Below are 66682 nucleotides of genomic sequence, written 5' to 3'. Positions count from 1 at the left end.
TCACTCTCTTGCAGACCCGTAACACGGCTGCTAGATGAAGTCATGCAAGATATTAACGCGCCTCATCCTGAGAGCTCAGCGTCGTGCGTTAACGCACATGATTCGTTAACGAATCACTAATTGTCTTCCAGTGCTTCTACTGGCGATGTAGAAATGCCTGACGCAGAGCTAATTGACGATACGTCTCTTGCGGAACGAAAGGCTTCTCGAGTTCGCCGTGTACCCGCTCGCTATATAATCGAGCACGCGACATTGGACGAACGGGGGGACGACTTCGTATTATCCGAAGACTATATTCTTTCCGCCCTACTGTCTGGCAATGAACTCGAAATCGAATGCGAGCCGGCGGACCTCCCGGCCTTAGCAGAAGCTATCGAAAAATCAGAGACCATCTACTCGGCACTCACGAAACCAATCGACGATCCTGACGCCAAGGATCCGAACTCGATACCCGAAGCACAAAATTCCAAATACTGGCCTCAGTGGCTAATCGCAATATTCGAAGAGTTGGAATCACTCCGAGCAAAGGGTGTCTATGTCGAGGTTGAAGAAGTCCCCGTTGGTCGCAAAGCAGTCGCTTGCAAATGGGTCTTACATATAAAACGCGACCGGGATGGTCATATCTCACGATTCAAAGCAAGATTAGTCGCAAAAGGATTCACCCAGATTCCTGGCCAAGACTACAACTACACATTCGCGCCAGTGGCCCGCTGGGAATCAATCCGCTTCGTGCTCACCTTGGCCGCCACACATGACATGGTCTTACGCCAAGTCGATGTCAAAACTGCTTTCCTGAACGGGCCGCTAGACGAAGAAATATACATGAAGAAGCCAGAAATAGCAGGCCGGGGGTTTTGGAGGCTGCTCAAGGGGTTATATGGGCTCAAGCAAGCGGGGAGACAATGGTATCTCGAGTTGAACGAAAGGCTCGAGATCATCGGCTTCAAACGCGTCGAGTCCGACTGGAGCGTTTACATACGGAGACAAGGCAACGAACTCACAATTATAACGACCAGCGTAGACGACATGCTTATCGCATCATCATCCCAAACCGAATCTGACGCAGTCGTCGCATCACTGGCGGCCCAATTCGAGATAACCGACAACGGTGAACCAAAATTACACCTGGGTTGCGCTGTTGAGCGAGACAGAGCTAACAGAGTTATCTACCTGCACCAGAAGTCCTTCACCGAAACAATCCTGCGCGATTTCGGCTTCGAGAAGAGCAACACCGTGCAAACTCCAATGGACCCGAGTACCCGACTTACTGCTGCGTCTGATGAAGAAGTTGCCAAGGCGAGAGAGTTTCCCTATGCGGCAGTCGTAGGAAGATGCATGTATCTTGCAACGTGCACACGTCCGGACATCTCCTACACCGTACGCGAACTGGCCCGCTTCATGGCGCGATACGGTCCAGCCCACGTGACGGCGGCGAAACACCTTCTTCGATATCTACGAGGCACTGTATCACACGGGATTCGACTGGGTGGTTCTGATCAACAAACACCAACCGTCACTGCTCTTAGCGACTCCGATTGGGGAATGGGAAACGACAGGAAGTCCATCTCCGGCTTCGTCATCCTTGTGGGTGACTCCCCGGTATCGTGGAGCTCAAAACAACAAGCGGTGGTGGCGCTGTCCTCCTGTGAGGCGGAGTATCTGGCGACAACCCACTGTGCGAAGGATATACTGTGGTTCCGAAACATCCTCGAAGAACTCGGATTTCCCCAGACTCAACCGACATCGCTATTCTGTGACAACCAAGGGACTGTAGCGTGCACACATGATCCTCATGCCCACTCAAAGATGAAGCACATAGCCATACGCGAACACTTTATTCGTGATTGTGTTCTGAAGCGCTGGATCGATGTCATGCACATTGCTGGCAATGAAAATATCGCCGACTTGTTCACAAAGCCACTGCACCGTGTACTGCATTCACGCTGGGTCAAATTGCTACGACTGGACGCGCGTCAAGGGGGGGTGTTGGAGAGCGACGCACGTGCTGGATAATCTGGCATCTAGGTAATCTATTGATCAAGTCTTAGATCTTGGTCCTGGACGACGAGAGAGCCCCTCTATCGTCTCTCTCGTCGTACCAGGTGTGACCCCTCTTTACCCACTCATACATGTACTAATATCTATCGTCTCTCTCGTCGTACCAGTCTAAATATACACATATTTCACTCTGTGTTTAACAAGATGTATATCAGGCCGACCTTTCACGATATGAAAATACCATTGCTGATGTACACGCCATACTTGCACGCCTGACCAGTGAGCGGAACGAGCTCCAGCAAGATGCAGCAGCACGCATGAGTGTCTTTTCACCGATCCGGAAGCTCCCAAACGAGATCCTCCTGCATGTTTTTCACTTCGCTGTCCCCCATGCTCGGGTGCTCTTCCGGCAATGGCACTGTCTCGCATTGGTGTGCTACCACTGGCACGCCATTATTACCAATGCAAAATCTGTGTGGTCATCTATCACTTTAGAGGGATTTTCTCACTCCAAGCACAACATTGTTTCCAATGCCATCCGCTATGCTCTGGCTCACGCCGATGGCGCTCTTCTAACAATCACACTTGTCCCTTCTCATCACAACGGGCGTTTTCCCACCGAAACCATGGCACTTCTTGCGGCGCATGCGGAAAGGTGGAAGTCCCTCTCAATCACGGTCAGCCGCAATACCAGTCTTCAGGACCTCACAAGCATCACGAACCGGCTACTGTCTCTTGAAACATTGGCCGTAGACATCTCTGGCCGGGACTACGTTGAGCGCGACCGCTGGAGGAGGTGCCCACTCTTCCTGAATGCCCCGGCCTTGCATCGGCTCACGTTCACCAACTTTGCACCACAAGTACCATGGGGGCAGTTGACCGATGTTCATCTGACATTGACTGCCCCTCGCATCAATGGTGTGGTCACAACGCTCTCCGATTTATTTGGTTTCCTCAGTTGGTGTGGTGCACACTGTGCTGTGACCATCTCTCGCTTGATGGCGGAGCGCCTTAAGGGATGGAAAGAGTGGGAACCACGGTTCCGCTCCAACATCCACCGACTCCACCTCAACATGCGGACCGTAGACGGTCACTCCTGCCGCCCAGCGCTCGGCCCGTTCCTGCATATAGTTGATCTCCCCAACCTCAGGACGCTGATTGTTGAGTATAATACTCCACCATCTGTGGATAGTTTACGCCGCTTAAAGCTCCTCCAAAGCCAAACCCTCAGCCTATGGGTGCCCCAGCTTGATTCGAATCTTCCTCCATCAGTTGAAGAGAAGGTCAAGTCCTGGGATGCTGTGGCTTTCAAAGACTTTGCTAGTCGGGCACCTCAGCTGACGACGCTGCATCTCTTGCACATCCTCTTCGACCCCGCTGATCTTATGAATGCTCTGCACTATACCCCACTGCTTGAGGAGCTTATTGTCCGGTTCTCTGACCGGTTCAAGACAGAGAGTTTCCCAGTCGACGACATCACCCTGCAGGAGCTGACGGTGCAGGACAACATTGTCCCACGGCTTACGAGCTTCTCGATGACCAGTACCATCTCGTTCACTGCGTCGTCCCTCGTACATTTCCTCACAAGCCGTGCAAGAAGCAACAAGCTGGCTGGTCGCCACGATCGGAAGACAGGGCATTATTCATTTGTACTGTGTCTCACCTGTTCTGAGATCAAGCCCCTCATCTCGATGCACGTTGATATGATCCGAGAACAGCTCAAGGAGTTAGTCAAGCAGGATGGATTATACTTCAATCTTGAGTTCATCTAGCAGTCTGTGTAGAAGATAAGCCATGTTATTTTAACGTACGCTGCGTGGATGTCCCCATCGACATCAAGACGGTGTGTTCTGACCAAGATGTGACCAAGAACTGCGATACGAGGGCGAGCTGCTGCGTCGTCGATGACCTTGAGCAAGAAAGCGCTCCGGGTACCGCCTTTCCTGCCGCCCTCAATGCAGACCCAAACAATGCGCGCGTGAGGGAGCTAACCGCGTGCCGTGGCTCGGCAATGCCTGGCTTCACGGCCACGGCATCACCTGACGATGGAGTGGGCTGACACTGGAAAGCTGCCGTCATGAGTGAAAAAGCAGCACATGCGAGAGAATCCTTAGACGCACCGGTGTCAATCCCTCATCAATGCCTCCGTCGTCCAGCGTCCAGCGTCCATCGCCCACAAGCACAGTTCCAACTCCTCGGTAACCACTTCGAGCACCAACCCGTTTACGAGTCAGTTGTCCACCACGGGAAGCGCGCCGCTGGCGAAGGCGGCGGGCGGAAAGCGGCAAGCCAGGGGCCCTCAAAAACAAGTCGGCCCATGCGGAAGAAGAATAGCAGAGGACACATGCACCATTCTCAGATGAGGACGCACGGCGTCCAGCACCGGTCTCCGGCCACTGGAGGAGCGTCGGAGATCGTATGAAAAGACGGCGCTCGGGCTGGAGAATAGCCACCCAAGACCGGCGGAACACGCGACACTGGCAAGACAGAGGTGCGGGTAGGACCATAAGCTGTCCTTCGGAAGCGCGCGGTGCCTGCGCTGGACGAATGCGTCGCCCATGGTGGGCGGGAAGAAGAGGTGTTTGACGTGGCAGCGAGCACGTGCGATCGGCGCTGGTCCGTGCGCCGCTTGTCACTCACGGGCCGACTTCCTTCCGCATATGATGTAATCGCATCACTGATGACTTCGATGTCCCCATATGAAGAGACGATGCTTTCCTTCGCACACGATGGCCCCCAACCGCAATCTCCTTTCCTATCCCCTGTCCATCCCGGCCGTTATCCCGTCCATCCGCGTCTATCACGCCCCGCGGGAAGCTTCCCATCTCTGCCTCGGCAGGGTCATCCTCGTCCCCTACGGCCCCCTCGTCGGCCTGGGCTTCGCCTCCCTCGCCCTGACCGTCTTCGCCAGCAGCCCCGCAACCTCCGCTCACGAGCGCGCAAATCTGGGCTCTGCGCTCCAAATAACCCTCGCCTCCGCGATCGTCGGCGCGCGGCTATTCTCCCTTATCATGGAAGACGGGCTTCCGTCGCTCCGGGCGGCCCCGCGGGCCGCACTCCGCCCGGGCTTCTGGCTTCACGGTGGCCTGCTTGGTGCGCTCGCCGGCGCCCTCCTCGTGGCATGGCTGGGACTCGTCGCGGATGCGTCCCACTACGTGGCTAGCCTCGCTGTCGGCCTCCCGGCATATGAGTCATTTGCCCGAATCGGATGCTGGACGTATGGCTGCTGTTATGGCCGATCAGTTGCGCCACCCATCCCGCTACTCTGGCGAATGCTCCCGCTTCCGCCGACGATCTACGCTTCCCCCGACCCCAGCGACTACGCTGTCACCCGCCTGGAGCCACCCCTCCAAGGCAAGCCGCTCATCCCGATCCAGCTCATCTCCGCGGCGCTCTTCGGCATCCTCTTCCTCGGCGCCGCTCTGCCGGTCTTACTGCTCGCCGGCGCTCCGGTTTCCGGGCCGCTGACGCTGCTGCTACATGCCACCGTCCGGATCGCAACGGAGACATGCCGGGCCGACTACCGTGGTGGCATCGCTCGGTTGTCCACCACTGCCGTGATCGCTATAGTTCAAGGCATCGCGGCGGCGGTCTGGTTGGGCGTCGTCCTCTCTTCCGGTGCTTCGGATGTTACGAATGGACCCAACTGGGCCAATTTCATGATTTGGGAGGCAGCCAGGAGCGCAGCAGTGGCATTCATGCTCGGGACTTTGGTCTACGGTGTCCATATTGATCGCATTGGTAGCTGGGCAACCTGAGTGTGCACCCATTGCAAATACTTGAGTCTCGCAAATCAACCAGCAACGTTAATTGATTCCGCGATCGCACTCTTCTTTACCAAGTTTTCTTTCACAAACTGTACAAATCACTGTAATTTACAACATCTAGAGTCCGTACAAATCTAATCTAACATCCAATCCCATAATATAAGCATAAAAACCCCTCTCTCTTCAATGACGACGCGACCGGACGGTTGATCCACCGGGCCCGCCAACCCGGCGCCGCTTTCTCGCGCCCGCCGCACTCGCACTCGCACCGCCGCCTCTAATGTCAGCATCGCTTGCACTCCGCTTGACGCCGGCACTCCGCGCCAACACCCCCAGGCCACTCCTCCGCAAGCGCTTGTAGAGGTTGTTGTTGAACCCGACACACTGCAACCCAAAGCACTCGACGCCACGCGGCATGTCCGCTGGGACCGCCTGTTGCAGAACGGTTTCCATATCGCTTCTGGACGCTCCGACCGGGTCGGTGTCGATGTTCATGGAGCGCAGGATGTGGTAGACAGACTGGAAGTACAAATCGTCAGAGTGAGTGAAAAACGGAAAGAATTGACATACCACGTCGTCCGGGACCGCGGACCCCGGCGGGTGGACCGAGCGGAGGCTATGGACCTTATAGACCCCCGCGTAGAACACTGCGTCGTCGCGTGCGTCGTCCACTGCATCGCCCACTGCGCCGCCTCTCATAGCCTTCTTCACCGGAACAAACAGCTCCACCTTCTTCCCGATGCGCCCGGAAAACTCGTGGTTCACCTGCCACTCCGGCGGTGCCCCCGCGCCATGCTGTTGCTTAGAGAGATACACCTGCGGGGAGAACACCAGCGCATGTGTCTTGTCCGCAGAGCACCACACCGTGCGGCCGGCCAGCAGCATGAACTCGCGCGAGCGCTGAGAACGGGGTTAAGCGCCAGAAGGATCGGGACTGGGGTGGGGACTTGCCTGCATCGCTGACATGCGGACCCATGCCCGCACTTTCGAGAGAACTGGGTCAAGAAGGCTGAGATCGGGGCGCGTGGACGGTGGTGGAGGAAGAGCGGCCATGAAATCGAGGTAGAGCTGCCGCTCACGCTTTGCTGTCGGCTAGACACATCCTCAGTCATTACGATGGCCAGCGAAGTATCGGAACCACTTACGATCGTCTGGTCTTCGTGCGCCGCCTGGGAAGCATAAGCGCAAGATTCAACGGTGAAGCTAGTCCAACACACCAACAACTTCAACTGCAAGCTTGTGTTTTCCCCGCGAAGCGCGCTGGTCGTCTGGGCCAGCCGGTTGTACATAACATGTATTCCTTCGAGCGCAGCAGAAAGTTCTTCACATCGCTGGCGATATCGGCATGGTATCAGCACCGCATCTCGCACTGGCAGGGAACGTGACAACGCACCGATTTCAAGCCAGCGTTGTCTTCCAGCGAGTCCTGCAGCCGCTCTCGCAAGCTCGCCACTGTTACGGCTCCTTCCGCGCGTCTTCCGTTGTCGGTACTATGCTTTGCAAGTTCGGACTGGCCGTCGGTCTGCAAGTGCGCGTGAGCGACTATCCCGTTTGGCAGTTAAAAACCGATCGCACCTTCAGCATATCCTCGCGGCGCCGCACATCGTTCCGCAGCTCCCCGAGGGCTCGCTGGCTGATTCGCGTCTCGCCAGTGTCGACTCGCCTAGCGTCCGGTGTCTGAAAGAGGGGCCGTCAAGAATGATTCAGGAATCACTGGGCTCAGCGAGCAACGCACCTCGCCCAAACGATGCTTGAGCGCAAGGTCGTCTTGCGGGCGGGTACGAGTAGGGAAGCGGGCGGGGCCTGGCGGGGTGTTTTCCATTGCTTGGCGTGGAATCTCGTCGGGGTGGCCGATGGAAACTCGAGCAGGGCAGTGTAGTGGGCGGGAGTTGTCGAGACTCTGTAGCCAAGGACGCAGCAGCTCGCGTTGTGCGTGTCGAGGGGAAAGTGACGCGAAGAAGATGGAAGAGCGAAAGAAAGAAGGATGTGTGATTGCCAGCGAGGATCACGTTTCGTAAAGGCCGTCACGCGGAACGGCATCACGTAACGGCATCACCGCAGGCGACTCAAATCCAAGTGGAACGGTCACAATGCTGCGTGGAGAAGAGTCTTGGGGGTGGCAGGGTACTGGGTATGAGATCCTGGCATGACAGGTTTCTGGTGTGTGTCCTCTCCCCCCGTCAGTCGTGCTGTGGGGCCTGACACTTTCCACAATTTTTCCCTGTGAAAAGTTGGCCTTTTTTGAATGGATTTTTTCTGGGTCCAAATTTGAACTTTTTCAGTAACTTTTGCTGCAAAATGTGAGAAAATGAACTGGGGGTTTTGTACCTCATGATTACTACCAAGAAAAATGTCAGACTATATATAGAGAGAACAAACTAGGACAACAATTTCGAGTTTTTACAAATAGTTTTTGCTAAGTTGAAATTAGAAGGAAAAATTCAAGGTGTTTTTCAAGATTCTTCCTAGTCAATTATATCAAAATTTTTGACTATTAAAAATTGTTGCACAAATACTCAGTTTTGTCCCTAATTTTCAGCAAGAAAAACTTCAAGTTTTTTTTTCCAAGGAGAAAATAAGAAGTTGTTTCCTTACAAAAAATGCAATCAATTTTTTCCACAGAAAAAAAATGAGTTTTTACTTGTAACAAATGAGAAAGAAAAATGATCATTTGTGCAACCACCTGTAAGGCCCATATATCACTATGGACTATCAGGTCAAGTGCAACTGATAAGCCATGTGGAATTGTGTAACCTGCATAGAAATGAATAATTACTAGATAAAAAAATGGATAATTTCCATACTTTCAGTCTCTAAGTGCTTTCTATGAAGTCCTATTGACTGACTTAGAGTGATAATAGCTTCATTCCGTATAGGCATAAGTCGATCATTGATGGTATATGATTTAGAAATAGTCCGAACATAATTCGACTATAAAGTCTGTTATCATATCACCTTTTGAAAAAAATTAAATTTCCCTTAAAAAAGTATTGCATTCTTTGGGATTAGGAATTGAAGAGTGACTCACCCCTGTGATGAATAATCAGGAGACTGTAGGACTCAGACAACAAGATGTGACACTGGTATGTGATGTATAATGGTCTGTTATACTCATCTATGTTACATCGTATATATATGGATAATTGTAAAGGTGTTAGTGTTGGGCTTGAGCTGTACTGGGTCGTCAAATAGGCCTTGAAGTAGGATTTCTCTATGATCAATAGTGAACAAAAAAAAACATTTTCACAACTTGAAACAATAACAAATAAAACTCCAGAAAAGTAGACTTGATTTGTAAAGAAAATTAGGGCATATATTATGTAATCAGATTGGACTGAACTCAAAGCCAATATTAGCTGACAATTTTGTGGCAATGATTTGCAACCAACAAATGCACCAAATATGTCACAAAATATGAGACCACATATATATATCAAAAATCTGAGCCAGCACCAAAGTGTACCTAATATATCAGAAATAAGTGACAAATTGCCATTATATATGACAAACTACCCTTATATTTGAAATTGGGGTAATAATAATGTGACACTATTTCTTCAACAAATATCTGGGCTTGAATAACATAGACTTATTGTTTACAAAACATGGTCAAGGATGGGGTAGTCATAATGTATGCAATATTTGATACCATGATATAGAACTTAATTTCTTGTAAATCAGATACAATTTTTGGAACTTTTATCACATATCCATCAAAAGAGCAAAAAGGCTATTTTTTTGATCATTATTTCTTATATATAAATCTTGCTTAGGTGATCATTTTTTGGCTTAAACTCTGGTGTGTGAGGAGCACAAAAAGCTGGAAATAATTATCTATTCTGTTTCCCAAGACTTATTCACTTGTATGATATATACTAGAATGAAATTTTAAACATTTATTCTATTATTGTTTTGTTGCAAGATCTATAAACATAACTTTTGTATTTGTTGGCACAAGCATGTCAAACCTTCTTCATAAATCACAAATGATTTGCTGGAATTCTTCGGTGAGGCTGCGATAATATGTAGATGGTTGGGATGGCTATCAGTTGGAGTGACCCAATGTCTATACTTTTAGAAAGCAGGAATAACATACAAGGGATTGGTCTTATTAAGTTCAATTTCCCTGCCACAGGGCTGGAAAACAGTAAGAAGCATTGACCATCCACACCTGCAAATACTCTCACTAGCACCAGAATTCCAAACTGTAGGTGTATTTGCTTCAAGTTCCTGAGTTCAACGCAGAATCGCTAAACTTAGCAAGAGTGCGGAATGAATACTAGTTAGAATATAGATAAAGGATGTGCACCTTAATATTCAACCTTTTGTCTAACTCAGATGACTGATCAGCAACTAGACATTTTGGCAATAGTAGCACATGCTAATGTTGGGTTTCCGCAGTGGAGTTGTAAAGAAGACATGATTGTCGACAATGAAGGTACCACCTTTGACACCAGTGTTCTTGCTGGAATTTTTGATACTATCCCAGCCACTGCGAAGCTTCTGTGAGTGACTTCGAAATAAGAATGAGTGTTGGATGATGATTTTGGCTGGAGGTGTGGCTGTCAATGTGCTGCGTCCAGGCACCTTCTGCTTGAGAAAGCATTCAGACCTCCAAATGTCAAGGCTTATGGTATTTCGAAAGCAGAGATGATATACAATATGTCTTTGTTAAGTTCAATGTCCTGATCACAGTGCTGGAATAGAGTTCAGTGTTCATGAGATAAGTGACATAGATTTAAGACCTTGACAGCCTGCGGTCCATTAAAGACTCTCACAACTACATCAGGTCTAGTGGAGGTGGGCCAATGGAAGCATGTCCGCTTCCGAACCGTAATCTCTTTCAAAAGTGCAACACATGATTTATCCATTTGCTTGAGAGAGTGTGTGTGAGAGATGAGCGCTAGTAAGTCCATTAAAGCCTGAGGATTACCTCAATGTTGAACTTCTTCTTGTCTACAGCTACAGCAAAACCGCTCAATGCTCAGGCCTCAGCAGCGAGAGGGGGGACGTACCTATCTTGGGCTTACGCAAGGGAATCGTGAAGAAGGTGCGATTATCGACGACGAATGTTCCTCCTGCCACGATGGTGTTCTTGCTCTTCGCAAAAAGGGAGTTCTTGACGGCACCCCAACCGTTGCTAAGCATCCGTCAGACGACGATATGCGCTGGATGGCCATGCTCTTGCATGTAGTCGGTCGTAAAGGAAGAATACATTGCCCTGTACTTTCCGCGGGGGGAGTGGTAGATCAATGGGGGAGGAGGCAAAGAACGCAAGGCTCGCTCGAATCGATGACACTGCCTGAGAGGAGATTAGAAGTATCATCGCACGGGCAACGAGGCACGTCCACAGAGACGAAAAGCTGTTTTGATCGGCATGGCTTTCGAACAGCTGCTGTCGAAGGTGGACACCGTGGACTGTTGTGAGTGCACATCGTACATCAGGTTGACCAGGCTTGAACCGGAACTCAGCTGGTAGTTCTCCGCACAGTTTTCGACCAGCGCTCCACCATTCTAAGCCTGCAGCCGGTCCAAGAGGCTTCTTCGCTGAAGAGTGATCGCCCCACACTTCACTGCTGTACTGCACAGGCCTACCGGTTTGGACGGCCACGCACCGGGCCGCCGCTTGCGCCAGAAACTTGCCAGAAACGCGAGGGAAGATTCGAAAGGATGACGTGGGAATGAAAAAAATCGATCACCACGTGTTTCTTCCATCACCCTCATCCTCCGGTCATCACCGCACCCTCATGCAAAACTCAGCGGCAGGGATAAGCTCGTCCCAGTCGTCTTGTTGGTAGTTGGTGAAGATCCGGATGTACTGCTCAAGCTCCTGGTTAACTTGTTCGGTCTGTCCATCGGTCTGCGGGTGGTAAGCCGTGGATGTGGCAGGCTTGATACCGATTAAGCGCCAGAGTTCGCGCGTGAAGTCAGCGATGAACTGCGAACCGTGATCTGAGATGTACTTCTCGGGGGGTTCCGTGGTGCCTCCAGACATTCCGATAGTACAACCGGGCAGCTCTGACTGCGTCTACTGTCGTATGGCACTCAGTGAAGTGAGCGCATTTGTCAGGGGAACCCCTGCTTCGGCCTCCTTCGGACCGTCCGAGCGCATCCAAGGCACATCCGACCGGCGCCCCCTCGGACGCTCCAACCCACCCCGACCATCATCCACGGCCTCCTTCGCCCGCACAATCACCGATCCGTCAAGACCCTCCCAACGATCACCTTGGGACAGAGCCTGCGACACCGCTCAGGCCTTCTGCGCTCTACGTCGGCAGTTACGGACGACCAGTATATAGTTGGCGCCCTAGCAGGCGGACCCTTAGAGTTTCTTCTCTTTGGATCCTCCCCTGCTAGGTCGGTCCCTCTGTGTATTTCCGTAGCTTTTATTCACACTTTGGATCCTCCTGTCAGCGTCGGGCTTGGGCCGTATCGGGGGCGTCGGGGGGTCCGACTTCGAAGGGGTCTGAGGAGCACGAGAGATGGGTATTCGCCCGGAGAATAGACGATATTAGCCTAGCGACTACATCTTGTAAGTACGACTTTTATACGCTACGGTATTAGGGATGGATCGGATGGGCGCCAGGTCCCAGGGCGGATCGGATGGGCGCTGCGTAGGGCCGCAGGGGTGAACGGAAGGGGTTGGAAGAATGAGGGGGCGTCCAGGAGGACGGCGGTATACGGGCCCGTGCGGCCTTATGGCCCGGACGGCCCGACCCGAACCGTGACATCACCCCCTCCGTTGTGGGCGGCGTCTCGACGCCCTATGGGTCCGCGTCCCCTGGTCTTGCTTTCGGATTTTCCATCGGCCGTTTACGAGTTCTTCGCGGGGCGCGAACGGGTTGAGAGTATAGAAGTCCTCGAGTGCCTCTTCTGCGCCCTCCAGTTTGTCCCGCAATTCCCACGTCCACTCTTCCCGAGGGTAGCCTTTCCACTGAATTAAGTACCTCAGGCGGTGTCGACCTTGCTTGCGTACGAGGGAAATGGCCTCGAATTCGTAGTGAGGCTCGCCGTCCCGCATTTCTGCGGGGGGTGGTGGGGCGGCCCGTTGATGATCGGCTACTGGGGCGTTCCAGGGTCGTAATAGCGCCGTGTGGAATACGGGGCTTACGCGCCAAGTTGGGGGTAGCACCAGTTCGTAGGATGTTTTACCCACTTTGCGCTTGACTTCGAACGGCCCGAACCTCTTGTCGTCCAGTTTTTTTGAGGGTCGATCGCTGGTCAAATTCGTCCCCTGGAGGTAAACTTTGTCCCCTTTGGCGTAATTCGGGTCCGGAGAGTGTTTTCGATCGTAGTATTTCTTCATCGTTTCCTGGGCTTCTTTCATAGCTTCGGCCGCATCGGCCCAGGCTTCCTTCATTCGCTCGGCAAACACTGTAGCGGCCTCGGTCGGGACGTCTTGCGGGGCTTCGGACCCCTTTCTCGGGTGGAATCCCAGCATGAGGAAGAAGGGCGAGAATCCCGTTGAAGAGTTAACCTTGTCATTAAATGCGAATTCCGCTAGGGAAAGCCAGTCGGACCAGTCACTCTGCTGGAAGTTGCAGAATGTTCGAAGGTATTGCTCGACCTCCATATTCGCACGCTCCGTTTGCCCGTCCGTCTGTGGGTGATACGCCGATGAAGATCGGACCTTGATTCCCAGCAATTTGCTCAAGTCGCTCATGAAATGCCCGATGAATTGCTGGCCCCGGTCGCTAGTTACTTCCTCTGGGAATCCGTAATCCTTCCAGACGTGATCACGATATAGCCGAGCGACTCCTTCCCCGGAGATTGTCAGGGGAAACCCTGATGCCGTCACTTGATCCCATCAAGCGCCGCGTCTCCGCTCGCGTCTCCACGTCTCCGCTCGTGTTTCCGTGTCTCCACACCCTGACGCTCTCCCTCCACTGCCCGCACCACATCCCACATCCAGTAATCCCTAGTCTTCGACTTCCCTGGCCACCCCTTTCCGGGAGCCTCTCCGGAGTCACCATCAGGGATCACTAATGCCATCGGAGACCTCTCCGGATGTGGATGCACCACTTCCCTCTAGACCTTGAGCCTATGGCCTGCCAGCCTCTCTGGGCTGTCACTTATCAAGGTCTCCCTACGATCTCTACCTGCTGGACCTCTTAGGTGTCTCCAACCTATGTCAGCGTTCGGGCTTACGTTCGGATGGCTGAGCCTCGCCATGGCTCCGCTTCCCACTCCGCCACCACGGCCCCCGTCATCGGGTCTCCCTTTGGGTGAGGCCTACTGCCGTTAAGGCTCGTGCCTACCGCAGCGCCCCAGGCTGCACGCCCTCACACCCACCCCTCTGGAGACGTCCAGGGACGTCTCCGAGTGACCCTCCTGTCGCTACCCTCCAGTGGTCATGGCTGGCCGCCATTCCCATTGGTCCTCTCCGACACTCCCCGGCCCTTGGGCTAGACCAGACTCCTTCCCTTTCCGCTCCACGCCTTCCCTCTCCGTTTCCGGCCGTCACGTCACGGTCACACACCCGGAGTCGATTCCGATTCCGGTTCCGATTCCGGTTGTCACGGTCACGGTCACAAGCGGAGACGCTCAGAGGCAGCCTGGACCTCCCGAAGCCCTTCTTAGGCCTTCTAAGGATGCCTGGGCTCCTCCCTTGGCATCACGGTCCCAAACCTGCCTCTCCGGAGCTTCGAGGGCTACTCGACACTCACCTAGGGTCCATTAGCGACACCTGACTTCTCCCATGCGTCGTTCGTCGCTATGCAGTCACTCTATCATTACTCCGGTCACTAGTATATAGTAGTGCACCTGAGCAGAGGGCTCCTTGGCTTGTTCTCTAAGGATTCCCCCTCTGCTCAGGTGAGTCTGTAGCGTCCCTTCCTGTTGTAGTAGTTCACTAAGGATTCCCCCTCTGCTCAGGACTCTGATTTCGAGCCTCGCGAGGTTGCCCTTACAGCAGAACAAGCCGCCCAATACGGACCTCACCTCCCAACTCCCTGCCAGGGCCCGCAGTCTCTGACGCCCCCCTGCCGGTAACCTGGAGGTGGCCTCCGGAGGGGCTGCATGCAGGAGGATTCTTGGTGGATTGCGACAGATGGCTCCGTCCCGGCCCCACCCGACCTTGCGCTGCACAGCCCCAGCCCCCCTTCGAACACTTTGGTCCTCGTGAGGCCTCAATACTTCCTCCTGCCCGGCCCTTGGTGTTCTCCTCCGGCCGTGGTTTAGCTTTCCCATGCCCCGCGCCCTATGGCCCCTGGGCTGTCCTGAACCACTTCCGGACCCCCTTCCCCCGATTCCGACCGTGGCCCCGCCTTCCTTCCCTCCACCCATGGCTAATGCTGGCCTCTCCGGCCACCGCTGGTCTGTCCCTAGCCGTTCCTGCTGCCAGCCACCTGTCCGAATGGGCTTCCCCTGCCATGCGGAGCGCCCTGATGGCATCAAAACGACTCCGGATTCCGATTCCGATTCCGATTCCGATTCTGCTTTCCCGCGGTTGTCGCTGCGATGGCCATTACCTCTGCATGCTCCCCACTCTTACTGCCAAAGATGCTGACCATAGTGTCTTTGCTGGTGTGATGACCTTCCCTTCTGCACCTTCTGCCATCACCACACACCTCGCCTCTGTCTCTTGCTCAAACCGCACCCCCCACCACGACATCATGTGACCACCCAGATTTTGGCAGACATGTGACAACTCCACCAGAATTTGGGCGGCACATGATCCCTGGAGCGATTCGCACCTCCGGAGACCTTTCCGCTGATGCTGTCATTGTGGCTTTGACATGAGATCGCTCACACCCCGAGCAAGGCTCGGCTTCCTTGGGAGGCAAGTCTCCCACACTCCATCACCCGTGTTCCCCTACGCACGTGTCTCCGCGGGCTTCACAACCCGGCCCCAATTCTCATCGGACCACCCGGGTGACCTTCCCTACGTGTCCGGCTCGACGCGTCCAGTTCGACTCTGGACCTTGGGATAACCGCGAGATGGCTGATCCCTTTGATCGGCTTGCGACACCTTGGCATGACACCACTCGTTGCCGCCCCACTAGGTTCTGGGCGTGGCCTACTGCCGTATAGGCCCGTGCCAGATGCGAGACGACGAGTCCGCTCGCCTGGGGCCGCCCTACTAGGCCACGAGTGGCAGGTGCTGAGTCGGAGTGCCGACTTTCCCCCTCACTCTCCGGAGACGGACTCCACCCCATAATGTCATTCACATGGCATCGGAGTTCATCTAGCACACCCCCCCGGAGACGTCTCATACATCTCTGGTGTCAACATAGCTGCCCCGGAGGGTAACCTTGCCTTAGAGGATCCACCATGGTGTTACCTAGGCAGTCACTGCAGTTCAGGGCTCTGCAGGTGCCCCTTCCGTTCATGGAACCCTCTCCGCTTTCCGCCCGTCACGTCACGGTCACGCGCTCGGAATCGCGTTTCCGTTTCCGGTAGTCACGTCACGGTCACGTCACAAGCGGAGATGCTCAAAGGGTCCCATTGTACAGCCGGACCCCGAACAATGGAATCGCTTCTGGAATGCCTACGTCAACCCGCCTCTGCCGCACAACTAGGATGGGTCGAGCTGTTGCCACCCAGTCCGCAACACTAGGCTTAGTGCCCCGGCTGACAGCGCACTGTCCGGAGTCACACTGCAATTCCTTTCCCCCCCCAACCTGACATCTGGGTGCAGTAAAAGTGAGCTCGCCACTCGCTATGCTATCACCCCACGGCAAGTCATCTGCTGCCCAACGATCTCCAACAACCCAGTAGAGATGGACGGAATCGCCCCTGTGACGTCACAGGCGTTTCCGGTCACGCTCGGAGACGTTTCCGGTCACAAACGGAGACGTTTCCGGAGGTGTACTTGGTGCTTCTGCTAAGCGCAGACCCCCCCTTTTTTTTTTTTCTCTGTGGTGCGTCGGGGGTGCCGCACTCTTGAAGGGGGGATGGAGAGGGTATAGGAGGGGACTCGCAGAGGACCCTCCTGGAGCAACATGCGACCAGAGCGCAAGCGGGCGCACACCGAAGCTACGCAAAGGTGTAGTTGCACCATCTCTTGGAGAGGCACCGGGACCGCAGGTCTCCGGGGCGTCTCCGAATATGGGCGCGCAACCAGTGGAGAACGCAAGTACTTTATGGGTTGACCTTGGCAACAGCAATCACTGGAGCAACGCCCAGTTACCGTCACACTGGCTCTTGGAGATGGACAGTCTCTGGACATCGACGGAGACAGGAGCTTGGCCACTGGAGGACAAGGGACTCTGGAGGACGAGCTCAGTGACCCCGATTTTTTTTCCTGCATCGGGGCGACGCAGCTTGAAGGGGGGATGATGTCAGGGGAAACCCTGATGCCGTCACTTGATCCCATCAAGCGCCGCGTCTCCGCTCGCGTCTCCACGTCTCCGCTCGTGTTTCCGTGTCTCCACGTCTCCGCTCGTGTTTCCGTGTCTCCACACCCTGACGCTCTCCCTCCACTGCCCGCACCACATCCCACATCCAGTAATCCCTAGTCTTCGACTTCCCTGGCCACCCCTTTCCGGGAGCCTCTCCGGAGTCACCATCAGGGATCACTAATGCCATCGGAGACCTCTCCGGATGTGGATGCACCACTTCCCTCTAGACCTTGAGCCTATGGCCTGCCAGCCTCTCTGGGCTGTCACTTATCAAGGTCTCCCTACGATCTCTACCTGCTGGACCTCTTAGGTGTCTCCAACCTATGTCAGCGTTCGGGCTTACGTTCGGATGGCTGAGCCTCGCCATGGCTCCGCTTCCCACTCCGCCACCACGGCCCCCGTCATCGGGTCTCCCTTTGGGTGAGGCCTACTGCCGTTAAGGCTCGTGCCTACCGCAGCGCCCCAGGCTGCACGCCCTCACACCCACCCCTCTGGAGATGTCCGGGGACGTCTCCGAGTGACCCTCCTGTCGCTACCCTCCAGTGGTCATGGCTGGCCGCCATTCCCATTGGTCCTCTCCGACACTCCCGGCCCTTGGGCTAGACCAGACTCCTTCCCTTTCCGCTCCACGCCTTCCCTCTCCGTTTCCGGCCGTCACGTCACGGTCACACACCCGGAGTCGATTCCGATTCCGGTTCCGATTCCGGTTGTCACGGTCACGGTCACAAGCGGAGACGCTCAGAGGCAGCCTGGACCTCCCGAAGCCCTTCTTAGGCCTTCTAAGGATGCCTGGGCTCCTCCCTTGGCATCACGGTCCCAAACCTGCCTCTCCGGAGCTTCGAGGGCTACTCGACACTCACCTAGGGTCCATTAGCGACACCTGACTTCTCCCATGCGTCGTTCGTCGCTATGCAGTCACTCTATCATTACTCCGGTCACTAGTATATAGTAGTGCACCTGAGCAGAGGGCTCCTTGGCTTGTTCTCTAAGGATTCCCCCTCTGCTCAGGTGAGTCTGTAGCGTCCCTTCCTGTTGTAGTAGTTCACTAAGGATTCCCCCTCTGCTCAGGACTCTGATTTCGAGCCTCGCGAGGTTGCCCTTACAGAGATGTTTCTCGTGCATGGGAGTACGCGTATCCCTTTACCCAGTCGATCGACGATTACGAGAATTGTGTTGTACCCAGAGGATTCGGGTAGTTGAACGATCAGATCGATTGATATGCGCTGCCATACCCGAGTCGGCACGCTATTCGGGACCAAGGTCCCTACGGGGCGTCTCGGGAATATCTTCGTTCGTTGGCACAACGGGCAGGCCCGTACGTATGCCTGGCAATCGGCTTGAATAGACGGCCACCAGTAGTTGCGGGTCGTCAGCTCGAGGGTTCGATGCCACCCCGGGTGTCCCACGATAGGCATGTCATGGTGTTGCCGTAGCACCCGATGCCGTAGTCCCATAGCCGGGGGTACGTATACCAGTCCGTTCCGAGTCTTGAAGCCGTCATGCTGTTCCCAGCCTTCCGGTTCCCCGTCTTCCCAGAGTTTAAGGACCTTTTCCTCAGTGGCCGATTCGGGCCCGCCGGATCGAGTCCATTAGCCCGTCGCCCTCCGTATGCTCCAGTGTCAGCATAACGCGGATCGCGTGTTCCTTGAATAGCCCCGCCGGGAGTAGGACGATGTCGTGGTTATCCTCCTTCCCGTTGTCGTACCCGTTTCGTCGCGATAACGCGTCGGCCCGCCCGTTCGTTTTCCCCGGTTTATGTAACAAGGAGAAGTGATACTCGCTCAGTTCGAGAGACCATCGTGCCTGCCGCCGGTTCAGTTTCTTAGCCGTCATGAAGTACTCCAGATTCTTGTGGTCGGTCCAGATTTCGAACGGCTTATCACCCCCGTTCTGGAGATAATGTCGCCACTCGGTGAGGGCCCGCATGATAGTGAGCATTTCTTTGTCGTGAATGTCGTAGTTGCGCTCGGTGTCGTTCATGGCCCGGGAGAGGAATGCGATCGGCACCCACTTCCCCTCCTGTTCTTGCGAAAGGACGGCCCCGGTGGCGAAATCGGAAGAGTCCGCTTCGACCCGCCATGCCCCGTGATCCATAGGGAAGTGTAGTACGGGTTCATCAGTGACCCGGTCTATCAAGGTCTGAAAGGCCTCCTCTTCTTCTGGTCCCCATTTCCATGGGCTGTCCTTTCGGCAGGATAGGCACTCAGTTTTGCTAGCAAAATCTGGGCTACTGGTGAAGGGTGTTACTAGCAAAACCTGGGGGATGTCATCCCAGCCACAACTGAGTACTGTGACAAGGAATGTGACATTCAATCAATTGTGAATATCTCAATGAGTTTAATAGCTATGACTAAGCTATTACCAGATATGGAAAGGCAAATCACTATTTTTTCAGGCCGAAGACCCGTATAAACATCTGGGTGGCTTTGTAAGCCAGGGCAGAGGTATACATCCTAATTGAGCCAAAATTGATGTATCTTGACCCAGTCATCAAAAGTACTGATGCCAATCAAAAATCGTTCCACACTGATCACTTTATCTTGATGGTATCAATTCCACCATCACTACCAATCTAACACCCAAAAATGAACAAAATGAATTTTTAAAAAGTGTGACATTTGTGACCCTTGGGCAGTTGCCCAGGTTTTGTGAGTAACACCCTTCACCAGTAGCCAAGATTTTGCTAGCAAATCTGAGTGAATGAGCTGCTTTCGGGTCAGCCGGGTCAGTGGCTTGGCGTACGCGCCGGAAGTCTTTGATGAATCGTCGGTAGAAGTTGAGGAACCCCAGGAAGCTTTGAACCTCTCGCAGGTTACGAGGTCGGGGCCATTCGCGCACGCCAGCGACCTTGATCGGGTCCATGCGAAGTTGCCCATTCCCGACGATCACACCGAGGTATTCAACTTCGTTCCGCTCGAAGTCGCACTTGTCCGGTTTCAGGTACAGTTGGTTATCCTTCAGAATCTGTAGGACCTCTTTCACCGTTGCGCGATGTTCGGAGAGGTCGCTAGAGTATATGAGGATGTCGTCCAGGTACACGATCACGCGACCCTGGGAGATCAGGTTGGAAAACAATTCGTTCATCATGGATTGGAACGTGGCCGGGGAGTTGGTGAGGCCAAAAAACATCACGAGTGGTTCGAATAGGCCCCGATTGGTAACGAACGCGGCCTTCTCTTCGTCGCCTTCTTTTATGCGGATGTTGTTGTATCCCCAACGTACGTCGAGCTTGGTGAACCACCGGGCGTTACGTAACTTATGCATGATGTCCGATATGAGTGGTATCGGGTATCGGTTTTTGATAGTGATCTCGTTTAGCTTCCGGTAGTCCTGTACAGGCCGTAATTTCCCGTCCTTCTTCTTGACGAAGAAGAACGGGGATGCATATGGGGATTTCGAGGGCCGAATCCGCCCGGTTGCCAAGTGTTCCTTGATGAATGCGTCAAGCTCTTTCTGTTCCTCTCCTGATAGGGGAATGCAGCGCCCTTTGACGGGTTCGGCGTCTGGGTGTAGTTCAATGCCATAGTCCCACTTCCTCCGTTCCGGGAGTTTGTCGAAGTCCTGTTTTTCGAAAACCTCTTTGAATTCCTCAAGATAGTGCGCGGGTACGCTCTCCTCGGTGGTTCGGGGCTTCTCGGCAGCGTAGGCGGCGGCGGCCAGTTTGGTGGCCACGCTCTGCATGGCCCGGATGTGGGCGGGCGCGTTCGAACCTTCGTCGTAGATCCGCGTGACGAAGAGGCGATCCCCTTTGCCCAGGGGTTCGTTGTCCTCTTCGTCCCATTGTTCCAGCAATCGGGCCCGCTTGCACTCGGGCGGGCATCGGGTGAAGGCGATCGCCCCTTCACGCCAGTCGATCACGGGATTGTGCTTCTTGAGCCAGTGGTGCCCGATGATCACGTCGCTATTCCCGGTGTCCGTGATGGCGAATGTCAGAAGTTCGGAGTGATCCTGAATGGTGACTCGTAAGCGGGTAACGTGGGTGATCGCCCCCGTCGGCGTTGATCGTCCCGTCAGCGTTGTACACTGGGACTGGGTGCGGTAGGGCTTCGAGTTCCAGTTGCGAGTCCTCCGCGAACCGTTTGTGCATGAACTCGGAGGTGGCGCCACTGTCGAGGAGGGCGTCAACCGAGTACCCGCGGAGGTCGTTGACCCCTTGAAGGGTGACGGCTACCCGCGTAGCCGTGGTGCCCTCACTTTTCCGAAAGGGGGGAGTATTTTGCAGTTGTCGCAAAGCTTCAGCTACGTCGGGGGCGTACCCCGTTCGTATGAACTCTTCTAGTTCGGGCCCGTTCTCGGCTCGTTGGGCCGGATGTATCCACTGTTGTAGTTTCGCACGAGCCTTCTCGGGCTGGTCTCGAATTTGCGCGACAAGCCTCTCGGCGCTGGCCGCGGGCCAACTTTTCCAGGCGGGCCTTGGAGTGTCTCGTATGGTTTTATGCGGGTTTTTTCTGCGGGCGGAAACGGTGGGTTGCGGGGTTCGTTGTTCGGGGTTGGTTTCTACGTCTGGTCCCACGTATCTCTGGATTGGCAACACGGAATATCGATTATGCGGGTTGTAACTAGAGACACTTGTGGTATACGTCGGCGAGGGCGTAGGCTTCACTCGCGACGATCGCCAAAATCTGCTTTATCCGCGTTATCTTTGACAAACTCGGAGAAGATAGCCCGGATCTGGTTTGCCGATGCGGCCCGGTTCGGGCACATCCGACTGATGTGTCCTTCCTGGCCGCAGTTGTAGCAGCGAGTGCTGCGGGCCGTAGCGGGGGCCTGGGCCCGGTCGATCTCCATAGGCGCGGGCCCCGTCGAGGGTCCGGCGACCGTGGTTGCCCCGTTTCCTCGGGGTGCGGCCACGGTCGGTCCGGTGGCGCTGATCGCTGCGTTTCGGGCCCACCCGTTGAACGGGTTGCGGTTGCTGAGCCCGCTCTTGGCGGGGGCGGGCGCCGTCGGGGGCGTTTTGGCCCGAGGGTGGTTAACCTTGTGGCTTTCATCGAAAATGCGGTAGCGGCGGAGTGCGCCGTCTTGCTTGATGGCCTCTGCCTTCCAGGCCTCGTAGGTGTCGGGGAGCGTGTCCTTTCGGTAGACCGCGTTCGTAACGCCCCGGAGCATACAGTTCTTGGCGACGCGAATAAGGTCAACGTCGTCGTAGTGCGCAACTTTGTTGAGAGAGTCGAGGACCGTGAAATAACTAGTCGCGTCCATGTCTTTGGTCTGGACGAAGGTTTCCATCTTCTGCTGCGCGATTTCGGCGTGAGCTTCCCCGCGGAAGGCCGCGATGAAGGCTTTCTCGAAGCCTTCGTACGTAGTATAGGCTGCGGCGGTACGGAGCTTCATGGCTTGGGAGACGTTTTCCTTCCACGTGACCGCGTTCCCGCCTTTGATATAGGAGAGTGCGTACGAAATCTTTCGCACCTCGTCGTTGTAAACATTCGGGTTGGCTTCGAAGGCCAACCAACAATCGGCCAGGAAGGCGTCTACTTCGCTGGCGTCGCCCGTGAACTCCTTAGGGGGAGAGACGGTTACTCGTGTATTTCCCCCGTGGGGCCGATGAGCCAAGTCCTCTCTGGCTTGGCGGAGCAGATCGTAGCTCTGCATGACTCCCTGCTGTACAGCTCGGCCTCGAGGACCACTTGTCGATTCGTCAGGGCGGTGTTTTCCGCCTTGAGTTGCTCCATCTCCTGACTCGTTCGGAACAGATGGGCAAACAGGAACTCCTGTTGTTCGTTATGGCCCAGGGCCATGAATCGGGCACGTTCGTCCCCCTGGCTTGCGGGGGTGACCATCGTACTGTCGTGCTCGGTAGACATTTGTCGCGTTTCTTGCGTTCGTGGGGGAGGCTAATATTCTTTCAGCGTCGGGCTCGGGCCGTATCGGGGCGTCGGGGGGTCCGACTTCGAAGGGGTCTGAGGAGCACGAGAGATGGGTATTCGCCCGGAGAATAGACGATATTAGCCTAGCGACTACATCTTGTAAGTATGACTTTTATACGCTACGGTATTAGGGATGGATCGGATGGGCGCCAGGTCCCAGGGCGGATCGGATGGGCGCTGCGTAGGGCCGTAGGGGTGAACGGAAGGGGTTGGAAGAATGAGGGGGCGTCCAGGAGGACGGCGGTATACGGGCCCGTGCGGCCTTATGGCCCGGACGGCCCGACCCGAACCGTGACACCTCCCCTGCCAGGCTTTCGTCGGAGTCTCCAGGGTTGCCTTACAGTCCCCAGCCTACTCCCCCGTTCTGTTCACTGACACGGCACCAGTCGGGCGACTCCGCTGGCCCGCTCGGGCCCCTCGTGTTGTTCTACTCCAAGCTCCCGCAGGGCCGCGGGCCGGTGCCTGTGGTGGCGGGAGTCAAGGGGCGCCAGTTATAGGAAGAATGCCCGCGCGGTCTCCCCTGCACCCTGTCGTTGAAGCTGCCAGTGGGCAGTGGGCACAGACAGATACCTTCGCCTTCGCGCACACAAACAACGCTCTACATTAGAATGTCCTCTATTCAGTCGATGTCCAGTCCCATCCACTCCTCTCGCCCACCCTCCACCCTCCTTCTACGCAGAAGCGTGGCGGTGAACTTATCCCTCAAGCGATACTGTCTGCGGTCAGCAACACTGTATAGTGCTGGCCAGAATTATATTATGCTTGATTAAATATTGAATATATTCAGAATATTATGAAGATATTATGCACTTCGTGGATCACTTGAATATGATTATGTTTGAATATATAATATTATATTATGACTATAGTATATTATAGTCACAGAATATTCAACTATAGTGGATGATCACAGCTATTTTCTCAGTCTATATACTCAGTCATAGTCCTAATCTTAGTGCAAGTTACCCCTACTTCTGATAATTATCACATATTATCTATTCTATATGGTGATTCATACATTACTCCTAGTAGGAACAAGTGTCAGGAGTAATCACTTTGGGTTGACCCTATTCAACATAGGGTAGAACCCCTGATCAAGTGTCTACTGGCCAACCTGATACTAGTGGCAATGCCCTTGATTGAAATTTTAAGAGTCCTATGTATCCAAGGCTGGGATTAGAGAGGCCCAAAAGGAAGTTGCCCTGACAATCCAGCATGTATCTTATGTATTAATTTTTTTTTCTAGCAGTATATATGCATACTAGATTATAGTTGAATACATTCATAACATATTCATATTTTGCAGCTGAATATGATTATACTATACTACAAATATATTATTGTGTTGGAGCTCTGAATATGATATGATTATAATATATTATGCCCATAAAATAATATAATCATATTTGGCCAGCACTAGCAACACATGTGCGAACGGACATCGAGTCGCGACGTACTCCTGGGCCTCTGCCGCCGTCACCAGCCTGACGGGCAGTGTGCTCGACGGCGAAAGGAAGGGCGCCGCATGGTTGAGAGGAGGAACTTGCAGAGCGATGAGGAGTAGGGAGCAGCTGGAAGTTCGGAACCGGGCAGCTGCCACTGTTCTTCGAACTGCATCTCCTGTCGTGGTCCGATCGACCCAGACGCTGTATTACCAAAGATTGTCGGGGACTCAATTTTTTTGTGCCCTCCGCGAATTCAAAGGGATTGACCGTGTTTCTCCTCAGACCGGTCCCCTCACTGGATATTAATTCATTACTATGGTATCATGTCCACGGTGTGCTTGAACTAAGCGGCATCCCGTCGTTCTGCTGCTTTCCTCTTCTTGCGCAGCAGCGCCGTGAAGTTGCTCTCTGATTTGTACCTCCGGCGGTTGACAGCACACGCCCCGCGGGGCACCGCCGTCGTCGGGCAGTTCGCGACGTACACCGCCGGGTCCGCGCTCGTCACCATGCCCGTCGTCGTCTAGCGCAAAATTCATCAGCCACGGTAAAAGAGCGAAACGGCGAGGTACACGGTAGATGCACGACCCGCCGCTCGGTGTGTTCGGCGTCCCGTAGGCACACGTGAGCAGCCCGCCGCGGAGGAGCGTGACCTCGCGCAGCGGCGCGCCGCCCTCGCTCTTCGGCCGACAGAGGTAGTTGCACGCCGCGGGCCCCGGGCCGAGCGCCGCCGTCGTCCCGGCGCACAGGGCCTGCCCGATGCTGATCGCGCTTTGCGGCGTCGTGCGCGCGCCGTCGCTCTGCGGCGGATCAGCTCCGAGTACGTACATGCTCCGACGGGGAGACGCACCAGGCGGTACTCGCAGAAGAGCGGGTTCCCCCTCGGGCTGGGGCTCACGCACCACAGGCGGCCCGTCGCCGGGTTTGCGGGGTCGATCGCGAGCCACTGGTCCTCCGTGACGGAAACGGTGGGCGACGTCGGGCAGTGGTAGTTCGGGGCGTAGACGGGCACGGGGATCGGCACCGGCGGGGAGGGCACCGGTGCGGGGACGTCGGCGAGGGCGACGCTGATGAGAGGGAGGACCAGGAGCAAGGGGTACATAGCCCGCGTACGGCGGTGGTGGCCAGGTACTTATGTCGTTTGCGCGGGCTCCTGAGCGTCGCTTGTCGTCCCTATCCGCCAGTTGTTCCGGCATGATGGCATTAAGGCTACTAGTACGGAAGTCACAATTCAGGGTCCGGCTGATCGGAAACACTTCGGATGGCGCAGAGTCGTTCATTCATCTAACTTGTTCAGTTACGTTTCATCTGATGTTCAATTAAGCATTTATCAGCCTTTGCTTTCCCTTGGGCAACCATATAACACCAAGAATGACTGTCCAATCAGAAATCATCATAACAGAACTGACCTTTTATGTCACTCTGTGGATATAGATCTAGGAGTGCTGGGATACATGCAAATATACTACTTGTATTTCAGCTGGGATGACCACCTGTGTAACTTAGTGCTGGCCAAATACAATTGTTACTCTTATATTAAGCAGATGTCGTGTGAATGTATGCACATGTTTGGCATCAGCTTTGGCAATTTATTTACTCCACATTTCCACTTTTGGGACCACTGCTGTTGAAACCTTAATTTGGTAAGAAAAGCTGTAAAGTCTAATTGGGACACAAAGCTGTAAAATCAAGATTTTACATCAAGTACCATAAACAAGTCCAATCTAAGGCTATTTGTGATGTTGTTCTTGGCTGTAATATCAGTATAGAGGGCATGCAGATCTTGATATTTCATAAGCTCATGAATAAAATTGGCACATGCAGTCTGCAAAAAATTGTGAAACAACATTTGAAGCTGGGGCGTAGCCCCAGCCTGTCTAGTTTATTATAAGGGTATCATATTGATTAAATATATTTGTAGTATAGTATACTCATATTCAGATACAAAATAGGAATATATTCAACTATAATCTTATCTGCTTATCTTTGCATAAAATTGATATATTTAGTTGTTCTAGGAAAATTTTCTAGACTGTGAGAATAACTTGCTTTCAAGCCTCTTTAATTCCCTGGGACCTATATGGACCTCTAACCCTCAAAGTGCAATCAGGGGCATTGCTCTAAGGAGAAGTTGGCTAGCATCCCAGTGTATAAAAGTCGTACCTACAAGCTGTAGTCGTTAGGTCAATATCGTCAAAGTCCGACAACCAGACAACCCGATACGGCCCAAGCGCTATGCCGACAACGTAACTCCGCAATGACCCAGTTAAAGTCCCAACTATCGGTTCAAGATTCTTATTAGGCATATGGGGTAGAAGACCCCAAGGGATAGAAAAAACTTTTTGTATATGAAAGATTTGAGTGTATATGAAAGATTTGAGCCTTATATGGGTGTAAAAATACTGAAAATATAGTGTATACACTCTAATTTCTATTGTTTACAACCCCCATACTTATATCTATATATATTGTGGCCTATAAGCTTGGATAGCTCACCCTGTCACAGGCTCATGATCATGTAATTGATAGGAGGTGGACGTATTGAAGAGTTGATCAATGCGGGAGTTCCATTTCGATCGATTATATGCCATGTACCAAAATATAATATATATATATATATATACCTCTATTTGCACCAAAAAAGTTTACTTATATGACAAAAATCACTTATATGATATATGTCACAGTAGTCACATGATGCTGATTGTGGTAACATATTACACTGTATGACAGGAGGGGGAGGGGGGACCCCGGAGGGTCAGAAAACAACTTTTTGACCCTATATCCATGATTCAAAAGTTGAACCCCCCTTGCCCACTAGGACCAAGCTCAAGTGGTCACAGGAGGCAAGGAACACGTCACAATAGGATCAACCCCTGTCAGCACAGGAAGCCCCACAAGAGGACAGGCCAGGTGTTATTCATGACATTAACCCCAGCCTTGGGGTATGGGACCCTTAAAACACAATTAGGTGGCATCACTGCTAGCATTGGTAGGTCAGCTAGGACACTTGATCAGAGGTTCTGCAGTATGTTCAGTAAAGTAATCCTAAGTGATGACTGGTATTGAACTTCCAGGAGTCATGTATTGTTTGATGGAGTTGCTTGGGAGTTACTGTATATAATAATATATGATATTAGAGATGTTGCACCACGACCATTGAATAGCTCCAATGGCTGCATTTTGTGGCCTGTTTGGGACCAAATTTTGAGGGTAGAACAGATTACCTTATTATATAATGCCCGACTGGTCGCCAGGGTGGATGATGGGCAGTAACGGGTAACAAGTCCTTACGGTTTGCCTGTCAGGGGAACCCCTGCGTTGGCCTCCTTCGGACCGTCCAAGCGCATCCAAGGCGCATCCGACCGGCGCCCCCTCCGACACTCCAACCTACCCTGACCCTCAGCCTCAGCCTCCTTCGCCTGCACAATCACCGATCCGTCAAGACTCTCCCAACAATCACCATGTTCTAGGTTACAACCTAAGTTGGCTAAAAAAGCTGTATAACATGATCACACCTAATTGGGCTACAAAGCTGCAAATGATATCTTGCACCCAGAAGCATGAAAGGTCATATATAAGGTCATTGAAGTGTGTAATTACCATATAGAAAATATAATGTAGACCAGAGGTTTCAAAAGGTCATCACGCACTGTGTGCCTAAGAAATCTGAACCCCCCCCCCCCATTGAGCAAAACCGTGTGACATGCGAAGGTTTTGAATTTTATAGCCGGTGTGAGTACAAACTGGGAAGAATACTACTATAGTACTAGAAAGAAATTAGAGACAACGCAAAATTTAACTAACAGCTTTGCTTCAACTATATGTTTCAACTTCATATAGACTTAGGACTCCAATCATTTAGTTTTCATTTGTCATAATCCTAAATCAAATTAAAACTATTATAAAACACTTTTTTTTATTTTTGGAAGGATAATTCTCTAAGAAGATATGAAGGACAAATAAATTTGAGTAATTCCTCCAAGGCCACACCACATTGCCAAACAATATTAATTCTCCATATGATATCCTCTAAAATAGCTACATTACTAACATTAGGCAATAATATTATTGAGAAATTCAAAAATATCCTGATAGTGAGTTTTCTATCTATATAAAACTGTGATATATATGTTGTTGAAACAACAACTCAGGTCTCATACTAACTATAATGAGATATTGACCACTTTGATTCACAACGGCGTTATATCAGTAATGACTGATGTCCACCCGCTAGAGTCTTCTTAGTGGATACAGGCATTGTACAGGGTTTAATGAGCAAGAATCCTGCAAGATACTGTGGAGAGTTACTATAAGTCTCAGAGTTTTATACCGTTATGAATCCCCAACCCTAGCAAAGACACTCAAAGTGAGTACCTCACACTGGCTCACAGAGTTAATGTTTGAATCGTTTATCTTCATTTGTTTATTGTTTGCTAGTCAGCCAGACAAAATGAATATTTAAACATCATCGCTTACAAATGATTTCAAACTAAAATGATTGAAGACCTATATAGACTTCAACTACATGTTTATCAAACACAACTAAGGTCCAAGACAACATTTCATCTGCAAGTGAAGGCAATTTTATCATTGTCAAATTGTAAAAAGACACAAATGAGCTTTTAGATTAAAACTTCTCACTGTCTTCATCATAGAATACGGTGACATGTGCTGGCTTGAGTTTCTTTTTCCCGGCATGAACTTGAAGGAATAAATTAAAAAAGAAGCTGTTATCAGCTTGCAAATAGTACAGTCTTCCCCATTGGATTGACGCGCAAAGTAAGATTGGAGTCATCTATGGGCACGATCTCAGCCGCGACCTACATCAGCGCCCCTGATCTTGAGTAGGAAACAGAACCATGCAGCACTTGATACATGTTGATGTCGATGTTCGAGCTCGACACAGGCAGGTTCTACCGTCATTCCCGCGTCAGACAGTGCAGTGGACACAGCCCTGTTCATCTCTGCCAGTGGATCTGGGGCCTGGCCAGTGGCGTCCGCCGCCAAACACGACGAGATGATAAGTAAAGCGAGTGGTAGCATCCTGTAGCTCGCAGCGCTGTGTCTACGCTGCATGAGTAAGTTGTAAGCGGTCGTTGCGCCGGGAAAATGCTCACCGGCCAGACAGATTTCTGCCCCCTCCCAATCCCCACCAGCCACCCGCGTATCCCGCGAGAAAGCCCCAGCGTCGCATGGCGTGCGATCCCCCGCCCGACTCCAACGCACCCGGAGGCTGCCAGCACTGAGCAGCCGCGCGCAAAATAGGCCCCCCTCGGAGGCTGAGCAAGCCACAGTGACGCCGGCCGCGGCATGCGCTCACCGGTGACGCAGCGCTTCGCGGGCTAAAATGGCGCCCCTCGCAAACCTCGATTCTGAATCGCGATGCCCCCGCGTCGCTGAGGCCGACCCCAACGAGGATCGATCGCCCGGCGTCCGACGGGAGGCGTTTCCTCGGAATAACTGCGCTCCTGGCATAATGGAGTGCACACTGATGAACGATGCCTGCCGGGGCGTGCATGCAGGGGCGTTGCTTCACCCCCCAACGGGTATGTTACACGCGGGGAGGCAAGGACTGCATGCCAGTGGTGATCGCTGCCAGTCGCCAGATCTTGATCTCCGGGCTTGCTTTGTACCAGAATAGCGCTGATGCTCCCGACGGGCGTGAGACGGCCCAGGAAGGATTTGACTCTGTGGTGGAGGCCTGGCTCGGCGGTCGCCGCGCACAGAGACCAGGAATAGCATGATATCGAGGAGGACGCACGAAGCCCACGCTTAAACTCCGTCACACGCGTACAGCGCGCTTCTTTGGGTCCCATTAGCAGGGGTGCTAGCGGGCAGGAGGGAAGGGAGAAAATCTTCCCGGTGCTGCCATAGCGCATTAAATGGAGGACGCCAGCGCGGCCGCTGCGGGAATTCCGAGGCAGGGTGCCATAAGCCGTGTGCAGTGGTTGGCCCAGCGGGCAGGCCAAGCCAACTTGAAGATGTCGGAAGAACCAGGGCACGACAGCGGTCCCAGGCGTGCGCTTCCCTGCGCGCTTCCATCAGTTGCAGACCAAACGCCCTGTCACCGCGAGATGGGGTACAGCTGCCACTGGCAGCGATCCACAGCGTTGGTGTGGGTGGGCATCGCCCGTCATGGCTCTGGTCTTCAGCTTCGTCCGATGGTCGGGCTCGAGGGCTTCGCGAGTCCTCTCGGCGTGCGTATTGCGCCTTCGCGTGCTTCTCTTCCTGTCTCTTCCACTATGATTGGCAGGATGGGCGATGGCGAGAGGATTAGTCGCGAGCGTGAGCGAAGTGGAGTCAATGCGCATGCAACGCTGCCCGGCCGTGAGAAGGGTGAATAAGAGGGATTGCGCAAGACTGCGGCACGACTGTCAGCGGTGAACGAGACGGACCAAGGTTGGTCGGCGCCATGCAGGCCGCTTATAGCAACCCAATGACAGGGTGGTCTCCGCTCGCCGATCTGCGCATCCGGCAGGGATCAGAGCGTATCACGCAGATGGGCCACGCGACGTCGAGGGCAACTGATTGCCTTGGCTGTCAACTCCACGGAAGCCGTTTTTCTTTCACGTCGGCGTTGCCCGTCGGAGAGACGGTGCGTGGGCTCGTCTTGTCCGGCGGGAGAGCGGGGCCCGTCAACTCGGTGTCGCTCCGGACCCCGGCGATGAACAAAGGCGGTCGGCGCGAAAGTTGAAGGGCTTCTGATTGTCGCCAGGGATGTCCTACTCGGAGACGTCACCGAGGAACGTTGGCAGGGCCTAGATAGCGAGAGAAAGCAAGCGCAAGGGGTGCCTTATCGATACTATCTTCGCAGTCGTCATACCTGCGCTATGGGCGGCCGGGCCCTGACGCTCGTATTGATTGCAGCGATAAGCCTGTCCGTTTTGCCGCATGAAGACGCGGAGGGTCCGTCCCGAGAGCCGATCAGGATGCGCGAAGAGAAAAACTGCGCAGAGGGGCGGAGGTGCCAGCGTGGCAGCGCGACACGGGCTTTGCGGCGTCCGTTGACGGGCGGAACGGCATGGCGAGGACGACGAGATGACTGGGTGGCCCTAGCAACGGGCTGCGAGCGCTAGGTGAGTTGTCGGAACAACCAGCGAGCCCACAGGAGAGGTGCACCCTCGAGCCATATCTGCCCCACGAATCTTCGACGCAGAATGCACCCCCGTTGGTGCGGGTGAGCCTAGACCGGAGTGTGGGTGCCACTCACAGGGCAAACAGCCTTCGATGGAGCGACCCCGTCTAAAGGGAGATGAGCGGGAGGTGAAAGCTCGGCAAAATGCATCGCATCACCATGGGGGAATGATGGCGTGACGCGTGACGCTTCCCACGCGCGAGCCTGAAAAGCTACTTCGATGTCACTGGCGCAGACTCCCTCCCTACCCACCCCGTTGACCCACCCACCCCCAACCTATGGCCGCGTACTTCCAGGCACCCACTGCTTACTCGCGCACCGCTCTGCCGCCGCTCGCCGCTGTTTCCGCCCCGCAGCACCTCGTTCCACCGAGCGACACCAGCGGCACGATCATGGCCATTACTGGGGTGGGCTTCACTGTCATCGCGGGCGACGCACGCAGGGGTGACGCGTTCGGGGCCTATCCCCAGGTCAGATTCGTGCCTACGGTCTTCCGTCTGTGCGTTTCCCCTATCGCAACCGCGTCATTGGCTATTCGCGACTGACGGACGTTGTAGGACAGATAAGGCGGTGCTAGCGACCAATGGGTTTGCGTCTGATGGCAACATCTTCATTAAGAAGGTCCGCCAGCGCCTAGATGTGAGTTTTCCTTCTCGTTTTCGAAAACCTTAATCCCTGCGACCGGGGCCTATTCGCACTTGCGCTAATCTGCAATCATATCGCCCAGTGGTATCGCCATGCACACGCCAAAGACATGTCGCTGCACGCGATCGCCCTGCTGATCCAGTCAATGCTCTATCAACGGCGCTTCTGCCCTTTCTACGTCCACAATATCCTCGGCGGTATCGAAGACGACGGTAAGCAACTTAATACGCAATTCAATACGACGCACCAAGCTAATCACGCGACCCTCTAGGCTCGGGGGCGGTATACTCCTTCGACGAGGTCGGATCTTACGTGCGCGAAACATGTCGCGCCGCCGGGTCGGCATCGACGATGCTGCAGCCCTTCTTGGACAGCCAGGTCAGTCTGAAACGCCCCCACTCCGCATCGCGTGCCCTGCGATATTCCCATTGCCCCGCGCCGTGTGACGGCTGACGTCGAACACGATGCGTCCACAACCGACCCTTCACCGGGGTTCTTCCCCGATGCTTCTCGCATTCAAACCCGCTGACCGTCCGTTGCAGATATACCCCAAATCCAGCCAGCCACCTACGCCAGGCAGCGCAACGCATCTCTCCCTCGCGCGCGTGCTCGCGCTCGTGATGGACTCCTACAAACACGCCGCAGACCGCCTAAGCCACGATCAGGTGAGCAGTTGATAGCCCTCCCCCCTTGGTTTCTCTTTATCGTATTATTCCGCTTGCGAGCGTCATCTGACAGTGCTCACCCGTCCTTAGATCGGCGACGGGCTCGAAGTCTACATCGTGCTCTCCAAGGGCACTTCCACGCAGGGCCTCAACATCGAGGGTGTGTCCGAGGTGACCAGCATCCCGGGCGGCGAGCGCATATTCCTCCTCCGCAGATCCCTGGCTTGAGGGACATCAGCTTTTTTGTTATTATATATTACCCTAGACTCCGCTTCGTTCTTGATACTGATATGGCGTTCATCGGCGCGCCGGCTTGGGACTTTGTACTTGTGTGGCTGCTGCGGTCGTGTCTTGTAATATGTATGTACTTGCGGTCGGATATTTGCAACTTAGACGGTTGGCTCTATTGAAAACCTATCAGTAACGAATTTCTCTTCCATCATTACACTCACGTCCACCACGGCGGCCTATCCACCGAGTCCCTTTCCATCGCTATCTCCTGGCGCCGAATATAGCCTCCTTCCTCTTCCAACCATTCAGTCTATTTCGAGGACAAAGATCGCCTCCACGCACCGGAGTGCCTTCGTCCCCGGTCCCGAGCAACGCCACGTCCCCACGCGGGTGGGTCTGCTGAGCAGCGTTCTCTCCCCGGAGTTGGCCATTGGCAGGCATGACTGACAGCGAGCTGTCTAGTGCTGTGCGACCGGTGCCGAGCCGAGGTAGGTCCACGGTGTCACAAGACACAGCACGCTGCCGCATCGGCGGAAAGATACATCGGATGCTCGTCAGTTCGTACCATAGGCCAACGTCAATGATTCCTACTGAATTTCTCATTGGTCCCGCAACGACGATGTGCCCTGCCTGGAGCCTGCACAGTTTCCTTCGGAGACCATATCAGTTGCCAAATCTTGCAAGACATGAAGAGCGACCTTGAATGTGAAATACGACATAACAGACACAAATGTCGACGGATGCATGTGGTTCAGGCCTCTTTCCTGTCAGTCTGGAAGTAATGGATGAGTTGTGGAGAGTTGTTGGACTTACCACGGATTGCTTTCATGATTTTCGCGACCTGTCGCTACTTAGATCGACATTGTAAGAGTGCAAAATCGCGTTATGGATATGGTGTACGCAATCCGAGAGATTGAGTCTGCGTTCTTGAACAGGTAGCGAGCTGCGTTTTTCGTTCACCAACTACAATGTCGGAAAACAAAATAGCACAAGCAAACGAGAGAGAACACATACGGGGAAAATAGATTCAGAAACCCACTGTCGAAGGAGTACGGGATCCACGACGCCGTTTTGAGCGTCGCAATTTGATTTTCACGGAGTTGCGCAGCTCAGCGGGAGTCAGCAGATTAACAAACCCAGTCCGATGGAATCTGGTACTGGGAGTTGAGGGTTTGAAAGATCCGATCCCATGTGGGTTGACGAAGCAAATTCCACCAGTGCTCATGTCCGCAGGATCCCATGCGCTCCATCGCTATGCTGTCTGGGAGAATCACGCCCGGTTAAGCCGAGTGGGGAATGGCATGGGAGAACGAATGGTGGATTTATTTTCTACGATGACAGGGCTCCAAACGCCATATGGAACGTCTAATGCGCGTTGTTCTTGTGGTGCTCTAGCGAGAATAAGCGGGGGAAGCAGGAAAGGGCAGCACACGCACTGAGATGAACTGGGGAGAGAGAGAAGAGTGGTTGAAAAGAGGGTGGAGGAAGGAGAGAGTATGTCAGCGTCGTCGTCGTTGAGGAGGGAATATAGCACGCACGTTGGTAGTCCAGCGTATACCCCATCAGCCACAGCCCGCCAATCAGCGCCAGTACCGGCTTCGCGCTGGCGTTCTTCCCACTGAACCAGCGCCCCTTGACTCCCGCCACCGCAGGCGCCGGCGCGCGGCCCTTCGGGAGCTTGGAGTAGAATGACACGAGGGGCCCGAGCGGGCCAGCGGAGTCGCCCGACTGGTGACGTGTCAGTTAACACAGCGGATGGGGTGTGTAGGGGACGCACAACGAGCCTGGGGGTGGCAATTTTGGGCGGGACGAGCCCGCCGAGGGAGCGACGGATGAGGGAGGCGTGCATGGGGCTGCGGTGATGACCGGAGGAGGAAAGTGATGGAAGAAACACGTGGTGATCGATTTTTTCTTCTTCACACGTCATCCTTCCTTTCGATTCTTCCTTAGATTCTTCCTCAACCTGGCGCAAGCGGTGGCCAGGTCCGCGGTCGTTCAGACGGGTAAGCCCGTGCGGTACTGTCGAGCGAGCCCTCTCCAGCGAAGAAGCCTCATTGAACCCCGGGCTGCAGACATCGAATGGTGGACTGCTGGTCGAAAACTGTTCTTCTTGGCGCAGGCGGTGGCCCACCTTCGACAGCAGATATTCAAAGACATGCCGATTGATACAGCTTTCCATCTCTGTGGACGCGCCTCGTTGCGCGTGCGATGATTCCCCTCATTTCTTCTCACTCATCGATCCGACCGGGTCTCCGTGCCGACACAGCCTTGCGCTCTTTGCCTCTCCATCCCATCGATCGACCACTCTCCTGCGCACTGGCAATGTCTTCTAACCCCAGCGACCTCAAGACAGAGAAAGGGCACGGCCAGCCAGCGCCAGCGGAGGTCGTCGTCCGGCGCTCGTTCTTGTACGTCGATAGCACAGATGTGGGCTGATTTCGCTGACCCACGCCCAGCGGCCTCAAGAGTTCCTTCTTCGCGAAAAGCAAGAACAGCGTCGTCCAGGGCGGGACGTTCATCGTCGACAATCGCACCTTTTTCACGATGCCGCTGCGCAAGCCCAAGATCGGTGCGTGCTGCATTGGCCGACATTGTCTAGTTGCTGATCTATGTTAATGCAGATAAGAAGTTCAATATCGAGGTACGCCGCTCCTCTGTGTCGCCTCTGAACTCATCACCTATTACCGTCTAGCAAGTCGAACAATCCCGCGTCGAGCTGTTGAGGGAGATCATCGTTCGAAAGCGGACGCGCTTGCATTGGGCTAATTTCGATGGCCGTGCCGTGGTGGTACGGGTATTTGAAGGGCCGCGTGCAGTCAAGGTCTCTTTGATCTATTACTCTTGTTTTATGGACATTGAATTCGAACTAACTCTCTTCCAGCGCCGAGACCGTGATATAGAGCTCAATGCAGATCTCTTGTATGCCATCGCTGCTTCATAAAATGTCGGCACTGACACTGTTAGCCATCCCAACCATCTACGTATCATCGCAGCCTCGTCAAAGAAGACCACAAAACCATTTGTCATTTATCAAGGAGGTTTGTTGGATTTCCTTTATAACATGGTAAATCAAAGTGATTATGTTTTAATAGATCTCAGAACAAATGCTGCCCACAAAGTTACCCATTTCCTACGCGGGGAACTAGGAAAGACACTTGTTGCCTCCTGGACCATGGTTTGGCTCTTGTATCAATATTTGTGTGAAGAGTGACTGAATGGTCATCCAGGCCTTGGATATTGTAGTATTGGCCTCTGTCTAGTAACCTTGATCACTCTTGGTTAATCACTTACTAGGCCGCTGTTCAGTATCTACACAGCAAACCCTCCATTTTTGCTCAGCTGTGCCCAGCAGTAAGTGAGAATATTAAGCACTAGCACACAATTGATATAATTTGATAATCCTAGAATATTGATGTTCTTTTGGATGTATTTGGAAATGTTCGGCTGTCTTTAACAGCTGGAGCAACGGAGCGCCATCACTTTTGGCATAAGCGAAAAGTTGCCACAATCAAACGCAAAGCAGAGGTGATTGTATATGATTCATTGATATATCGTGTAAGCTCTGCATTGTCCCAGTATAGGGTTTGCTCATATGATAATAAGGTTTTCCAACAGGCACACAGTCAAATTTATGGTATAGACATCTCATCTAGTTTTCTACTCCAATAACTTGCCTCAGGGGATTGTATGGCAAAGGACCCTGTCCGTTTCATAACATTTGAAGCACATCTTCGATCCAAAGGACTATACCAGGCCGGTTTTCTACCAAGTCAACGACTTCCTCGTTATGGCCTCCGTAGGACAATTGAATGGGAGGCAAGCCCACCGCTGTGGACACTCCAAGACATTATGAATGGTCTACATGCACAAATAGAACCGCTGAAAGGAGTTGAAGAGAAGGATATGCCAGTGTATAAGTTTACCCACAATGCTTGGTATAATGTGGGCTCCCAGGTCCATCGATGCCCAGCATATCATCGGGAAGAGATTTACCTTGCTGCTGACTTTGCACATACAAACATGATCACGGAGGATTTTCCGGCCCTGAATGAACGCTGTGTTGTATGCCATCAAGTGGTTAAAGCACCTGGACAATCACTCTGTATGGAATCTCAAAAGAAGGAAAATCATTAATGATTTCTTTAGGTCAGAGGACACCCTTTGATGGACATCTGTCTGTTTATACTATAGATGACTACTTTGTGCATCATGAGGATGGATGGTCAGATGATCTGGCACACCAGCATCCATTTGGTAAAATACTGCCTGAAAGTGAAGAAGAGGAGGCATGGGAAAATTTTGTCTATATTGTGAAAAAATCTCGGGGTCTTGCTACTGAGGAGGATCATGCTGCATGGAAAGCGGCACTCTCAGATGCAGAAAAAGATTTTCCCAGAGTCCGTTGGCATGCATGATTACTGTTGAAATTTATAAGTTTTATGTTTCTTATTGGCTGGCGGCCAACATGTCCCAGGATGACTTGGATAAGCACTATGAGAGATACTGCAACTAGAAGTGCACTCTGGCCTTAAAATCAAGGTCAGTAACTGTCTCTGGCTGGATGTCTCTAATTTCCAAGCCTGGAGAAGTTGAAGCATTGAGGATATTTATGTCACAAACAGAGCTGGATCAAATGATGGGTCAACTGAATAAGTAATTAAGTGATGACTTTGTAGAACAAAGTAAAGGGAGGACTTGTGAAATGGGTAGGAGTCTGTGACTAGTGTGATAGACTCCCCAACAGGTACGGGTATTCAGTGTAATCAATGAGAATAAAAGTTTAAAGAACTAGTTTATAGGATATCTAGCAGGCTACTTATATCCTGTCTGCACCTGTGACGACACATACTAGTGTAACAGGTGTCAGACTCAACGAGACTGTGAGTAGCTATTTCAATATGATACTTGTCACACCCAGTTCTTCTCTGGATACCACATGTGGCTTGGCTTTGGACCCAATATAGCATATCCAGTGTATGATCCAAAATTTTACCTAATACTGCATAGTGGTGCCCAAATGCCAAGTTGAGGCTAAGATTTGGTTGGTCACCAAGTCTCACATGCTGAGGCAGTTTTGACACCTGTTCTGAGCCCATTTTGGGGTCATTTCTGGAACCCCCATTTGGCTCCACCTGTGTCACAGGCAGTCTTCTCCAAACCATTGATGCACTGCTGATGTGACTGAGAGTGTGAGCTACACCACACATGGTGCTACCAAACATTCTGAGGGCTGAGCTGCTGGTATATATTGGCTATCCCCAGCACTCCCAGCAATCCCAGCACTATGCAAGTAAGTTCACGTCATGCACTGTGGCATCATCTGCATCAAATGTGTTCACACGCACAACAGTGACTGTCTGAGTCCTTGGGTGCAGCCCCAGAACTCAGTCTGACTCGCCCTCGAAGTTATCTCATTTTATTGCTAGTTTCTAAGCACACTGTATTCCCTAGTTCATCAGGAACAGACAACTTTGCAATCATGTGCTAGGTAGATTTGATAGCCGTGGTAGCACGGTAGACAAGTCCCGTGATCTCGGGCGCTTGGTAGCAACCTGCCAACATATGGTAGCAGTTAGTAGCAATTCAGTGACACCTCAGTAGCGAGTGGTAGTGGGTTATTGCACAACAGCAATACTTGCATTTCTATTCAACTTGCACATATAAAAGAGGTCGAATAATTACATTGCTACTACTCGATACATAGGATACACTAAATACATAAGACATTGGGGATAAGAATGGATGAAGACAGAAAGAGGACCAGATTTCGGCATGAGATGTGGTGTACTTACCTTTATCCAGAAGGCTGTGCATCACAAGCGAGCGGCAAGATGTTCCCCGCGGCTCGGAAGCACAATGACGTGGTGAAGGGGCAGTGACGTACCGGGTAAGGCCAGCGAGAGGTGAGCAATGGGTGGGCCTTCCCCAGGCAGAAATGGCGGTTTCATCGGATTGGCATGGTCAATTTGGCTAGAAATCGGTGAGCAGGTTGCAGCAAGGTGGGGCACGACGCGTATCAAGTATTGTACAATTTGGTGGAGGGGGAGCCAAGTTCTAGGCGGGACAACATTCTCCTAGGTGAGAGAGAGGAGACACAGACAACAGCAAGGTCGGCTGTGCTGGGACTCAGGTGAGTAGCTCTCGACACAAAAACATGACTCTTCGTACCAATTTTCACCCAGCACCATCCACTCTCGAGTGCTCAGTATGAAGCTGAGGAAGTGTTGAAGGACAGTGGGGCAGCATGAGCTTAGTGGTAGCAAGCGGTGAAACTCTAGGCTACACACTGGACGGGGGGGGGGGGAAGAAGAGGGAAGAGACAAGAGGGCGACAAAAAATGATGCCATCTTTAAGAGCACAGCAACCATCAAGCAGCAAACTGCGGCATCACACCAAGCAATGACATCATTTGATTTGGGGACTTAGCGGAAATTTCGGACTCTCAGGCCAATACTGATTCAAAGCAGTAGTTTGCTTGAGTTATCTCTATAGTTCTGGTGATCTTCCTTTGTTCATAAGCCATACACATAATATTGATCATCTCTAGTTCAAACAACCATGTTCTGTCTATCAACAGCTACCAAGCTAATGGAGTGATGCTATCAAACACTACCACATGCTACTGCACTATCTGTCCTTGCTACAACAGCTACTATGCCTACAGGTGCTACTGTGCATTGGCATGAAGCAAGGTAGCAAATAATACTTTCCTGATGTTATTAAAAGTTTCTTAGCCCCCCACATCCATGATCTGAGTTCTGCTATTTCTGATATGTCTGCCCAATCCAGACCCTTACTATTTACCCATATTATCCCATCCTGCCCTCCAAGTCCTGAGTATAGACTCCCCCCTTGCATTTTACGTTACTGGGAGCTGTGTGGCTTACCATTTTTGGGTTAGCTCATACTCTCAAGCTCGTTTGCAGTGCATTATCTGCATTTAAGCCCTTTCCACTATGGTGGTTGTCTTGCTCTGTCACGGATAAGACTCGGCCCATCTGCTCTGGCACTGGTGTCGGGTTGTCACGGGCCTGCAACATGCAGCACATGATGACGGGGAACAGGCGCCCCAGTAGGAGGAACACACACCTGGGAATCACATGACTGAGAACAACATGTTGAGCCATTGCCGAGACCAACTCAACACCAGGGGATTGAGAGGGCTAATCTGCGGCGAGGCTGAATATTTCCTGCTTGCTTATGCAAGATTATCTAATCCTGATTGCCACGTGTTGCACCTTGTGCATGTTATTTCATCATGTGTCATATTGTGGCGGGGAGGTATCCGGAAGGGTGATGGCAGCAGCCTCTGGAGCTGTCTTCCCACCCAGACTAGCATTGATAGCCGTATTTAGTGGATGCCCGCCATTAGCCCAAGTCCCTATAGTTAGAGGGTTATAGTACCCTACTCTATCCCTCTGACTAGAGGGTATTAGGATGCACTATAGGTGGGTTGGGTGCTAGCCATCCTTCCTTTCCCCGTTGCTTCCGTTCCATAATCTCTCTCCCTTCCCCTTTGCTTTTGTTGGCTTTCTCATTTCCCTGTAAGGGCAACCCGGAGGCCTGAGATCAAGGTCCTAGCAGGGGAGGATCCAAAGCGTGAACATTGGTAAGCAAATACAAATGAAGCTGACCTAGCAGGGGAGGATCCAAAGAGAAGAAACTCTAAGGGTCCGCCTGCTAGGGAGCTGACTATATACTGCTTGTCCGTAGCTGCCACTGTCGGGCACAGAAGGCTTGGGCGGCGTCGCAGGCAAGGTCCCAGGGCGACCGTTGGGAGGGCGTTGACGGATCGGTGATTGTGCGGGCGAGATGGAGGGCCGGACCGGAGACGGAACCGGAATCGGACCGGAATCGGAGGCGTCTCCGAGGGGCCGAAAGGGAGGTTCCCCTGACATCACCCCCCCCTTTGAATGCGGCGTCCCGACGCATAGACCGGAACGGAATCGAGTCGAAGGTCGCGGAGGCGATGTGCCGTGGTTTGCCAGGGTACTTACGGTAGAACTCCGCGATTTTCTCCGGGGCGAAGACGCGGTCGAAGCGGACCCACTGGTCGTGCGACGCGTCGTAGCCTTTCCATCTGACGAAGTAATTCAGCCGTTTATACCTCACCCTTGCGTCCAAGATTTCCTCTACTTCCCACTCCGGGACTCCGTCCTCAAGGTCCGGAGGGGGCTGGTCGTAGCCGGGACGTCCGTTGAAGGGGTCGTCTTGGGCGAGCTCAAGCTTGACGACGGGGAAGACCGGGTGGAGCTTCGAGTAACGCGGAGGGAGGTCGAGCTTGTAGGCACCTTTGCTGATCTCTACTGCGTCGACCGTCGTATGACACTCGGAGAAGTGGGCGCGCTTTCCGCGTTATCGTGTTGTACCCATGGAAGTATGTCTCCGACCGTGGCTCACAGTTCATCGCGGACTTCACCCGAGAACTCTGGCGTCTGATCGGCATCAAGCCAGCCACGTCGCGAAAATCGCGGAGTTCTACCGTAAGTACCCTGGCAAACCACGGCACATCGCCTCCGCGACCTTCGACTTGATTCCGTTCCGGTCTATGCGTCGGGACGCCGCATTCAAAGGGGGGGGTGATGTCAGGGGAACCTCCCTTTCGGCCCCTCGGAGACGCCTCCGATTCCGGTCCGATTCCGGTTCCGTCTCCAGTCCGGCCCTCCATCTCGCCCGCACAATCACCGATCCGTCAACGCCCTCCCAACGGTCGCCCTGGGACCTTGCCTGCGACGCCGCCCAAGCCTTCTGTGCCCGACAGTGGCAGCTACGGACAAGCAGTATATAGTCAGCTCCCTAGCAGGCGGACCCTTAGAGTTTCTTCTCTTTGGATCCTCCCCTGCTAGGTCAGCTTCATTTGTATTTGCTTACCAATGTTCACGCTTTGGATCCTCCCCTGCTAGGACCTTGATCTCAGGCCTCCGGGGTTGCCCTTACAGACTGCTTTGATCCACAACATGGTTCTCGTTACTAATGGCGAGTCTGAACGCAGGCATTGTACTGTTGAAATGGAGGATGGTGAACACAAGCCATCGCCGAGGTGATGACGTCAGCACCGATCCCGCCATCACCGACGCACGACGCGTAGGGAATATTTGTCAGGGGAACCCCCGATTCAGCCTCCTTCGGATCATCCGAACGCATCCGAGGCGCATCCGACCAGCGCCCCCTTGGATGCTCCGACCCACCCCGAGCCTTGTCCACGGCTTTTTTTTGCCTGCACAATCACCAATCCGTCAAGACCCTCCCAATGATCACCTTGGGACAGAGCCTGTGACGCCGCTCAGGCCTTCTGTGCTCTACGTCAGCAGTTACAGACAACCAGTATATAGTTGGCACCCTAGCAGGCGGACACTTAGAGTTTCTTCCCTTTGGATCCTCCCCTGCTAGGTCGGTCCCTCTGTGTATTTCCTGGAGCTTTTATTCACGCTTTGGATCCTCCCCTGCTAGGCTTTTGTCAGAGTGTCCAGGGTTGCCCTTACAATCACAATCTGATTCAAAACAAGCTCCATTTATTTATAAACTCCTGCAGTGCACACCACTCCCCAGTTAGCTACTTGGTAGTAGGGTTTATATATATGCATTGCTATAGCCACTGTTCATCTTGCCAAATTTGAACTAGTAAGTATAAGCTGTGTATCACAAACTAGAGTTGCCTAACACCTACTGTTTCAAATGGAATATTCTGTAGACCTTGAATGGTCAAGGATGATACCCTACTTGGCATACCCTACAACAGAGTCAGCATTCTCTTCCAGTGTAACTGATGCCCTGCCTTATTATCAGACGCCATTATCAGTGCACCAGTCTTCCGGAAAACTACCATCTGAAGTGATGTCGTTACAGCCGACAAGCGGGTCATTACATTATCTATGAAACTGCCTCAACTCTCTTGCCATGATACTACTCAGCTAAGAGGAAATTATACCAGAGATGGGTGAACAGCTACTAGTATGAGTGTATTGATGTACCGCGCTCAGGAGTGAGCATATTGTACTAGTAGAAACATCCTTGAGCTGAGGATTTGAGAGTTCTGATTCCAGACAGGCTTCTTCGAGCTACCAGTTGATCATTAAGCTCTGGAGCAACAATCTACAATGTGACAAACTCACCTTGTTCAGTGCAGCTTCGAGTAGGACGCCATCATCAGCTGTCGCGGAAATTGGGGGTTCACTGGAGATTCCTAACTGGTTGAGCACAGAGAAAATAGTATTTCGGGGGTGTTCTAGCACCCCAATTTGACTCGCATGCTCGGTGAAACCAGCAGATGCTGCCACACATTGGTTAGGGGATGACGCCACACTGGTGCCGAGCCCGGAGTCCTCTGGCAATAGCACATTGTGGGTATCCGATGCTTGCCGCGGTGCCACACAATGAGACTCAGAGCAGTACTGGCAGGCAGAGGGCGTAGACCACAGTGGCATCGAGACACGCATGCGCAGACCGGGAAGATCTTCAAGTCGAGGAGTTGAGATGGTGGGGTTGACAGTTGTTGGTCCCTGCAATTGTCGAGTGGCTTAAGAACCCACGACATGACTCTGTTGTGGCGACCATGAACACCGCCATAGGTGGCCACACAATACACAACGGGCACCTAGAATATTCCAATGACTCTCAACCAAGTCATCCCATGACTGCCACGCACCCTAAAGAGCCTACTGCACCTCATCTCCGACGTCCCGTTTTGTGTGGTCTCGCGGCACGAGTGCCAAGAACCAACGGAATTGAACAGAATGAGACACAAAATCCCTTATGAATACTCGCATATGGGGTGCCACAAGGCCTGGGTCCGATGCGAAAATCTATCATGGCCCCCTCAATCAAGAGGTCCCAGGATGTGTGAAACTCCAGCGATAGGATGAGGCATGAGAAAGCTGACGAGGAGTCATGGTGGTGAGCCACAAGTGCGCTGATTTACACGGGCCGGACTCACCGTAAGAGCACACCCACATTCAACAGGCTATGCTGCGCGTCATTAGCGCCAGGCGCACTGGGCACCTTCTTCAATCGGAGGAAAGCCTTCGATCCTCTGACGAGACGAGACAGGTAAGGTGTCCGCTCATGGCGGTTCAGGACAAGCTGGGAGTTTTTGGGGCATCAACGGGAATCAACGGTTTATTGTTCTTTCTCCGCGGCAAGCAACGAAGTGAGATTTAAAATCACACGCGTACACAACAAGTTGGGATAACACCCCTTCCGTTGTCACATCCACCGCTGCCAATCACTGTCGAGCCGGGGATCCACCCCATTTCGCGTGGCTCTTGCGCATGAGGCGCTCCGTGTGGCTCTATTCTCGACCGAGGGGAGCACTCAGTCGAATTGATATAGCTATAATAGGGCCAGTCGGCGTGAAAGTGTCGTCGACCGGTGATAGTGCCGGGGGGCAGAGGTTCAGTGTGTGTGGATCCGTTCGGCGTTTTCGATACACACGCTGTGAGAGGGTGCAGTTGAATCCGAAGCGAGCGCCCTCCAGCGGCGGTGAGGGCGGGTGACCGTGAAAGCAAGCTAGACTTCGTATTTACGTTCGAGGCAATACATTATCGCCGAGCGACGGTGGGCATGATTTTGAGGGACACGGCAATATGGCATAATGACGAGCAGACGAAGCGGTCCGCTCGTGCTACCGGAAAGAGAGAGTCAGCGGCGGGCGGGACAGTCGTGGGGCCCGTGGCGGAGTCGGAAGCGAGGAGGAGGGGGGCAATGTGATCACCAGGTGGGAGGGATCCACTTGGCGGCAGGATGCCATCTTCATGCGCGGCAGGCGTGAGTTCGCGTATACAAGAGACGACAAGCTCGCGCGAGTCTCAGCGTTTGGGCGAAGGATGATAGAGCGTTGGAGCCGACATTGGGCAATGGGGGTAGGTGAGGTGGGGATAATGTCCGCTTGACGGAGACAAGGCATTGGAGGGTCCGTGAATCGTTTTTTGCGGAGAGCGCAGCACAGGGTATCTTTGTGCTGTTTGCGTATGATCACGGTGCAGGCAGGACGAGTACACGCACCATATATCTGGGTTAGAGCTTCACAGCAGTTTGAAGCCGCTCGTCATACATTTCCTCTGCCAACCTGCACCCACGGGATCCCCCCACGTCGTGTTCCGAGGAGCGTTGGCTGTGTCCTCTCGGGTTTGAGTCGTCGACGTGGCCAGCGGAATTGAGTGGAAGAGACATGCGATGATGCCGTTACGCGTGACAGCACAGCACACTGACGAAACGTGATCCTGGTCGGCAATCACACGTCCTTCTTTCCTCCGCTCTTCCATCTTGTTCGCGTCACCTTCTGCTCGACTCGGACAACGCGAGCTGCTGCTTCCTCGGCTACATAGTCTCGACGACCTCCCGTCGACTAGCCCCGCTCGCCTTTCCATCGACCGCTCCGACGAGATTCCACGCCGAGCAATGGAAAACACCCCGCCAGACCCCGCCCGCTTGCCGACACGTCCCCGCCCGCATCCGCAAGACGACCTCGCGCTCAAACATCGTCCGGGCGAGGTGCGTTGCTTTCTGCTCCATTGATTCCTGAACACTTCTTGACGGCCCCCTTCAGTTTCAGGCGCCGGACGCTAGGCGAGTAGATACTGGCGAGACGCGAATCAGCCAGCGAGCCCTCGGGGAGCTGCGGACTGATGTGCGGCGGCGCGAGGATATGCGCGAGGTGCGCTCCGTTTTTGACTGCCAGATGAGACAGTTGCTGACGCGCACTTGCAGACCGACGGACAGTCCGAACTTGCAAAGCATATTCACGACAAAAGGAGGGTAGAAAGTGGCGAGCTTGCGAGAGCGACTTCAGGACTCGCTGGAAGATAACGCTGGCTTGAAATCGGTGCGTTGTAACGATTTCTGCGAGATGCGGTGCTGAAAGCATGGCGATTTCGCCAGCGATGTGAAGAACTTTCTGCTGCGCTGGAAGGGATACATGTCATGTACAACCGGCTGGCCCAGACGACCACCGAACTTCGCGGGGAAAACACGAACTTGCAGTTGAAGTTGTTGGTATGTTCGATTAGCTGCACCGTTGCATCTTCCGCTTATGCTGACCAGGCGGCTCACGAAGCCCAAACGATCGTAAGTGCTTCCGATATTCAGGTGACGATCGTGAAACTGAGGATTTTCCAGCCAGCAGTAGTCCGTGAGCGGCAGCTCTATCTCGATTCCTGGCCGCTCTTCCTTCACCACCGTCCACGCGCCCCGATCTGCGCCTTCTTGACCCAGTTCTCGACAAAGTGCGCGCATGGGTCCGCATGTCACCGGTGCAGGTTGAGGCAAGTTCCCACACTAGTCCCGCCTCCTTCTAGCGCCAATCCCGTTCTCAGCGCTCGCGGGAGTTCATGCTGCTGGCCGGGCGCACCGTGTTGTGCTCTGCGGACACGACACATGTACTGGTATTCTCCCCGCAGGTGTAATGCCGCTAGGGCACCGCCGCAGTGGGCAAGTGAATCAGTGCCGCGGCAAGCTGGGTCAAGCCCAAGGGCATCAATCCCACTTACAGCACTTTGCAAAAGTGTAGGTGGTTTGTGGAGCCTACTCGATGCTCCAACCTGTTTACTGTTGTTGTGGCTCCTGCCAAGTTTCAAGCTGGCCTGGGAACCGTTGAGTGGAGCCCGAGACCCATTTATGGGAAAAACACGACAACAAGTGTAAACAGGTTGGAGCGCTGAACGCGCTCCACAAACCACCTACACTTCTGCAAAGTGCTGTAAGCGAGCCTGATCAGTAGGAGTGATGCGGACTTCTGATTTCGTTATCCCTCCCACACAGATGTCTCCAAGATGACTACTCCCTCAGCCCAATCAAGATAGGAATCTAGATCACAACCGTGTTTATTGTATGACTTTTGTACGCGTAATTAGCGATGGCCAAGTCCGGTTCGGTCCGGTTCTTGGCCATTTTTAGCCGAACGCCGGACCGCCGGTTCGGTTCAAAATCGGATTTGGCCGAACGTGAAGGCCGAACGGCGGTTCGAACCGGCCCCGAACCGGCACTTTTTAGCCCAAAATGGCCGAACCTGGCCGAACCGAGGGCCAGGTTCGGTTCGGAAACGGCATTCGCCGAACCTGAACGCTGAACGCGCGTTCAGTCCGGTCCGGTTCGGGTTCGAACCGAAATCCCGAACCGGACCTGGCCATCGCTACGCGTAATGAGTACACTGCAATGGTGGCGTGTGACCAGACAACCAAACGCCGTTCGATTCTATTGCCTCGTTGGTGGTGGAGTCAGCGCCGAGTCAGACTGCTGAGTGACTCACTATCATCATCAGTGTCACAGTGACTCACTTAGTGCTGGCCAAATATAATTATATTATCTTTTTAGCATAATATAATATAATCATATCATATTGAGCTCCTCAACCTCATAATATATTTGTAGTATAATATAATCATATTCAGATGTCAGAATATGATTATATTATGAATATATTCAACTATTATCTAATTATCATATGAGCGAATGTAATCAAGGTAATTAACGCCATGTGCCAAGCCAGACTTGAGCCATTCCTTGGTAATAATGCTAATTGCGGCTGTTTCAGTAGTCATAGATGAACGCACATCAGTCATTGTGTGCTTGAGACTGGAGAATAAGCGTTCAACAGAGACACTGACCCCTGGAATGGCTAATATATCTCGCGCAACATGTGAGAGGATGCGCAATGTGCCACTATTTTCCTGTACGGTCAAGCATGTCAGTATTTTGTTTGTATTTCACAGACTTCTGACCTTCCACCATCCCAGAGGGTCACCGTAGTCTCGAGCAACCGGCGAGAGATTGCCTAAGTAAAGGTCTACCTCTTCCCTTCCGTCGTCTCTTGCTGTCACCGGATTTGATACACCCCCCCCAATATCCATGGCAGCAGCAAACACACTTTGCTTCTCTGGTGCAGGTGCGGTCGGCGTTGCGGTGGTAGTCGCATCGCCTGGTGTTTGTCGCAGGCGCGCAGAATAAAGGCGGACAATGTTATATAATAGCTGACGCGCGCGCACGGGGATGTATGTGTCCCATTGGTTGGACTCAAAATACGCGACCCGAATAGCAGGGTGCAGGACTGCCTAAGGTCAGTAATGACAATATAGAAGGCCAATCACTCACCAGCTCCGAGCAAGGGGTAATCGCTCAGTAGAGCCTTTGCGATGTACTTGGTCGCCATGTCAGCACCGGCACGAAGAGAATTGGCCAATATTGGCTCAACATCGCTGCCATCCGCAAACTCCTTGAGCTTTACCTCCATCAGCTTATAATATGGAAGCACTCCGCAAATAGTCGGAATGTCCTTGCGCGAAAAGTCCAATGTTACGTCTTTGAGAACTTCCAGAGCCTTGCACAGCTTCTCAACGAATGACCACTCCTCGACAGACATTTCCCACTTTTTCTGTCGAGCTCTTGCTGTACGCTTAGCCGCCCCCGAGAGGTCATCCGCAATATGACTGACGATGTCATCAAAAGCCTGGACAATCTTTAGAACAACCGGGCGAGAAATGGAAACCCTACATCTGCCAATTGATGTGCTCTTCGAAGCTCGGCAAGCCGTGTATTCCACCGAACAGGCATACTCTTGACAAAGGTCAAGTGACGATACTGCTTTGGGGCCTTCTTGCGGATAGTTTTTGCAGCCTTGAAGCGACGAATGGGTGAGCGAAGCACATAGACGGCCACTGCGTGGACCTGAAATGATGTCAGCAAATATATGGTTCCGAAGGAGCACACCCTTTACCTTGTCGCATACGGTGAATACTTTTTTCGCTTTCTTTTTCCTGCTTATCGTTGAGTCCTTCTTTCTCCGTTTTGGGTCTGGAGCATCCTCATCAGCTACTTCGGCCTCAACCCAATCGTCAATTTCATCATCGTCCTCATCAACCCACAAGCAAGCATCGGCAGAAGCTTCCTCATCAGAATCCCCCGATTCACTTCCGTCTACTGAGCCCATATTCTCATCTGACTCCGACCCACTCTCGCCATTATCACCGCTCCCTTTCTTTCTACCCTCTTTGAAGAATTCCTTCAACTCGTTTGTGTGGGCAACAACATCGGGGTCGGTGTCAGGATTATATACCAACGGAAATCGGCGTGTCTGCTCATATAAATCGACTTCTTGAATCGTCGGAGTGAGGCCTAGAGTGCCCGTGATCTTCCTGCGCAGTTGTCAGAAACTAGAGGAGCAAATTGACGAGAATCGTACTGAGCGACAAGGTTGGTAACATGCGCCCCACAACCGATTTGCATGTTCCGTGCGGATGCAGTTTCGGTATTGACCTCGGCACATTTGCGAGACAGTGTCGTATTCAGCGGCCCATTACTTGAAGCATTATCGGCTGTACTCGCCACTAAAATGAGTTCAGGAAGCAGTCAGTTAATGATAAGCGAAACACACTTAGACGATCTGCGATCTTATTCTTCTTCAATGTCTTGAAGACCAATTTGCCGGTCGACTTTCCCGTATGGTCGCCATCGAGAGGGATCAGGTCAAGCACATATTCATGGAGCTTGAATTCATGGTCGATGTACGAGATGACAACGCCACAAAATGCGTGAGCCATGCCTTTCGTTGTCACAATGTCGCTCGCAATGCTGAACTTCGAATCGTTATCCTGAAAGCACTTAGCCCATATGGATACACTGAGACTCAATCCATACCTGAATCATTCGAGCTAATTTCGCCTTGAGGACCTTGTATAGGACAGCAATGTCTCGTCGAACAGTTTGGTGTGGAATACGAGCCTCGACATGTCTTGGTGTCAGATAGTCCAGAAGGCGTAACGTGCCGCCGCTCTCTGCGAAACTGAACGGGTGATCATCTTGGACAACCGCTTCTACCAAGAATTGTCGATAACCACGTTTGGTAATGGATTTTGCTGGATTTTCGATGCCACGCCGAACAAAATCCTCCATGAACTCCTCCCGACGCTCCTGTGGTGTCGGACCATTGTCTCCAGCCAGCGGAGGGAGTCCCTTGCGAGCACGCTCCTCCCCCTCTTGGAATTTCTCGAATGATTGTGATTCGGGTCGATTCGCGCAGTCCTCCGCATGGGAAATGAAGTTGCTCGAGCCCTTGATCTTCAATTTCTCCTTGGCGAAGTCGTCAACGCCTTCGCTTCGTGGTGTTGTTCGAAAAATTCTTGAAAGCGCGTTAGTACTAGTATTGACCGACGAGAAGAGCATCCGCACTTGTTGCAGTTGCGGCATGTAAGTTTCCAAAGGAGGCCATTCGCATTGGCCATTCGTGCCTTGGTGCTCTTCCATTTCACCGCCTTCGAGTACTGAGTGAGAGCCCATCGAAGCTTGTCTGGGATAACTCGCGTTTTGGGCACCGTCTCGGCGTCTGAGGATTCAGAGCTACTCTCGGATGTGTTAGATGGCGGCTCGCTCTATTTCTGTGTTAGTAGACAAAAAAGAGACATAAGTAGGCATACATCCGACGGAATTTCAATCGGTTCCTCATTCGACGGCCGTTCCGGTATATTTGCGTGTATCGGGGACTTTTCGGTAGGCTATTGTCCATTTCATGAACAAGGGGAACGTTAAATAGAAAACAACGCACCTTGGTCCTCGGCTTCTTCGTTGTCTTGTTCTTGGCCTTTGTCGCAGCCGCAGCCTTGGCCCGTTTTTGAAGCTCAGCAGTGCTAAGCTGTGCCTTCGGTTTCGAGGTCTGGAACAAGTTTTGAGCACATATATTGTCATTGCTGGCATCTATGCACGCACCGTCACGGTTTTGACCGACTCATTGTTACTCCCAGCTGCAGAGGAATGCTTGGTTGTGTGAGGACTTGGTTTTGCGGCGGCTCTGAAGTCTTGTCAGTGTGGTGTTACTTCGAAGTCCAAAGAAATGAATACATACGCTTCAGATATGAGGGCAATGAGCTGCTTCACACGCAGCTCGATAAGTGGCTTCTCATCGAGCTTGACTTCTTTGGCATAATGCTTCGCCCACTGGTGTGCAAGAATAGTTCCGTGCCGGCCACGGGTGATGAGACCATGGAGGGCTGATTGTGCTTCCCCTGGCTTCTTGTTGAATGCGCGTTCCCATCCTTGGTTGAAAGCGTGGTAGGCTCCTTCCTCGTGGGTGGGATAGGTCAGATTGCCAGCATTGTCGGTAGCCGGTGCCAGATGTTTCCCCAGCGGAGCATCTCGACGGCCGGAGTGGGTATGCTCGCCAAGGTTTGCAATGGATGTCTCAAGCTCCGAGAGGCTGGCCTCGAGAGATTCTGCCATGTCGAGATGGATGGGTGTTGCGCTGGCAGATGTGATGGCACACGTGATTTTCGGCAGAAGCCACCAATCACACTCCATCCTTCAACCCGAAATTTTCTCGGCCGACAACTGCACTTGTGAAATATTCAAACTCAGTATAATTGAATATGTACGACTCATAATATATTATAGTCATAACATATCATATTATATTCAAACATAATCATAATCAGGAAACCGACCAAAGGCATAATATAATCATAATATTCTGAATATATTCAATATTTAATCAGCCATAATATAATTCTGGCCAGCACTAGACTCACTTGAGCACTATATAAGGGCTACCGTTGGTGGAGTGGCACTCTCCTTATACCTTCCCTCAGAGTAAGATGTCCTCCCTAACAGCCCAGCCTACTGCAGATACCAATGACTCGGATTCGAAGTGAGCCTTATTCTAGCTGCAGTGTACGACTCATCAGGCGCTAAATTTAAACAGTACTATTGCGAACGCAGGACAAGCATTGGTCCCTATGGAGGTTCCGACCATGGGCGCTTTGAATGCTCCACTGGCAACCGTGACGGTCCCACTATCCACCCAACTGTTGCCCTTGCGTGGTAAGCTGTACATGGGCAGCCTACCGATCGACTTCGGGAGGGACCTGGAGATGTTACTTGGAAAGAAAGTCCTCACCACCCCAATGCCGGGCTGTGGATTGGAGACGCTCGAGGGGGCCGATCTACGAATTGTACAGATCAAACAGTCGCGAGGCATTATGAGGATACCACCACTGGCACAGCCTGCCAGTACTAGTGAGGACATGCCTCCCAATGATGTCCCCTCTCCCCAGAGTCAGCCGACCATAGCAGGATTGGTGGTGGAGGCGCATCACCGTCTTTACGATACGAAGATATGGAAGAATCCAGAGAGTAAGATGAAGGATCCAGAGAGTAATGAACGTGAAGAGATACACGTTCTGGATTACCTTGGTGAAATCAATGCACTACGGTTTTATACGCTGGAACCCTCTGACAATTACAATCTATGGACACTCACACTTGGCCCTGAAATACCTGATGAGGGCTCCTTCGATTCGGGTGATGAGGACTCCTTCGATTCGGGTGACGATGACGAGTGGTGAAATACATTGGCAATGAATAGGAGATGATATGTTTGTAAATGTAGGCGGCGACGATGGGTGACTGGGTAGTAAGACCAAAATCCCTGTTGTCGCGTCTCTGATATCAATCAATGCGCATACTGTATCCTTCAACATCGTGTTATGCACCGTTCTGCTTGGGCCATCATATCTCTACTCAAAACAGCTCCGGGAACACCCTTCTCCCCTCCTCCTTTCTTCTCTCGTCCAAGAGTGCACCGGCCCACCACCTGTCGGCGGGCGTGGCCGTGGCCGTGACCGCGACGATGTCGACCAGCTCGAGGTCAAGCTCAACGGGGAGGTGGCCGCATGTGCTGTGTGGGCTTGGACTGGAATATGATGAGTGTCATTGAGGGAAAAGCCAAAGCAGTAGAGGTTTACTGTAGAATAAGATGGGCTCTACGCCTTCTGACTTGTTTTGCTCCGGGAGTACCCTCGGCAGGGGGTGTCGGCGGTGGATATCTGTCTCGTTTGTGGCGGCAGCGGAAATCTCGTTTTTCTGGGCAGGCCGGGTGTGTACGGCGGCAACGGACGGGGCGACGACGGCACGGATGATAGTGTTGGAGTGGGCAGAGTCACAGTAGAGGGGAGGAGCGAGACGGAGGTGTCTGGATTGGGCGAAGGCGTTGGAGGTGGGAGCGAGCGTGGGATGGCCGATGCTAGCGCAGTGAGAGTGGGAGGGGAAAGAAGCGTCCAGACCTGGCGTGGCGAGTGCGATGTGTGGAATCGGTTGGATGAGGATAGGGTGGAGGCCGCGTGGCGGGCTGGATGCCAAGCAGGGTGGACTGGTTGTTGTTGATGGCAAAAATGATGGTGTCGGTGTCGTAGGTCTGGAGTGTAGACCGCCCGTCCCCACTGTCACTGCGCGTCGACCCCGAATTCCGGCCGCCGACATGTCGCCGAACAAGCTCAAATCGGCGAACCTTCCGCCGAGAGGCGGCGACAGCCACGAGCGCGCCGATTCAAGGCCGATGCCTCGCCGACCACGCTGCGTCTCCGATCCTTCGCCATTGCTGCACCGCAGCTGTGGACCTCGTCCCACATCCCGATCGCGAGAACGAGTTCTCGCGCGACTCGACGTCGTACAAGGCCTGACAAGAGTGCAGCAAACACCGTGACTCTGTCGATCGGACGACGACAGGAGTTGGGCAGTTTAAAGAATAGAGGCAATCGCCGGGTTCTAGCTGCTGCCTACTGCGGCTGTCCCTCGGCCTAACCCGACGCGGCAGGGGCATGAGTACCATCCTCTGCAAGTTCCTTCACCCATGCGCCGCCACGCTCGTCACTGGCACTCCGTACGGTTGGTGATGGCGGCAGAGCCAGGAGTACCTCGCGAGATGTCCGTTGGCACATGCGTTGCTGACCGCAGACGGTATCGATCGAGGAGGAGGGTGGGACAGGGTTGAGGGTGAGCGAGAGGAGTGGATGGGACTGGACATCGACTGGATAGATGACACTTGAATGTAGAGCGCCCGTTTGTGTGCGCGCAGGGCGGAAGGGGTCGAGGCAGCTTCAACGACAGGGTGCAGGGGAGACAGCGCAGGCATTCTTTCCACTGAACCAGCGTTTATTGATCCCCGCGTTCGCCGGCGCCGGCGCGCAGCCCTTCAGGACCTTGGATTAAAACGACACGCGGCGGCACAACGTCTAGTGCGCGTTGTTCTTGTGCTCTAGCGAGAATAAGCGGGGGAAGCAGGAAAGAACGGCACACGCACTGAGATGGACTGGGGAGAGGGAGAAGAGTGGTTGAAAAGAGGGTGGAGGAAGGAGAGAGTAGGTCAGCATCACCGTCGTTGAGGAGGGACCATAGCACGCACGTTGGTAGTCCAATGTATACCCCACCAGCCACAGCCCGCCAATGAGCGCCAGTACCGGCTTCGCGCTGGCGTTCTTCCCACTGAACAAGCGCCCCTTGACTCCCGCCACCGCAGGCGCCGGCGCGCGGCCCTTCGGGAGCTTGGAGTAGAACGACACAAGGGGACCGAGCGGGCCAGCGGAGTCCCCCGACTGGTGACGTGTCAGTCGACAGAGCGGAGGGGGAGTGGGTAGGGGACGCACAACGAGCTTGGGGGTGGCGATTTTGGGCGGGACAAGGCCGCCGAGGGAGCGGCGGATGAGGGAGGCGTGCATGGGGGTGCGGTGATGACCGGAGGAGGAAAGTGATGGAAGAAACACGTGGTGATCGATCTTTTTTTTCTTCTCACGTCATCCTTTCGATTCTTGCTTCGATTCTTCCTCAGCCTGGCACAGGTGGTGGCCCGGTCCGTGACCGTCCAGACGGGGAGACTTGTGCAGTACAGCAGCGAAGCGTCGGTCGAGCGCCTTCAGCGAACAAGCCCGCGGTATCTGACATTGGACCGACTGCCAGTGCATGCATGGAATGGTGGGCCGCTGGTCGAAACTATTCGGAGAACTACTAGCTGAGTTCCAGTTCAAGCTTTGTTACTTGACTTACAAGGAAGGGCTTTGCTGATGATATCCGAGGAGAAAGTCTGCCGGACGCTTGCCCCCCTCTGCACTGCTCCACATCCAGCCAGCCAGCCAACACGTTCAAGGTCCGAGATCATGGAGCCCTGGTCGCAGCCTAACTTTGACAGCACCTATTCAAAAGATATGCCGATTGATACACCTTTCTGTCTCTCTGGACGCGCCTCCTGCGCGTGCGATGATGCCGCTTCGTATCTTCTCACTCATCGATCCGACCGGGTCTCCGTGCCGACACAGCCTTGCGCTCTTTGCTTCCCCATCCCATCGATCGTCCCCTGCGCACTAGCAAGATCTTCACTAGCAATGTCTTCTACCACCAGCGACCCCAAGCAAGTGCAAGTGCACGACCCGGGCGAGCCGGGCGCCGGCGGAGGTCGTCGTCCGGCGTTCGTTCTTGTACGTCGAACCTCGATAACACGGATGCGGGCTGATTTCCCTGACGCACGCCCAGCAGCGGCCTCAAGAGCTCATTCTTCGCGAAAAGCAAGAACACCGTCGTCCAGGGCGGGACGTTCATCGTCGTTTTCAACAAGCACATGCTGAAGTATATGGTATGTGCTTGGTAATTCAGCAGTAGCCACACCTACATATCTCAGGTGACTGCATGGCAAAGGATGGTATCCGATTCGAGTACTTCCAAGGCTACCTTTTTTCAAAGAAATTATTCAAGCCCAGATTTCCACCAAGCAGGCTACTTCCCCGTGCGGGTCTCAGGAGAACCATTGAATGGGCTTGTACCCAACCATCGTGGTCTTTTGAAGATATAAAAAATGGCTTACATGCACAGATATCTCGATTCCGACAGAATATATCTCATGACACATTTGTATTCTCCCATCATGCATGGGTTGATGATGGACATCCTGTTCATCAGTGCCCCACATATCATCGGGAGGAACTCTATATTGCTCCCGATTTTAGACACACAGAAATGATCACAGAGGATATCCCTGCCATGAATGAACGGTGTGTTGTATGTCGTCAAGTAGTTAATTTGCCCCAGCATGCTCCACGTATGTTATCTTCTTTGACTAGGCAATGTTGAAACAATCTCCTTAGGTGATAGCTTACCTCCTATCACTGAAATTTCGATTACAACCCCTTATCTTGATGATTATTTCATATCTCATGAGAATGGCTGGACAGATGACCTGGCACATCAATATCCTTTTGGCAGGATCCCTCAAGAGGAAGAGGAGGAGGCTTGGGAGAACTATGTTTATGTGGTCAAAACACACCGGGGTCTAGAGAGTAAGGAATCTCATGCAGCATGGAGAGCAAGATGTTCAGATCCACAAAAGGTTTTTCCAAAGATTCGTTGGATAGCATAGTATATGAGAAGTCTTTGTTGATGTGGTCCTGTTAACTTGAACTTGAGCTGATAAGTAATACACAAATTTGTAAGGGTCCACCTGCTAGGGTGCCAACTGTATACTGGTTGTATGCACCTGCTGACCTAGAGCACAAAAAGCCTGAGCAGTGTCACAGGCTCTGTCCCAAGGTGATTGTTGTGAGGGTCATGACAGATTGGTGATTATGCAGGTGAAAGAGGCTGCGGGCAATAGTCAGGATGGGTCAGAGCATCCCAGGGGCGCCAGTCAGACACACCTCTGACGTGCTCACATGGTACATATTGAGACGCTGCCCTTGAATGGGGGCATTGTCACACTTTGGGTTGTGCCCAATGCATGACCACATGCCTACTCTCTTTGTTTACCACTCCTTGAAAGGCAACACAAGGCGGTCTTGTTTGCACCTCTTTGAGCACCCAAATATCCTCCTTTGTGTGAATAGTGGGTAGAGTGGATATATATATATATTATATGATGGTGATTAAAATACCATATTGAGGTAATGATACTCTGAAAGGCCTTCCTGGTGGTACTCACATCATGGATACAGATCAAGTGGTTATAGAGATAGAAGCTTATTAGTTGGACATCGGCTAGTGATTAGACAGTTCCAATACTGCTATAGAGCTGCCACTATACATTACTTGATAAAAGTTGTCTGTGTAGTCAAAATAGAGAACTGTCATTTTGTGACAATTTGTGACATTCTTTAATGATTATGGAAATTTCCTTTTTTTTTTGGAAATTTATCATATATATTGCTCTATATTATAACCATATGACATAGTCACTAAAACTACCAACTCAACATCTATCAACAAAGTTCCTTTTTGGGATGCTGTGTCACCCATCACATGGTGTGACTCTGGGAGACTTAGTCTGAATAGCCTACATTGTATTATTTACCTTTATTGACCCCCTACATTTTGGACTTGGTACAAATTTTGCCTTATAGTTCGACTTTATTCACCCCCTCTCCCTAACAATTATTCACCTCAGTGCATATTCTGAAAATACTGAGCCTTGTCAATGGCACCCCGGCGGGTTGCCACTGATAACTCAGAGTGTTTTGTGGGCTAAACAGGTGGTGTATTATGGTATGCTAACTGATACTAGTGATCTCAGACAAGGCCGCCGACAAACACCAATCCATTCACGTCATGTCTTCTCCAACCACCAATCGATACACCCCCCACCCGCAAATCCCCCCTAGCCCTGGTTTTCATTGGTGCGGACATCATCAACAGGCCAGCCAATCCCTCTGCTCCCCTCATAAGCTGGCATGGCCATTCCAGCGCTGCTCAGCGTGCCAAAAGCACCCCTGCCAAGCTCCGGGCCTTATCCGGCAACCGGGCCGTCGGGCTATCTACACCTGCTCATTCGGTTGGCCCACTTGCGCCCCGTTTGAGGATTCGGCATGAATTAGCCGGTCACCGGGCTGTCCATCCGTTCCCAATTCACCCGCCCACCCGCTCCTCACTCCCGCCGTTGACCGACGTGTCCAGCATGTTCGTCGTCACCCATTGTTACCACTGCTCTCGCGCTTAATGTGACCTTCACCGCCATCGTCACACCAAGCACCACTTTATCCCTTCATGCCATCGAGTTTGTGGGCGCGCCCCTGCGCTGCAGACCTCATCCAATACCATATGCTCGACCTACAAACATGTTTCATCGCTTGTCTGGTCCTCTCGGCATACCCCGCTCCCACGACCCAGGCCGAATGGGTCCAACTCGAATCCAAATTCAAAGAGGCCATTTACAATGGCACACAGACAATTGGGCACCAATATATATACGTCAATGACCTGAAACTCAGCTACATCTACGCTTTGGAGGTAGTCCTCGACAATGGGCGCATCGCCTTCAAGACAGGGTACACAACCCGGTACAAAAAGCGGTTGGGGGAGTGGGAGGCGGTGCCGTTCGCGCCGCTGGGAAGCTATATGGGCGGTCGACGCGCTGAAGCGGTTCGGTACACCATCAGGCTTTGCCGCTGGGTCCGGCGCTGATCTGGGGTTCAGAAAAGATCGTGTATCAGTGGTTTCATCCGGCATGGCTGCGCCGGGTGCCGTGTCAAAGGTGCTGCAAAAAACATCAAGAACTCTTTGGGTTTGCTGATTGTGGGGGGCTGAGTTGGTGTATTGAGGGGGTAGAGCTCATGTTGGAGGGCATAGATGCCCCAGTCTGCCGCGTTTATGTATGAATGAATGTAATCAAGCGCTTTTCACGCGATTTTGGGCGCTCTCGGGAGAAATCACCCTCCCTTGGAAAAACTTGAAGTTTTTATTTCACCACATTTGGCCCAAAAAACTTGTTGTTTTCCTGTTCAAGTATCTAAAGTTTTCCGGCTCGGAAAACATATTACAATACTCGACATTCTCCAGGTCAAAAAACGCATCTAAATCTGAGATGTTTTTTTTTCATTAATCAGGTCAAAAAACGAGTCAAAACACTTGAGCTTTTTGAGCAGAAAAACTCATTCCAATACTTCCCTTTTAGAATACATTTTCCCTCGTTCTTGTCAGGGGAACCTCTCTTTCTGCCCCTCGGAGACGCCTCCGATTCCGGTCCGATTCCAGTTCCGACTCCGGTCTGGCCCTCCATCTCGCCCGCACAATCACCGATCCGTCAATGCCCTCCCAACGGTCGCCCTGGGACCTGGCCTGCGACGCCGCCCAAGCCTTCTGTGCCCGACAGCGGCAGCTACGGACAAGCAGTATATAGTCAGCTCCCTAGCAGGCGGACCCTTAGAGTTTCTTCTCTTTGGATCCTCCCCTGCTAGGTCAGCTTCATTTGTATTTGCTGACCAATGTTCACGCTTTGGATCCTCTCCTGCTAGACCTTGATCTTAGGCCTCCGGGGTTGCCCTTACAGTTCTCAGAACTTGTAGAAAAGCCTCATGTTTTAGATGACTTTGTAGCTAAAGAACATTTGTAGTAATACTTGCCATTTGTAGCGCCAAAATACCTATTTGTAAATTTTACTTTGTCCAATAAATTTTTCTCCCCTGAAAACTTTGCCTTTTTGCTCCAGTTTGTATGATGAAAACATGGGTTAAAAAACTTTGCCTCTTCCCACTAACGTTTCCGCCCTCAACATCTTTGAAACGCAGCTGTGAATAGTACAGTACGATGTGACTATGAATATGTAAGTCAAGTATTTCAAGCATGGTCACAGGCTACAGGAGAGAAGTGAAAGGATGTGTAATCAAAGCAAGAAGATCTGGCATACTTCCCCTCCTCCAATACAAGTTTCAACATGTTATATCTCCTGCCATGAATAGTTTGGTTCCGTTGGTTTCTGTCAGATCTAGTAAAGAAGCCTGCAAGGTAATGATGCACTGACCATAATCTCTTCACCAAAGAACATGACTGCAGAATCTTTAGGAGAATATGGCTCAACTGGGGTTTCCTCTGCTGGCTTTTGGTCAAGTTTATGATATTTTAGTATTTGACCTGTAGCCAACACCTTTTGACTCATTTGCAGTGACATATTATCTACCACTTTGTTCAAGTGGGATTTTGTGCTCTCTGGACCCTCAGTCAGTTGGATATAGAGAAAGTGCTCTGAAATGATTTACCAGAAATGAGAGGACAAAGCTTGGAAATATTGATGGATATTGTTCAAGAGGTCATATATCGGAGTGGAATCTTCAGGGTAAGAAAGAGACAATGCCAAGTTGGTGTCAATCTTGAAATGACAAAACTCCTTGAGCTAGCCTTGTCTCAGCAAGAAGACAGAGCAAGCACATAAGTATTACAACCAACCAACCTTGCTAAGCGCCACATCAAGCAGGAACTTGGTGTCACTGGCAGCTAAGACAGATAATCCCATCTCTTGAAGTGCGGAGAGAATGGTATGCCGGACACATTCCACATCCAGCCCGGGCTTAGAGTCGGAGGATGGAGCCGTGGCCGCTGGCACACAATGGTCAATTTGAAACGGCGCCACTGGAATATGCCCTGGGGACAGGGCTTGAGCAGCACATCCTTCTTTGGCGGATGCGGAACAAGTATCGGCTGGGTGCGCCACAGCGAGGGAAATGCTGGGAGCAGCAGGCTTAGACCACATTGAGCTGGTACTGTACGCAGGGAGATGTTGGGATTCAAACGCCGCTGTCGATCGCGAATGGCTTAAAAACCCACGAGATGACTCCACTGTGGCCAACATAAACACCGTCTTAGGTGGCCACACAACAGAAACCTAGAATATTCCAATGACTGTCAACCCAGTCATTATACATGACTGCGACGCACCTATAGAGCCCACACACACAGTACACTTCGTGGCGCCACTCATCTCCAAAGCTCTCAGGACATCGTCTTGTGTTGTTTGTCTTGAAGGCACACTAGGACTGTCAGTGGCCAAATGAAATGGCATAAGAAGAAAATCCTATATGAACGACTTGCACGACGTCAAATGCAGAAGAGTTCACTGGCAAGGTTGTCCCCATCAGTCAAGAAGTCCGAGGATGTGCCAGTGTGAACTAACACAGCATTCAGGACTCCAGTGATGGGATGAAATATGTGAAAGCTGACGAGGAGTCATGGTGGTGAGTTACCAGTGCGCAGATTTACACGGGCCGGACTCACCGTAAGAGTACACCCACAATCAGCACTACTTGCCATTGGCGCCAGGTGCACTGGCACCGTCTTTCGATCGCAGGGAGCCTTCGATCCTCCTGTGAGCATGTACGAGACGGTAAGGACCGTAAGGTGTCCGCTCATGGCGGTTCAGGACAAGCTGGGAGTTTGTGGGGCATCAACGGGAATCGACAGTTTATTGTTCTTTCTCCGGGGCAAACAACGGAGTGAGATTTAAAATCACACGCGTACACACAACAAATTTGGTCGACACCCCTTCCGTTGTCACATCCACCGCTGCCAATCACTGTCGAGCCGGGTATCCAGCCCATTTCGCGTGGCTCTGTTCTCCACCTAGGGGACCACACCGGGGAAGTGATATAGTGCCGCATGCCATGCAGTGTCGTCGACCAGTCACAGTGCCGGCGGGCAGAGAATCGGTGTGTGTAATTCATTCGGCGTTTGCGATGGGAGAGGGTGCGGCAGCAAGGGTTAAAGTTGGTATCGAAGCACTCTGCTTGTGCTACCGCCGGCGGAAAGAGGAGCCAGCGGCGGGCGGGCCAGTCGCAAGACTACTGTAAGTGGAACGGCCCGTGGTGGAATCGGAAGCGGGGGGTCAATGTGAGCGGATTCAGCGGAAGGGATGCACTTGGCAGCAGGACGCCATCTCCGTGCGCGGAAGGGGTGAGTTCGCGTATGCCAGAGAGGACAAGCTCGCACGAGCCTCGGCGCGTTGTTGTTTGGGTGAGGGAGATAGAGTGTTGGAGCCGATGGGGGTATGTGAGAGGTGGGGATAATGTCAGCTTGCCGGAGACAAAGCATGGAGGGTCTGTGAATCGTTGTTTGCGGAGAGCTGGCGTTGGCAGCAAAGAGTATCTTTGCGCTGTTTGCGTATGATTACGGTGCAGGCAGGACGAGTACACGCACCATATGGTCCATATCCGGGTGTTAGAGCTTCACAGCAGTTTGCAGTCGGTCGTCATGCATTTCCTCTGCCAACCTGCACCCACGGGATCCCCCCACATCGTGTTCCGAGGAGCGTTGGCTGTGTCCTCTCGGGTTTGAGTCGTCGACGTGGCCAGCGGAATTGAGCGGAAGAGACATGCGATGATGCCGTTACGCGTGACAGCACAGCACACTGACGAAACGTGATCCTCGCCGGCAATCACGCGTCCTTCTTTCCTCCGCTCTTCCATCTTCTTCGCGTCACCTTCTTCCTCACCTGTACAACTCGAGCTGCTGCTTCTTCGGCTACAGAGTCTTGACGACCTCCCGCCGGCTACACCTTGCTCGAGTTTCCATCGCCTACTCCGACTACATTCCACGCCAAGCAATGGAAAACACCCCGCCAGGCCCCGCGCGCTTGCCGACGCGTCCACAAGACGAACTCCCGCTCGAGCATCGTTTGAGCGAGGTGCGTTTCTTGCTGAGTGACTCCTGTGTACTTCTTGACGGCCCCCCTTTCAGTTTCAGACGCCGGACGCTCGGCGAGTCGACACGGGCGAGACGCGAATCAGCAAGCGAGCCCTCGGGGAGTTGCGGAACGATGTGCGGCGCGGCGAGGATATGCGCGAGGTGCGTTTTGCTTTTGACTGCCGAACGAGACAGATGCTGACGCGGACTTGCAGAACGACGGACAGTCCAAACTTGAAAAGCCTGGTAAGGACAACCGAATGCGGGGGGAAGGACTCGGAGCTGTGACAGTGGCCAGCTTGCGGGAGCGGCTTCAGGACTCGCTGGAAGACAACGCTGGATTGAAATCGGTGCGTTGTTACGTTCCCTGCGAGATGCGGCCCGGGTGCTGAGACCATGACGATATCGCCAGCGAACTTTCTGCTGCGCTGGAAGGGATACATGTCATGTACAACCGGCTGGCCCAAACAACCAGCACGCTTCGCGGGGAAAACAAGTTGTTGGTGTGTTGGACTAGCTGCACCGTTAAACTCTTCCGCTTATGCTGACCAGGCGGCGCACGAAGACCAAAGGATCGTAAGTGCTTCCAATATTTGGCTGACCATTGTAATGACTGAGGATTCTTCTAGCCAGCTGTCGGCCGTGAGCGCCAGCTCTACCTCGATTTCATGGCCGCTCTTCCTCCACCACCGTCCACGCGCCCCGATCTGCGCCTTCTTGACCCAGTTCTCGACAAAGTGCGCGCATGGGTCCGCATGTCAACGGTGCAGACTGAGGCAAGTTACCACACCAGTCCCGCCTCCTTCTGGCACTAACCTCGTTCTCAGCGCTCGCGGGAGTTCATGCTGCTGGCCGGGCGCCCCGTGTGGTGCTCTGCGGACAAGAGACGCATGTACTAGTATTCTCCCCGCAGGTGTATCTCTCTAAACAACAGCATGGCGCTAGGGCACCGCCGCAGTGGCAAGTGAATCAGTGCCGCGTCACGCTGGGTCAAGCCCAAGGGCATCAATCCCACTTAAGCGAACCTGATCGTGATGCGAGTCCCACTCCCACTGATTTTGTTATCCCTCCCACACAGATGTCTCCAAGATGACTCCCTCAGCCCAATCAGGATAGGAATCTAGATCCCAACCGTGTTTATTGTATGACTTTTGTACGCGTAATGAGTACACTGCAATGGTGGCGTGTGACCAGACAACCAAACGCCGTTCGATTCTATTGCCTCGTTGGTGGTGGAGTCAGCCCCGAGTCAGACTGCTGAGTGACTCACTATCATCATCAGTGTCACAGTGACTCACTTGAGCACTATATAAGGGCCGCCGTTGGTGGAGTGGCACTCTCCTTATACCTTCCCTCAGGATCAGATGTCCTCCCTAATAGCCCAGCCTACTGCAGATACCAATGACTCGGATTCGAAGTGAGCCTTATTCCAGCTGCAGTGTACGACTCATCAGGTGCTAAATTTAAACAGTAATATTGCGAACGCAGGACAAGCATTGGTCCCTATAGAGTTTCCGACCATGGGCGCTTTGAATGCTCCACTGGCAACCGTGACGGTTCCACTATCCACCCAACTGTTGCCCTTGCGTGGTAAGCTGTACATGGGCAGCCTACCGATCGACTTCGGGAGGGACCTGGAGATGTTACTTGGAAAGAAAGTCCTCACCACCCCAATGCCGGGCTGTGGATTGGAGATGCTCGAGGGGGCCGATCTACGAATTGTACAGATCAAACAGTCGCGAGGTATTATGAGGATACCACCACTGGCACAGCCTGCCAGTACTAGTGAGGACATGCCTCCCAATGATGTCCCCTCTCCCCAGAGTCAGCCGACCATAGCAGGATTGGTGGTGGAGGCGCATCACCGTCTTTACGATACGAAGATATGGAAGAATCCAGAGAGTAAGATGAAGGATCCAGAGAGTAATGAACGTGAAGAGATACACGTTCTGGATTACCTTGGTGAAATCAATGCACTACGGTTTTATACGCTGGAACCCTCTGACAATTACAATCTATGGACACTCACACTTGGCCCTGAAATACCTGATGAGGGCTCCTTCGATTCGGGTGATGAGGACTCCTTCGATTCGGGTGACGATGACGAGTGGTGAAATACATTGGCAATGAATAGGAGATGATATGTCTGTAAATGTAGGCGGCGACGATGGGTGACTAGGTAGTAAGACCAAAATCCCTGTTGTCGCGTCTCTGATATCAATCAATGCGCATACTGTATCCTTCAACGTCGTGTTGTGCACCGTTCTGCTTGGGCCATCATATCTCTACTCAAAACAGCTCCGGGAACACCCTTCTCCCCTCCTCCTTTCTTCTCTCGTCCAAGAGTGCACCGGCCCACCACCTGTCGGCGGGCGTGGCCGTGGCCGTGACCGCGACGATGTCGACCAGCTCGAGGTCAAGCTCAACGGGGAGGTGGCCGCATGTGCTGTGTGGGCTTGGACTGGAATATGATGAGTGTCATTGAGGGAAAAGCCAAAGCAGTAGAGGTTTACTGTAGAATAAGATGGGCTCTACGCCTTCTGACTTGTTTTGCTCCGGAGTACCCTCGGCAGGGGGTGTCGGCGGTGGATATCTGTCTCGTTTGTGGCGGCAGCGGAAATCTCGTTTTTCTGGGCAGGCCGGGTGTGTACGGCGGCAACGGACGGGGCGACGACGGCACGGATGATAGTGTTGGAGTGGGCAGAGTCACAGTAGAGGGGAGGAGCGAGACGGAGGTGTCTGGATTGGGCGAAGGCGTTGGAGGTGGGAGCGAGCGTGGGATGGCCGATGCTAGCGCAGTGAGGGTGGGAGGGGAAAGAAGCGTCCAGACCTGGCGTGGCGAGTGCGATGTGTGGAATCGGTTGGATGAGGATAGGGTGGAGGCCGCGTGGCGGGCTGGATGCCAAGCAGGGTGGACTGGTTGTTGTCGATGGCGAAAATGATGGTGTCGGTGTCGTGGGTCTGGAGTGTAGACCGTCCGTCCCCACTGTCACTGCGCGTCGACCCCGAATTCCGGCCGCCGACATGTCGCCAAACAAGCTCAAATCGGCGAACCTTCCGCCGAGAGGCGGCGACAGCCACGAGCGCGCCGATTCAAGGCCGATGCCTCGCCGACCACGCTGCGTCTCCGATCCTTCGCCATTGCTGCACCGCAGCTGTGGACCTCGTCCCACATCCCGATCGCGAGAACGAGTTCTCGCGCGACTCGACGTCGTACAAGGCCTGACAAGAGTGCAGCAAACACCGTGACTCTGTCGATCGGACGACGACAGGAGTTGGGCAGTTTAAAGAATAGAGGCAATCGCCGGGTTCTAGCTGCTGCCTACTGCGGCTGTCCCTCGGCCTAACCTGACGCGGCAGGGGCATGAGTACCATCCTCTGCAAGTTCCTTCACCCATGCGCCGCCACGCTCGTCACTGGCACTCCGTACGGTTGGTGATGGCGGCAGAGCCAGGAGTACCTCGCGAGATGTCCGTTGGCACATGCGTTGCTGACCGCAGACGGTATCGATCGAGGAGGAGGGTGGGACAGGGTTGAGGGTGAGCGAGAGGAGTGGATGGGACTGGACATCGACTGGATAGATGACACTTGAATGTAGAGCGCCGTTTGTGTGCGCGCAGGCGGAAGGGGTCGAGGCAGCTTCAACGACAGGGTGCAGGGGAGACAGCGCAGGCATTCTTTCCACTGAACCAGCGTTTATTGATCCCCGCGTTCGCCGGCGCCGGCGCGCAGCCCTTCAGGACCTTGGATTAAAACGACACGCGGCACAACGTCTAGTGCGCGTTGTTCTTGTGCTCTAGCGAGAATAAGCGGGGGAAGCAGGAAAGAACGGCACACGCACTGAGATGGACTGGGGAGAAGGAAACGAGTGGTTGAAAGGAGGGTGGAGGAAGGAGAGAGTAGGTCAGCATCACCGTCGTCGAGGAGGGACCATAGCACGCACGTTGGTAGTCCAACGTATACCCCACCAGCCACAGCCCGCCAATGAGCGCCAGTACCGGCTTCGCGCTGGCGTTCTTCCCACTGAACAAGCGCCCCTTGACTCCCGCCACCGCAGGCGCCGGCGCGCGGCCCTTCGGGAGCTTGGAGTAGAACGACACAAGGGGACCGAGCGGGCCAGCGGAGTCCCCCGACTGGTGACGTGTCAGTCGACAGAGCGGAGGGGGAGTGGGTAGGGGACGCACAACGAGCTTGGGGGGTGGCGATTTTGGGGCGGGACAAGGCCGCCGAGGGAGCGGCGGATGAGGGAGGCGTGCATGGGGGTGCGGTGATGACCGGAGGAGGAAAGTGATGGAAGAAACACGTGGTGATCGATCTTTTTTTTCTTCTCACGTCATCCTTTCGATTCTTGCTTCGATTCTTCCTCAGCCTGGCACAGGTGGTGGCCCGGTCCGTGACCGTCCAGACGG

The 66682-nt window shown here is 53.0% G+C and overlaps 9 protein-coding genes across 9 annotated transcripts; 3 read left to right on the top strand and 6 right to left on the bottom strand.

Annotated features, from left to right (window-relative positions):
• Nucleotides 1–4019: 4019 nt before the first annotated feature.
• On the bottom strand, nt 4020–4559 carry MIND_01249900 (uncharacterized protein; the record flags this gene model as incomplete). Its single annotated transcript, XM_037368984.1, has 2 exons — nt 4119–4559; nt 4020–4067 (listed from the first exon to the last, which is right to left on the bottom strand). The coding sequence occupies exons 1-2, from the start codon at nt 4503–4505 to the stop codon at nt 4020–4022; spliced, it is 435 nt and encodes a 144-aa protein (XP_037214952.1). The 5' UTR covers nt 4506–4559.
• A 1389-nt stretch (nt 4560–5948) lies between these two features.
• MIND_01249800 (uncharacterized protein) lies at nt 5949–7728 on the bottom strand (the record flags this gene model as incomplete). Its single annotated transcript, XM_037368983.1, has 8 exons — nt 7501–7728; nt 7341–7442; nt 7159–7287; nt 6983–7096; nt 6911–6934; nt 6717–6857; nt 6336–6665; nt 5949–6284 (listed from the first exon to the last, which is right to left on the bottom strand). Exons 1-8 carry the CDS (start codon nt 7585–7587, stop codon nt 5949–5951), a joined length of 1263 nt encoding a protein of 420 aa, XP_037214951.1. The 5' UTR covers nt 7588–7728.
• A 24104-nt stretch (nt 7729–31832) lies between these two features.
• On the top strand, nt 31833–33092 carry MIND_01249700 (N-terminal nucleophile aminohydrolases; the record flags this gene model as incomplete). The annotated part of the gene is made up of 6 exons (XM_037368982.1): nt 31833–32053; nt 32112–32193; nt 32282–32411; nt 32471–32577; nt 32742–32864; nt 32955–33092. 6 exons carry the CDS (start codon nt 31833–31835, stop codon nt 33090–33092), a joined length of 801 nt encoding a protein of 266 aa, XP_037214950.1.
• Nucleotides 33093–34460: 1368 nt separating this feature from the next.
• Nucleotides 34461–34944, bottom strand: MIND_01249600 (ATP synthase subunit f, mitochondrial; the record flags this gene model as incomplete). The annotated part of the gene is made up of 3 exons (XM_037368981.1): nt 34461–34486; nt 34532–34823; nt 34873–34944. 3 exons carry the CDS (start codon nt 34942–34944, stop codon nt 34461–34463), a joined length of 390 nt encoding a protein of 129 aa, XP_037214949.1.
• Nucleotides 34945–35303: 359 nt separating this feature from the next.
• On the top strand, nt 35304–37510 carry MIND_01249500 (uncharacterized protein; the record flags this gene model as incomplete). The annotated part of the gene is made up of 14 exons (XM_037368980.1): nt 35304–35503; nt 35552–35664; nt 35717–35736; nt 35788–35916; nt 35977–36014; nt 36060–36133; nt 36188–36270; nt 36323–36337; nt 36390–36446; nt 36501–36650; nt 36699–36729; nt 36775–36797; nt 36849–37197; nt 37242–37510. The coding sequence occupies 14 exons, from the start codon at nt 35304–35306 to the stop codon at nt 37508–37510; spliced, it is 1551 nt and encodes a 516-aa protein (XP_037214948.1).
• A 16137-nt stretch (nt 37511–53647) lies between these two features.
• MIND_01249400 (ATP synthase subunit f, mitochondrial) lies at nt 53648–54565 on the bottom strand (the record flags this gene model as incomplete). Its single annotated transcript, XM_037368979.1, has 3 exons — nt 53648–53877; nt 54253–54442; nt 54494–54565. 3 exons carry the CDS (start codon nt 54563–54565, stop codon nt 53648–53650), a joined length of 492 nt encoding a protein of 163 aa, XP_037214947.1.
• A 6787-nt stretch (nt 54566–61352) lies between these two features.
• On the bottom strand, nt 61353–61799 carry MIND_01249300 (uncharacterized protein; the record flags this gene model as incomplete). Its single annotated transcript, XM_037368978.1, has 2 exons — nt 61353–61736; nt 61788–61799. 2 exons carry the CDS (start codon nt 61797–61799, stop codon nt 61353–61355), a joined length of 396 nt encoding a protein of 131 aa, XP_037214946.1.
• Nucleotides 61800–62043: 244 nt separating this feature from the next.
• MIND_01249200 (uncharacterized protein) lies at nt 62044–62919 on the top strand (the record flags this gene model as incomplete). The annotated part of the gene is made up of 6 exons (XM_037368977.1): nt 62044–62274; nt 62328–62435; nt 62489–62623; nt 62686–62776; nt 62826–62849; nt 62903–62919. Exons 1-6 carry the CDS (start codon nt 62194–62196, stop codon nt 62917–62919), a joined length of 456 nt encoding a protein of 151 aa, XP_037214945.1. The 5' UTR covers nt 62044–62193.
• Nucleotides 62920–65616: 2697 nt separating this feature from the next.
• MIND_01249100 (ATP synthase subunit f, mitochondrial) lies at nt 65617–66531 on the bottom strand (the record flags this gene model as incomplete). Its single annotated transcript, XM_037368976.1, has 4 exons — nt 65617–65957; nt 66017–66067; nt 66115–66406; nt 66454–66531. The coding sequence occupies 4 exons, from the start codon at nt 66529–66531 to the stop codon at nt 65617–65619; spliced, it is 762 nt and encodes a 253-aa protein (XP_037214944.1).
• Nucleotides 66532–66682: the final 151 nt, after the last annotated feature.

Source organism: Mycena indigotica, assembly GCF_014461135.1.
Source record: "Mycena indigotica strain 171206Taipei chromosome Unknown Mind.scaff0012, whole genome shotgun sequence".
NCBI lineage: Eukaryota > Fungi > Basidiomycota > Agaricomycetes > Agaricales > Mycenaceae > Mycena > Mycena indigotica.
This window is presented reverse-complemented; position numbering and strand designations above follow the sequence as displayed.